Here is a 72,089-nt window from a genome sequence, read left to right as displayed (position 1 = left end):
AACGAAATCCCGAGGTCCCGAATTTAAATAAAGCAAATCCCGACATCCCGAAATCCAAAAAAAAGGATTCCCGGATCCCGAAAGGGTCAATCCCGAAATCCTGAGCTTAAAAACACCCGATCCCGGAGTCCCGATAAAGGTCCTATCCCCCCTCACAATAAGAAAAGTCCTTTAAAATGCATAGTCCACTATGTCATGTATGTTGATTTTTTACTTCTTTTTTTCAGTTTTGGCTGTTATCTGAAAGTTATACATGTTATAGGAGCTTAAAGCTAAACCTGTAAATTGCAAAAAAATATATAAAAGTCTGAATTAGCAAACTGGTGATTTTATTCTTCAGGTGAGCAATATAGGCACAGATATAACTCTTGTTTGTCTTTTTAAAAATTGTTGTGTCTATTTTTGATTGCCATATTTGCATCTTCTCCCCCTTTTTTACATCCTTCAATGAATATCATGATTCTTAATAGTTAATTTCTTTCCTTCCATATTAAAATAAGGAGATGTGGTTGATGATTGCTAGTGAGACAACTATCCACATGAGTTCAAATGAAGGGGATGTTAAACCATATACCATGTATACATGTTGCCTTCAGCATTGAGAAAAACTTGTTATACATGTACATGTACCATTTGGTTGGCTATAACAGCATTGTACCAAAATGAAAAATGTAAACTAATGTGAAATTTAGAGAAAACTTGTGGTCTAATCTATAATAGTTTGACAACCATTTAAAAAATCTGGTTTTTATGTTATTATATAAAACATCACTAACATGTTAAATGACAGGGACTTGTAAAACATTGAATGAGTGATATGAGTACGTTACAGTAATCATGTTCATTGAACAATATATAGTTCTGTTACCATTCATACATTTGACTGATGAAAAACTTGACAGTAACATTCAGTGAATGGTATAAAAGTTAACAACTATAGGTCACTAGATATATAAGAAGATGTTATATGAATGCCAATTAAACAAATCTCCATCCAAGTCACTATTTTTAAAAGTAAATCATTATAGGTCAAAGTACTATAACTTCAACATTGAGCCTTGGCTTACACCAAACAGCAAGCTATAAAGGGCCCCAAAAATGACAAGTGTGAAACCATTCAAATAGAAAAACCATCAGTCTAATCTACCGGGGTATATAAAAATCGAGAAAGACTTATGAACCTCATCAACAAATGGCAACCACTAAACATCATGTTCCTGACTAGTAAAGGTGCAAACAAATGCAGCTGGATTGAATGTTTTGATAGGTACCAACCTTCACCCTTATCTGAAACAACATCACAACATAGACAGACACTGAACATATGTATAATGCCTTCAACAATGAACAAAACCCATGCCATGCATAGTCAACTTAAAAAGGTCCTGAAATAACAAATGTAAAACAATTCTAAGGAGAAAAACTGAATTACCTGATTTATGTATAAAACAAAATAAATGAAAGAATAGATGTAAAAGACATTTATTTAACCAGGTTTGTTTATTTGTCCAATATATATTAAATATGATAAAACAAAGATTTTTATGCCCCACCTACGATAGTAGAGGGGCATTATGTTTTCTGGTCTGTGGCTCCGTTCGTTCGTTCGTTCGTTCGTTCGTCCGTCCGTCCGTTCGTTCGTCCTACTTCAGGTTAAAGTTTTTGGTCAAGGTAGTTTTTGATGAAGCTGAAGTCCAATCAACTTATAACTTGGTACACTTGTTGCTTATGATATGATCTTTCTAATTTTAAAGCCAAATTATACTTTTGACCTCAATTTTACGGTCCATTGGACATAGAAAATGAAAGAGGGAGTTTCAGGTTAAAGTTTTTGGTCAAGGTAGTTTTTGATGAAACTGAAGTCCAATCGACTTATAACTTGGTACACTTGTTGCTTATGATATGGTCTTTCTAATTTTAAAGCCAAATTATACTTTTGACTCCAATTTCACGGTCGATTGAACATAGAAAATGAAAGTGGGAGTTTCAGGTTAAAGTTTTTGGTCAAGGTAGTTTTTGATGAAATTGAAGTCAAATCAACTTGAAACTTAGTACACATGTTCCCTATAGTAATGAGTATAATCCTTCTAATTTCAATGCCAAATTAGATTTTTACCCTATTTCACTGTCCATGGAACATGGAAACTGATTGAGTGGGGCATCCGTGTACTTTGGACACATTCTTGTTTTACACTACAAACATGTATTCATGGTATAAAATTTAGATTTGATGTCATTTATATCCTACATTTGTACATGTGATTTACAAAAGTTGATCTTTTCTAGTATTGAGAGTTAATTTCCACCAAACTCAAATACAAAAAGGCTGTTTACTTGAAACACATGAAATTCAGGAAAGGCACTTTAAAATCTGCTTTATGATAGAGCGTCAAGTACGATAAAAGATGTACATCAGTGAACATGGTGAAAATATAAATGAAAATATATATTTTTCACTATATATTGGTGGATACCCCCATTTTATAATGGCCTCCCATGAACACCAAGTATGTTTAAATTGATCATCCCTAATAGACATCCCTAATGGAAAAAAGCATACCTAACCTCTACTTGTTTCAAGCTTTACCTCAAAGGAAAATTTACTCATTCAAATTTTATGAAAACATTGTGTTCATACATTAGTTCCACTACATCTTTTAGGAGAGATCTGGAAACTAATTTGTATAAATTGAAATCTTTATCATACATTTCAGGTCAACCTTCTCATTTATAGTGGCAGAATATATAATTCCTATTAACTGACGAAAAATAAAGGAACTGTTGAAAATGCATGGAGAAATTTGTTGGGCAAGGACAGACATAAAGCTTAACATCAGAAAACCTCTGGATTCTCGTAACTGTTTATCACATTGACATTATCAACATGATCAAATCAGATAGGTTTTAAAAAAGTATATATTGTAAAAGACTTTACACCTTTCACAAAATATCTTACTACTAAAAATGCTAGCAAGTATTGAACTGTTCCTGACACGCAATTATTATTATACCCCTTATCTTGAAAAGATGGGGCATTTATTGATGCACATGATTGTCAGTATGCTGTCTGTCCACCATTAAAAATTTTAGTTTTATGATGATGATTACAGTATCACTTGACCAAATCTGATGAAATTTAAACCACTTGGATAATACTTTATACTGGTCAAGTTTGATTATGATAGCTTTGATGTTTATTGTTCAAGAGTTATGACTAAATATGCCCCTTATATAATTATCCACGACCACCTTGAAAGTTTTTTAAAAATCTCTTTCCAAATTTTTTTAAAGTTCTTTAAGAACTGTGACAATGCAAGTTGGTTCATGAATGACAGATCAAGTTAATTTTGACATTTACTGTTTTAAGAGTTATTACCCTTATTTACCTAAAAATTCAGATTTATTTTGTGTTTCTTGTTAATAATGCATCATTTGAAAAACTCTTTTTTCAATTTTATTATAATTTAACACAAGCATGACAAGTGAGGAAACTTAAAATACTGGTCACATTCAATTGTGATTTTGGTTTGCGGCAACTTAAAAATCCTAGTATGAATTATATATATAGAGTATATAAAATGTTATTCTGCAACATACACCTGTATTCCCAACTCTATTCTAGGCTTGAAGAATTTTCAGTTTCACTTGACATGAGTGCATGCAGGATGATTTCAGCTTTAATCAACACACAGTACTGGGAAGAAGTTAAGACACACCATGTGGTTTATGCTTACATTTTGTCTGTCAGAGATGAAATAGTGAAGAAAAAAACAAGCCTGACTAGGAAATGTGACATTGATCCACTTATGACAAAGATTTCAGTTTATTGTCCATTGACCGGCATGTGATTAGGTATAGTCTTACCGGTACTTTGGATACCATGCTTTTGTGTCTTCCACTACTATTGGGAGCTGTTGGGTGTGTGTATGATTAATGGAAGAAACCACCAATCACAACAAAACTAAAATGAAACTTATTTCTCTTATTTTTTTGTGTTTATTTATAAATAAATAACTGCATATCTTAAATTTTTAAAGAAAATCGTAATATTTAATAGTTTTCTGAAAGTTGTATGTTTATTTATGGTAACAACTTAACATTATATATGTAAACCAACTTATTTTTCAGGGATAGTAGATTTTGTGGAAAGCCCTTTCCAGCTGACTTAGCAGCAATTTATTCTTGTGATTTTCAACCAAAATGCTATTGATTTCTGTTAGGAAAGACCCAAATTTTAGTTAATCCTGACAATTTTCATTCCAATTAAATGCCTTGGGTTGAACAATATCAAATTACCTAGTAAGACTGGCTTTTTATTATGCCCCACCTACGATAGTAGAGGGGCATTATGTTTTCTGGTCCGTCCGTCCGTTCGTCCGTTCGTCCGTCTGTCCCGCTTCAGGTTAAAGTTTTTGGTCGAGGTAGTTTTTGATGAAGTTGAAGTCCAATCGACTTCAAACTTGGTACACGTGTTACCTATGATATGATCTTTCTAATTTTAATGCCAAATTAGAGATTTTACCCCAATTTCACGGTCCACTGAACATAGAAAATGATAGTGCGAGTGGGGCATTCGTGTACTGAGGAAACATTCTTGTTCTTCCCTGCTTTACCTCTGACAGACAACATATGTGCCTTTTCTTTCTTTCTTAAACTCACAAAAGTTTCAAAAGTAATACTAATAGTCTACAAAAATAAGTTGTGTACAGTTTTGTAGATTTAGGATCTTCTTTCAATTATACATTTATTACACACTTTTTAATTACAGTGATATATTATATAATGGAAAGTTAAAGCTGGAAGTAAGGTGCATACCATGAAAGTACCTGACAAGTGGACTTGCAAGATCTGGTGTAAGTGAACATTTGTGAATTGTTGAAGAAGCACAATAAAAGAAGTCCATGAAGTTTTTGAAGATCTTGTTGTCAGGTTAATTTCAATTCATCCCTTTCATGCTTTACACATTTGTTTGCCTTAATTGATATATCCCCATTGATTGACATATAACTTGATACCAGCTAAAACACAAGTCACCTAAAATCGGATTGCCATCAAATCTTAACTTGTTGAAATAGTGTACATAGCTTTGTGCTTTGAACAATTAGTCCAATTAAAACTTTCAACAGGTTGTCAACTATATTAAGCAAACATATTCAACAAGTGACAAATAATATCAAAAATATTTTAACACCCTCAGCACTTTTATAATATGTACAATATCAGAATTATTAAAATTTATGTTATTTGTCCAATGATTTAACAAAAAAATTTATGAGGTTCAGTAGTTTGATTGATTTGAAATAAGATATCAAATATCAGAATGTCAACTGAAGAAAATGTAGAGAGTGCACAGAAAATTTATAAGAAAATGTAGAGAATGCACAGACAAAATAAGAAAATATATGGATTCACAGAAACAATAGTTGTATAATCATGTATATAGGAATAATAGGTATAATATTAAGACTTCTAATTCTGGATACTATTTTTTGTTTGCAGAAATCAGAGATGTATTGAATAGATTTTAAATGGCACTGTTAAATCTGACACAAAATAATCTAATAGATGTTATTTTATTTTTTTCAGTATCTGACTTTATTGGTAGATGTAATTGAACAGTTTAATAAACCAGCTCCAGAAAATCTAGATCATTGTTCCAATACTCCAGCAAAAAGATTTATCATTAGAATTCCAGGAAGTCACAACAAATTTATTTTATGGTTTGATCCTAAACACTATCATCATTGCAATGGGTTTAATATTATACCAGGCTCTTGAGTCTGAGGAAAGGAAAGTTATTTTCCTTAGTTTACTGTTAAAATAGAGAACCTGAATAATGAAAAGAAGCTTTTTTTTGGCATGTGATAGTAATTATTTTATTGAAGTTGTATACTGGGTTTACCCTGCGTTCATTTTCTTCTTGCCACGCCTTTGGCTAATGCTTTAAGTGGTTTTCATGAAACTTTGATGAATTATTTATTTCTATTGAAATGAGCTACCTTTCGTTTGATTGAAATTTTAGATTTTACTTTTCCTAGCTATGGGGATTTTTTTGTTAAAAAAAAGGGGGATTTTCCTGTTTTCGGACAAGAATTCATAAGTGCTTTGAGCAGTTTCATGGAACTTTGATGACTGCTTTATTTCTATTGATGTGAGCTTCCTTAAGCTTTTTTTTTTTTTTATAAATTTCTGATATGAAATATAGGCATTATGGAATGTTATAAATGAGAGGCATATAATGTGCTCATTGCACTGTTGTATATTTAACTAGTTCATTGTAAATTCTATTTCTCAAATTAGGTTTGTGTGTAACGTCTTTTTTATTGGTTTTTTTTTTCTTAAAAGTTCCTCTTGCTCATTTTTCTCTTACTTATTTAATTGTATTTTATCATGTTTATTGTAAACTTTAAGTTTTTAATCAATTGAAACCTGTTGACTATTTTTTTTAAACATCATTTATGGCATTTAACTATTTATTGTATATATTCTAACTATTTTGTTGTGATGTTTTTTTGTTGTTGTAAACTTTGATATGTGAGAAACTGTGAGTGAATAAATGTCCCTTGTTTCATTGTCAATGTCGCATGTTTTGTATCTTTAAGTAGAAATCAGGTATTCTTAAAACAAAACATTTATTTAATCTGAACTTCCAACCTCATTTAGTTTCCACATTTATGAAATTTATATCAAAGGTTTATACATGTATCAGCAATGTCTCATCCAAATATATCTGTTTTCAGTGATTGTGATGAATTTTATATTATATATCTGTTTTCTTTAAAATATGTAAAACTAGTTATCGCTATTTTGTGCATTTTTCTTTTGATCTTTTTTTGTGATAATTTTCATATCATGCTTCTCGCTTGAGATGGAAAAATTATCGCTAGAAACTAAGGAGGCCACGTGGCGTTGCTAACGAAATTTACATGAAATTGACAACGTCGTCATAGGTAAAATAGCGATAAACAGATTATCATTGGTCATCTCAACTCGATTGCTTTTCTCACTTTCGCTGTACCAGCTCAAGCGAGAAAATCAATCTCGTTGAGATGATCAACGATAATCTATAAGTATCTAGTTTTCTTGTATGAAGTAATGTGTTATGTTACGTTAATTTCAAGGTTAATTATTTTAACTTTGATATTTATTTTTTTCACTATGAAATCAAAAATACTTGACATATTGAATATGTTTTTATTATGGAAAATTTTAGTACAATATTTTTTATGCCCCACCTACGATAGTAAAGGGGCATTATGTTTTCTGGTCTGTGCGTCCGTTCGTCTGTCTGTCCGTTCGTCTGTCTGTCCCGCTTCAGGTTAAAGTTTTTGGTCAAGGTAGTTTTTGATGAAGCTGAAGTCCAATCAACTTGAAACTTAATACACTGGTTGCTTATGATATGATCTTTCTAATTTTAAGACCAAATTTGACTTTTGACCCCAAATTTCAAGGTCCACTGAAAATAGAAAATGAAAGTGCAAGTTTCAGGTTAAAGTTTTTGGTCAAGGTAGTTTTGGATGAAGCTGAAGTCCAATCAACTTGAAATTTAGTACACATGTTGCTTATGACATTATCTTTCGAATTTTAAAGCCAAATTAGATTATTTACCCAATTTCATGGTCCATTGAACATGGAAAATGATAGTGTGAGTGGGGCACTTTTGTGTACTTTGGACACATTCTTGTTTTAGTTCATGTTAATTAAGTTTATAACAGTTTATTATTATTACTAGTTTACTTAAAGGCACACATTGTATGCAACAAGAGCAACACAATATAGTATACAAAATGATAAATTGGTCAATAAATATGACAAGAGAAGAAAAAACACAACCCTTTTATCACTAGGGGTGGGAAAGAGGTTTTAAGTATTTGTGAAATATGGTCAGGATAGTACTAGCATAGGACAAAAAATTTCCAGATAGATATAGTATTAGTATAGTGTTTATGTACTTTGCATTGAAGCTAATATTGACCTGGTTTTACGAATCAGGTTTGTCAGTTCTGTTCCGCTTACACTTTTCCGTTGTTTTGATGTCCGACTATTTCATGGGCAAAAACTCAATCAATACTTATAAGTGTCATATTTTATGCTTCAGTCAAAAATGAGAATTATATTTATTGTTGCTTTAAGGGTATAATATGTGTTAGGATTATGTTTTCTATTGAAGATTTGGGAGTGATGTTTAATGAGTATTTCTGATGGTATATATGCTACGTAGAAATTAAATTTTTAGTTGCCTTTTCAATAAAGCAATCATTTACTATTATGAAGTTTTTGTGTTTGTTGCCAATCTCAAATGGTTTTAACAGCGAAAGCAGAACAGTAGTAAAAAAAACAAATTGACCACAGCAAGTTTTCTAGTAATTAAAGTAATAAGTAAAAAGCTGCTTTGGTCATGATGTTCATAATGGCACCATCTTCCCTATTTTGATGATTAAAAAATCTTGTATTTCCTTGATGTCATAAACAATTTGTGTACAAGTCAAATACAACTTCCAGTTGCTTGTTAACAGTAAAGAATACTACCACAGCAGAGTAGATCAAACAGGACTTTTCTAAATATTAATTTCAAAAATTAAAATCTATTTTAGTTTAAAATGATAAAATCCCAATAATAAATATGCGCAATAATTTCTGAATTTACAGTATATGAAATTAGGGTTTTCAAACCTTTCCTTTTTTAAGTGAATGGTTCAAGAATGAATAGTGTAATATATATTATCTGCACATCAATGAAACAAAGCCATGATCAGCTAGCAAAGAAATTAATTTCTCATACACTACAGATAAAATATCGAATAAGTGATTAATATAGGTAAATTTTTAGGACAACTTACTCTTTTAACATGTTTATGACTGCAAACATTTGCAATCATAAAATGGTATGGCTATTTAAATGGTGTTTAAAAGAAAAATCAAAGTCTTTGATTCTTGGGATTATGAAAAATGCTGGATATAACTGCACATTTAGATTTTTGACCCCACTTTAAATTGGTCCATATCAAAGTCCAAAGGATCCAAATTGTTTGATTTCAACAAATATTTAATATGTGGTGTCCCTTTTAAGATGCTGAATCTTAAGTGAATTTAGACATTGATTTTTTATCCCAATTTTCAAATTAACTGGTCCATATTGAGATCTGAAGGGTCCAAAATTGAAGATAAATGGACTTCATCAAAAATTGAATTCTTCGGATTGTTAGATATATTGAATTAAAACTTGTGTTTAGATTTGTGATTTTGGGCCAAATTTTCAAAAAAAAATTCAAATATTGGGTCCATTTGATATGTTGAATCTTATTGTGAAATAAGACTTTAATTTTTGGGCTTACTGAGCAGAATTATGGCAAGCTGTTTTGCTATTTATTATAACTTCATTAAATCTCATAAACTTTATTAGATATCTTATATAGTTTATAATGTATATTATATAGTTTATAAGATATCTTCTTTAGTTTATAAGATATATTATAAAGTTTATGAGATACCTTAAATAGTTTGAGATATCTTATATAGTTTATGAGATATCTTATATAGTTTATAAGATATCTCATATAATTTTCTTTATAAGAAATCTCATATAATTTTCTTTATACGATATCTCATAATTTTCTTTATAAGATATCTCATATACTTTGAAAGATATCTTTTAAAGTATTATTAGATATCTTGTAAACTATATTTTTTTTTATATCATATATGAGATGTTTTATCAGATATCTCCTTAAATATACAACATATCTTATATATTACATGAGATTTCTTGAAATTTTTATAAATAGTAAAACAGTTTGCCATACATATTGGTCCGTTTTGAGGTCCAACAGGTCTTAAAATTAAATTTTGTATGATGAACACAAGGTGTTTTGTTATATTGTGAATCCATGGACCTGTATGTTTCTGCTGAATCTAACCATATATTTATAGGTAAATGAGATAAGAAGATGTGGTATGATTGCCAGCAAGACAACTCTGTTCAAGAGGCAAAAATGTTGCAGTCATTAACAACTATAGGTCAACTTGCAGATTTTTTACAAGGTTAAAAACCCATAAAAACTGAATAATCAGCTATAAAAGGACATCAAATTACAAATGTAAAACAATTCAAAGGAGAAAACTTACAGCCAATATATGTTAAAAATAATGAACGAAAAACAAATATGTTAAAACAGCAACAAACGGCAGCTATTGAATTAAAGGCTCCTGACTGGGACAGCCACATACGAAATGTGGCGGAGATGAAATAGTTGGATGGCGCAAAACCCTCTCCTACCATGGGACATTGGTACAACAGCACAAAACAATGAACTATAAAATATAACAAGCAACAACCATTCAATTTAACTCCTTCCTTACTTGGAACAGGCACATACAAAATGTGGTGGGTTTAAACTAGTTTGAATGCTCCAACATTTCCCCTAACAAACTATATAAAAATCAGTTGGAGAATGGCTTAACTCATCAGATGGGTCAAAATAAAAATATAGAATCTTAACAAAAACACAATGTTTCCAATTTCAAAATTCTTGGACCACACTCATTTGCGGTCAGAAACCTATGCTGTCAAATATTTAATCCCAATTCAAATTAAAAACTGTATCAAGATTAAATGATGTGTATAGTTTCCCCAACTGTTCAGTGTTCGATAAGGAACAAATGTTCCATGGTTCAACGAAGCTAAGTTTTATGCAAAATATATGACATAACCAGTTTACTGTGTATCTATTTACCAGCATTACCATCATTCTAGTATACGCTAGATTGAGTGATCGTTGATTGCTTTAGTCCAGTGGCAAAAATTTCATGCATGCGAGACATAGTTTTTTGTTTACTTTAGTCCAGTGGCAACTATTTCATGCATGTGAGACAGAGTTTGTTGTTTGCCTTAGACCAGTGACAGATATTTCATGCATGTGAGACATAGTTTGTTGTTTGCTTTAGTCCAGTGGCAAATATTTCTGCACGTGAGACATTGTTGTTTGCTTTAGTCCAGTGTCAAATATTTCATGCATGTTTGAGACAAGAAAACTATGCGTACAATAGGTAGGTCGTGTAACTGCTATATTCCGTCTATCTAAAAGAATGGACAGAAAACATATTTTTTTACATTCTATCAGACGGAATGATCTTGTCCTTTGTTGAAACTTCGTAATAACTCTGTCTCATAGACGTATATGAAGGTTATATAGGGTCTATACCCATCGAATAACTTTGTCACATTGGAGTCTTTTTTAGAGCCTATTTTTATCGAATAAATCAGATGATTCATTGTATAAAAGCTATATCCATCAAATATCTCTGTCTCAGGGTTTATACTTCTCAAATAACTCTGTCTCGTATACCCATCGGATAACTTTGTCTCGTTGGTGAGCGAATGTTGTATAGGGTCTAAAACCCGGCCTCGAAAAACTCTGCTTGATTGATGTATGAACGTAATATAGGGGCTATATTCGTCGAATAACCCTGTCTAAATGGTATATGGACGTTATAGAGCTTATAACCATCGAATAACGTTATCTCATTAGTGTATAAATGTTGTATAGAGCCTATACTTATTGAATAACTTGAGTTTCATTGGTGTATGAACACTATACAGGGTTAATACTTCTCAAATAACTCTGTCTCATATACCCATCGGATAACTTTGTCTCGTTGATGTATGCATGTTGTATAGAGCCTTTTCTTAATGAATATCTCAGTCTCATTGATGTATGAACACTATACAGGGTCCATACTTCTCAAAAAGTGTCTCATTGGTGTATGAACGACGGTTATATAGCCATCGAATAACAACCCTGTCTCATTGGTATATGAACGTTATATAGAGCTTATAACCATCGAATAAAGCTATCTCATTAGTGTATGAACGTTGTATAGAGCCTATACTTATCGAATAACTCAGTCTCATTGGTGTATGAACACTAAACATGGTTAATACTTCTCAAATACCTTTGTCTCACAGGTGTATGCACGTTACATAGGATCTATACCCATCGAATAACTTTGTCTCATTGGTGTATACACATTGTATAGGGTTTATACCCATCGAATAACTTTGTCTCATTGGTGTATACATGTTGTATAGGGTTTATACCCATCGAATAACTTTGTCTCATTGGTGTATACACATTGTATAGGGTTTATACCCATCGAATAACTTTGTCTCATTGGTGTATGAATGTTGTATAGGGTCTATACCCATCGAATAACTTTGTCTCATTGGTGTATACACATTGTATAGGGTTTATACCCATCGAATAACTTTGTCTCATTGGTGTATGAATGTTGTATAGGGTCTATACCCATCGAATAACTTTGTCTCGTTGGTGTATGGACATTATATAGAGCCTATACTTATCAAATAACTCTGATTCGTTGGTTTATGAACGTGGTATAGAGTATATGTAATTATATACCTCTCGAATAACTCTGTCTCATATGTGTATGAACGTTAAATACATTGTAGGGTCTATACACATCTTATAACTCTGTTTCATAGGTATATATATGAACGTTATAAGGTCTATAATATCGAATAGCTCGGTTTAATAGGTGTATGATCGTTATATAGGGTCTATACTAACCGAATAACTGTCTCATTGGAATATGAACTCTATATATCGAATTGATCGGTCTAATAGGTGTATGAACCTTATATACCCATAGCGCCGTCTCATTGGTGTATGAACGTTGTATAGGGTTTTTATATATCGAATAACTATGTCTCATTGGTGTATTCATGAACGTTATACAGAGAATTATACTTATCGAAAAATAAAAGTAATGAAATTATGCATTTCAAATAAAGTTGTCTTTCAGTGCGTCGTTTTACCTACGTTACCACAGTCTAGTAACCGCTAGATTGATTGATTGCTGTTTGCTTTGCGTCCAGTAACAAATATTTCATTCATGTTCAGAACGAGATCATATTAGCGATCACTTCTATAGTAAGGGTAACCGCTAGACTCTGTCCGTCCAACAAACTATTTACGTCCAGTGGCAAGTTTTGCATTCATGTTCAAATTTACAGCGAATACAATAGTAAGGTCATATAACCGTAGGACTCCGTCTGTCAAATTGACTAGAAATAAAATCAATTTTCGGCTTCTACTAGACGAAATCATTTTTTGATTTGGTCTGCAGCTTAGTATTAATATTGCAGCCAGTAAATAAGTACATCCGACGTGCAGCCACTTAAATGTCCGTCTGAATACCTTTATATGTGTAAGAAATGTATCCATACCATCATGTTACAAATATATTTTATGAACGATGGTGTCCGCCTGTTTCAATGATTTGTTATATACGAAATGAATCCAAAACAATGACATTACTGACTGTATGCAAAAACCACAGACAATAATCACGCAAGTACCATAGCAAAACTTACAGACTGTACGTAAGTACCACAGACTATACACTACTTAGACTGTATCTAAGAACCACCGACAAAACTTACAGACTGTACGTAATAAACACAGACAATACTTACAGACTGATCTAAGAACCACAAACAATACTTACACTGTATCTTAGAACCACAGACAAAACTTTCAAACTACATAAGAGCCACAGACAATACTTAGACAGTATCTAAGAACCACAGACTATATTTTCAGACTGTATCTAAGAACCACATACAATACGTACAGACGGCATCTAAGAACCACAGACACTACTATAATGTTGTATCTAAGAACCACGAACAATACTCTAAGATTTTGTCTAGGAACAAAAGAAAAAAACTTACAGACTTTCACAGGATCTAAGAACCACAGACAATACTTACAGACTGTATCTAAGAACCACAGACAATACTTTGACTGTATCTACGAACCACAGACAATACTTTGCTTGTATCTAAGAACCACAGACAATACTTACAGACTGTATATAAGAACCACAGAAAAAACTTACAGACTGTGTATAAGAACCACAGACAATACTTACAGACTATATATAAGAACCACAGACAAAACTTACAGACTGTATCTAAGAACCAGAGAATACTTAAAGACTGTATCTAAGAAGCACAAACAAAACTTACAGACTGTATATAAGAACCACATACAATGCTTAAAGACTGTATCTAAGAACCACAGACAATACTTTGACTGTATCTACGAACCATAGACAATACTTTAACTGTATCTAAGAACCACAGACAATTCTTAAAGACTGTATCTAAGAACCACAGACAAAACTTACAGACTGTATCTAGGAACAACAGACAATATTTATAGACTGTATCTAGGAACAACAGACACTACTTAAAGACTGTATCTAGGAACAACAGACAATACTTACAGACTGTATCTAAGAACCACAGACAATACTTTGACTGTATCTACGAACCACAGACAATACTTTGACTGTATATAAGAACCACAGACAATACTTACAGACTGTATATAAGAACCACAGACAAAACTTACAGACTGTATCTAAGAACCAGACAATACTTAAAGACTGTATCTAAGAACCACAGTCAAAACTTACAGACTGTATCTTAGAACCACTGACAAAACTTACAGACTGTATATAAGAACCACTGACAAAACTTACAGACTGTATATAAGAACCACAGACAATACTTACAGACTGTAAATAAGAAGCACAGACAAAACTTACAGACTGTATATAAGAACCACAGACAATGCTTAAAGACTGTATATAAGAACCACATACGATACTTTGACTGTGTCTACGAACCACAGACAATACTTTAACTGTATCTAAGAACCACAGACAATTCTTAAAGACTGTATCTAAGAACCGCAGACAAAACGTACAGATTGTATCTAAGAACCACAGACAATACTTAAAGACTGTATCTAGGAACAACAGACACTACTTATTGACTGTATATAAGAACCACATACAAAACTTACAGACTGTATCTAGGAACAACAGACAATATTTATAGACGGTATCTAAGAACCACAGACAAAACTTACAGACTGTATCTAGGAACAACAGACAATATTTATAGACTGTATCTAAGAACCACAGACAAAACCTACAAACTGTATCTAAGAACCACAGACAAAACTTACAGACTGTATCTAAGAACTACAGACTGTACATCGGAACCAGACAATATTTTCAGACTGTATCTAGGAACCAGACAATACGTACAGACTGTATTTAAGAACCACAGACAATACTTTTATGCGGTATCTCAGAACCACGGTCAATACTTACAGACTGTATCTAGGAACAACAGTTTAAACTTGCAGACTGTATCTTAGAACCACTAAGAACCACAGACCAAGCTTACAGACTGTATCTTAGAACCACAGACAATAAATACACAGTATCTAAGAACCACAGACAATAAATACACAGTATCTAAGAACCACAGACAATTCTTACAGACTGTATCTAGGAACAACAGACAATATTTACAGACTGTATCTAAGAACAACAGACAATACTTACAGACAGTATCTAGGAACAACAGACAATACTTACAGACTGTATCTAGGAACAACAGACAATACTTACAGACAGTATATAGAAACAACAGACAAAACTTAGACTGTATCTAGGAACAACAGACAATACTTTAATACATACAAAACTTACAGACTGTATCTAGGAACAACAGACAATACTTAAGACTGTATCTAGGAACAACAGATAACACTTACAGACAGTATCTAGGAACAACAGACAATACTTACAGACAGTATCTAGGAACAACAGACAATGCATATCAGGGTTTGCCATTTGTAAATTATTTGAATTTGCAGTGCAGTTGTCTTGTGTACATTTGCCTTGCATTTTTTATCATCCATATTTAACTCCTTGTTTCGTGTACATGCCTTATATCTTTTATTATTTATATTTTACCAATTGTCTCTTTTTCATTTACAAGTCTTACATCTGTCATTATCTATATTTAAATGAATTAGACTAATGTCTTTATTTATCTGCTTGTAAAGACAGTCTGCGCCAAAAACATTTTCATTTACTAGTCCGTAAACTAAAAATCAAAACTTGTCCCTATATGACTCTATAAAATTTTATAGGCAAAAAAAATCATTTTTGATTTCTAAAAACAAACAAGAGTGCACACGCTGAAATGTCTCATATGCTTTACTGACCATTGATTTTATGGTCTTTTAGATTAAGGTTTCACTACAAGTATTACTGACAATTCATATTTTACATAAATCCTGTTAGACACACATGCACATCTAACAATAATTCAATATACCAAATATATTTGACCTATTGCTTAATATAGTACTTGAAAAAAGACCAAAACACAACAAACTTAACATTGACCAAAGAATCATAAAAATTAGATCAAGGTCAGATGAAACCTGCCAAACTGACATGTTCCCCTTTACATACATAACATATAGTTGACCTGCTGCGTCCAATATTTTAGAAATAATAAATAATGATAATAAATAAGCAAGTCGGCAAGATATACAAACAGAGACAACATTATCTCTAATGAGATTTCAACCGACATAAGAATGGATCTAATCACAGAACTTTAAGGTCAAAGTCAAAAGAATCCGGTCTGACTGAAATGTAGATCTTTGAAAAAGACACACTGATAATATCTTAGAATCACAGACAATTCATACATGTATACATGAAGACTCTTTTTAAGAAAACCATGTAATTCACAGATTGTATCCTGTTCTAGTTTTACTTATAAACAAGAATGTGTCCTTAGTACACGAATGCCCCACTCGCACTATCATTTTCCATGTTCAGTGGACCGTGAAATTGGGGTAAAAACTCTAATTTGGCATTAAAATTAGAAAGATCATATCATAGGGAACATGTGTACTAAGTTTGAAGTCGATTGGACTTCAACTTCATCAAAAACTACCTTGACCAAAAACTTTAACCTGGAGCGGGACAGACGGACGAACGGACAGACAGACGAACGGACGCACAGACCAGAAAACATAATGCCCCTCTACTATCGTAGGTGGGGCATAAAAAATAGGTGAAAATAGTAAAGTCATCATTTAATAAAAAATAATTTCACACAAAAAGTCATGCTTAGCTACAATACTAAATTCAATTCAGGCTTTGTGTTGCACTCAATTCCTTCTGTAAAGAGGAAATGAACTTTAAATATGATAGTTGAAGCAATTTTCTCTCTGTTTTCTATCTTCTGCTGTTTTATTTTCTATATGATGCAAGTTGTATTTAAACTCAATATCTATTACTGGAACAGCCTTCCTTTTAATAAACATATTGGATACAATCAAATCAATCAAAACATGTTTTATTAATTTTATTCTTTATTATAAAACTTTAAATTTTCTAAATTTGTATATATATAAATATATGTAAATGTAAATAAAAACATTATCATAAATACCTGACAAGAAAATTATCTATACATTAGTGACATGCATAAAGCACAATTTATATTTATCATGCATAATATCATGGTACAAAACAAAATAGACAAAAAAGTAACCTATTAAAAAATATGGAGCAAGAGGGCACAAAGTGTTTTTGAGAGATTTTTTTTTATTAGGAAGACAAATTCAATAGATATCTTTATATTATATTAATCTTTTATAGACCAAGTAAATTTATCAACAAATTTACAAGTTTCAAAAATTAATAATGAACAAACCAATTTATCTTACAAAAAGACACTGTTTAATACATTTTCTTTTATACATTTAAATAATTATGAATTAATTAATTGTGACTTTTTGACTGAGGCTTGTTACTCTAAGTCCTATGGCTTTTTTTTTGTTTTTCAACACATATTGTCAACAATCAACAAACATAAATATGATTAGTCAATTCCAGTTTATATATTCATCTTAATTTAAAGTACAATTATTTGCAACAATGAAGTATTAGCATATCATAATCATTATGTATGTTTTTCTGTACATGTATTTATGACATTTAAAAATCACGTTTTGAGGTATATTAAATTATATGATAAACACCTCCTCTATGCAATGAAGACAATCCCAATAAAAATAATAGGATTTAGAACTAACCTTTATTATACAAAAAAAAAATCACTGTTTTTTTTTGTATGGAGTCTTAATAATTTGTTTATATTTTAGAAATTTATATTTATTTATGCCAAGACTCTCTAATCTTTTCAGAGAGGCATTCATAGTGGACAGTCCTTATGGCATATATTTTTTTCATAACTAAATATAATTGGGGTGGATTAATACTACACATATCAAGAAATAATAAAAACACAGGTCATACTTACAAGGTATTCAAGAATGACATCTTAATCCTAAGAAATAAAAAAACAAAACAAAGTAACCTTACTAAAAACCTCCAATAGTTGTCAATAGTACTCACATAGGAAAAGGCATAAAAAAAACCAATTACAACATATCTAAAAAGGAGCAATTACAAAACAGATCGGTATATTAGAACAATACATTACATAAATTTACATAACTCTATCGTAAAATATCAAACATAAGCTCAAAACTAAGTGCAATAAAACAAGTCTTCTCTGTTCTTTAAAGACATTCTTGCCATTCACTCTTTGACACTTGTATGGCAAGCACTAAGAAGTCTTGATAAATCTAAAATAGAATTGTTTTCATGTAAAATTCACAAAAACTGGTTCAATTATTGAAATAAACATACATTATAAAATGAAAAAAAAAAGTTGAACTCCAAAGATATATTAAGTCAAGTTGGAATGATGTCTTAGTTCTGGTTTTAGGCATGTTGCAAAAGATCCTTTTTGGTTTAAAATATTTTACAAAGTATAATGCAATATTATATGACTTGAACATCTTAAGCTTGGAAGTTGGATCAAGCTATCAAAAAATTAAGTTTGATAAAGTGTATTTAAATTTAAAAAAATATATCCTTTTAAAATCAAGGGCAGATAATTACATTGATTTGATAGGACACTTTGTGTTTTGTATTTATTTTTAAAGAACAGAAGGCTGTGGCCCCCTATTTTTATTTGATGTTTCAAATGTTCTTATAAAAAGTAATTCTCTGATTAAATTTAAATGTAATGCAACTGGGTGAGTATTGCAACAATAAAAACTTGTATTCTAGTTACTAAAACATAGATATGTTAAGACTCCTGATTCACCTGTACTTTTGTGGAGATCTAACTTCGTAATATATGTAAAGAATATAACAAGGACTTTTGTGATCCTAGTTTGAAACAAGAGTGAACACAGAACAGCATGGATAGTATTTGCCATTCTGAGTGTATTGCATAAAACTGGGAGTCAACCCACTAAAGGCTACCCCACCCCCATTCCAATTCATCTTCTGAAATATTTCAGACCAATATGATTTTCCTTCATGCACATTCTTGTACTGTACTTGATATAAAATTTCAACAATATCGATAAAGCAGATAAGGAGAACATCCACTTATCTTACTAAACACTGTTGCAACATATTGCAACATTAAACAATTAAGATCCATTTCCCCCTTAAAATATTTCAGACCAGGATTATTTCCTTCATATACATTCTCTGGTGGTGTCAGTCTACTGTGTAAATTTACATCAATATCCATCAAGGTAATTAAACATAGTTGCACTTACAGGTCCTGTTGCCACTTATTGCAATATTAAACTAATTAGGTTCAATTATCTCCCTTGAAAAGTATTGGATCTGGACTATTTCCTACATACTCAAGTCTTAGGTTGTGTACTGCAACAGTGTTAAGTTTCAAAATCAATCAATGCAAATAATGGAACTAGGTGAGTATTTGAGTTGCACTTACGAGACCTGTTGCCACTTATTGCAATGTTAAACTAAGTAAATTCAATTATCTCCCTTGAAATAATTTAGACTCTGTAAAGTTTCATCTTATTGGTACATACATTACAGAGGAGTTAAGTTTACAAGACATATGAAACAGACAGACAGACAGACAGAGTGATTCACTCCAAAAACTTTGTGGGGTTTATAATAAGTACAAGATTATATCATGTCAGGAGTCAATTTAAACAATTATCTTCAATAGAATTAGCATACAGTACAGAGAAACAATTATTTCAGAATTTTTTCAGTATTTTTAAAAATTTTGGATTCAGAAGAATAAAATGCTACAAGTAGCGAAAGTTCACCAAAGTTTCATGAGAATTCAGTGGCGGATCCAGAACTTTTCCTAAAAAGGGGGGGGGGGGGGGGGGGGGGGGGGGGGGGGGGGGGGGGGCGCTGACTGACCTAAGGGGGGGGCCCACTCCAGTCATGCATCAGTGATTCCCTATATAATCAACCAAATTTTTCCCACAAAAGGGGGTCCCAGGGTCCCGCAGGGCCCCCCTGGATCCGCCTGTGGAATTGCTGAAAGTATTTTTGAGTTATTGTCCAATAACTGGAAAATTCCCTCTTTTGTAATGAATAAAACCCCATAACTCTGAACTATAAAATCTAAAATTTATATAATTCTAAAGGGACCTTACATCAATAGATATAAACAATTCACCAAAGTTCAATAAGAGCTGCTGAAAGTATTTTTGAGCTATTGTTTGAAAACTGGAAAATTCCCTTTTTTTAATGATTAAAACCCTGTAAATGGGAAACACAAAAAATTTCAAATTTATAAAAATTGAAAGGGAGTTTATGTCAAAAGATATAAACAATTCACCAAAATTTCTTGCAAGTTGGTGAAAAGTCTTTTTAAATGATTGTCAGAAAACTGGAAAATTTCCCTTTTTTTAATTAATAAAACCCTATAACTCAGAAACTTAAAATCTAAAATTTATAAAAATAAAGGATCTCACCTCAATAAATATAAACAATTCACCAAAGTTTTAGGCAAATTGGTTTAAGCCTTTTTGAGTAAATGTCTGACATGTTGACGATGGATGGACAGACAACAGTATACCATAATATGTCATGTAACCAGGCCTATAACAATAACTGTGAGAAGACAGTTTTGTGTCATTTCTGAGTTGATTAAATGTTTCATAAGTTATCCCATGGAAACTGTTCATGGCAGCATGTCCAGTCTGCCTTACTTGAACAGAGTACTAACCAGTTTTCTATTGGTTAATAAAACATAAAATTTCAATGAAAATTATGTTAAAGATGAATTGAAACATTATCCAATATGCCTTAATTAAATGGATTTTGATGAAGTTGTTAAATTAAAGTGCTTGTTTTTTCAGAGCAACTAATCCTAGATATACTTCAGTCTCAAACATAGCATTTTTTGGGGGTGATCGATACCATTGTAGGTACTGGATTTCTTTCAACATCACCAGACAGCTGTAGGATTAACATTTTGAAGTTCTTTCAGTACCTGCTTGCTAAAACCTTCACTATTGTTACTTCATTACATCCTGAAACAATAAACATATAGTTATATATTTGTATCATATATGTAATATTAAAAACAGTAGTTTTATATATTTGATAAATAGCCTGCTGTTTAATCTGTATTGCTCAACTTTCTGGCACACGAAATGCAACTATAAAAAAGATCTCAATGAAATACCATACAAAACACACAAAAAATAAAAATAAACAAAATAATTCTATGAACAACAATGACTCAAACTGTAAGGTAACACAGGTGCTTCCAATAAATAATTAAGCATTTCTCTTGAACGCTTTCAAAACAGAAGTAAATCTCAGGTGCTAGGGGTCAGAAAGCAGTTGATATTTACTCTCCTGTTTAAATATATGATAAAGCGTACAAAACATGACGAAATCTGTATCACATGCCATACAAGATATCTTGTATAGTTAAAAAGATATCTTATACAGTTTATAAGATATCTCATATAGTTTAGGAGATAATGATGAGAAAATTGAGAATGTGTCAAAGAGACAACAACCCGAATATAGAACAGACAACAGACAACGGCAGAAGGTCATTTACACATCAGACTGTGCTGGCTACCCAAACTTTAGATACACCAAACCAGACCCTTTTCAGAAACATGCAATATGTGGTTTCAATTTTAGAATTCATTTATACATTTCAATGTGTTCTACAAGGATCGCCAGTACTATATACACCTTTCAAATAAAACTCAATTACCAAACTATATTCTATATATTTTGATATTTACACCTTAGTTATGCCTATTCTGTTTTAAATACTTTCTACTTTCAAGTATGGTTTTTTTTCTGGCCCAATTTGGTGGTGGTACATGTTTATATAAAGTCTATTTGAATTTTTTGGCTAAAAATTCTGCTCAAACCAATGCTTAGGGCTATCTTATACTTGCAGTGATTTTTTTTTGGCTCTGTGTTGAAGGCTTTAATACTGTAAATAGTTAAGAAAAAGTGCAATAAAGCCCTGATCCTTTGATTTTTGTGTGTGCTTATAGAGCCTTGAAAACAAATAAAATCCTGTGGACATCCATACTCTTATTATGTGAAGAAACATCCTACTATATCCTACTAAGCTGTATCTCAAAAACTGTAGGAGGAGAAAGCCGGAAAAAACAATGTACTCTTATAGAGAAAAACAGACAAGTGGGATAGACAGGGTTAATTAATTGAGCTTTTACATTTTGTAAGATTTAGTTTACCAAAAAAATAATGAGACAAATGTCAAAAAAATATAATAGGCACAGCAACTGTGCAAAATGTCATTGGCCTAAGTGTTTTGGGGCTTATACAAGACAAATCTCATAATATGAGATTTTTACAACAACAAAATATACGCTAAATTTCACATTAATATAATATACACATTGCACTCCTTCCTAAACATTTTGAACATATATATCAATAAAAACAAATACTGATTTTAAAGAATCACATTAAATTCCTTACAATACCAAATCCTTAAAAATAAGTTTTTCTCAGAGGATTTGCATTTATATGAGGTCAATATTGCAATACTTTTAGAAATTGTTGACTACGGTACATTTGGTTGTGGATTGAGAGTTGTCTCATTGATAACCAAACCACATCTTTTTTTTTATATAGAATCATTCCTCCCTTTAAGATTATTATATAAAATAAATGGTGATATGATGTTGTCAACTACATAATATGGTAAACAGACTTTTTCTACTATTCTATAAAACTGGAAAAGTCTCACCCATAATTATAAAGACTATGTTATCCTTTAAAGTTTTGCTACAGATCATATCATTAATTGTTCTCTTAAGTAAGAAATTTATGCACTTCACAATAAGCATGATTGAAAGTTTGTCAAAGTAGCAATAAACATTACGTTAGTCATACAAGAGAAAAGTATACCTTTCTTCTCAACATCAGAAATAGGACTAAAAAAAAAGCTTGATCACAATTGTTGTCTTTTCTTTGAGCACATAGACCAACTGTTTTTGGTACATATATCCCTATAAAAAGAAAGTTAAAATGGAGATTTTAGTTATCCCGTAAGTTAACTAGGGTATGTAGAAAACCCTACATTAAACTTGCTCTACAAAACACTGTCAAGAATATTATTTTGTCTAGACCATTATTAGTTATTCCATGTGAAGGACAATTTTTTTTTTCAAAATAATATTGTAATACTTAACTCTAGTTACTAACTAAATAGTAACACATTATTCATTTTTTTTAAATTAATTTCATTGAATAAACTGTTCTGCTTGTCCTTCTCCAAATAATAACTCTTGACATGAAGATGCATGTAAAACTAATAGAATAGGCTTGACAAAATGCTGGAGGTCATGCACATTAAGTTAAAAGGTAAATTGGGAATCTGTATACTGTCATAATATTATTGAACTATTAACCCTTTTAATCAGTACAATATAAAAATGTCTTCCATAATAAGTTAATATCCTTAATCATCTAAACATCTTCCTCTTATGTCAGCAGAAAATAATACAATTATTGATATAGCTATTCACATTCAAATCATGCAAAAAACTGTAAATATGGTACATATGGACCAGTAATTCTATAGATTGAAATTGCCTTAGTACATCAGCACCTGTATACAAGTATCTGAGTATGTTTTGAAAATGTAAAAGATTAGTTTCCCATGTTAACTTACTGGTGATTCAGTAAAAACAAAAAATATTGAAGCAACAATATACCTGTGACCTGTCTCAAACCTACTTATATTCAATTTTTGCTTAAAAGTATCATTAACATCTCATATCACCTTGTAAGGGAAAAGTAAGAGTGTGCATTGAAACTGAATCAATGCCACTTTCCTCTTTTTGCTGGATGTTGAATCTTCCAGTCTAGTGTGTGGTCTGTTTCGGGCAAAAACTATCTAATCTTTGGTGGATTTTTAGTAAAGCAGATTCTTTTCATTCTACAATAAATAAACAAATTTCAATATATGTTCTATTTGTTTTACATGCAATGTATCAAGTTTCATTAAAACCATTCACATTGGGAGTTTTGCTTAAAAGATACTACAATAAGTCTTCAATTATCTCCCCTTTATAAATTATGACTCAAATAAATGGGGAATGTGTCAATGGGACATAGATGATGCACCCTATGCATATCATATAAAGTTATAAAGGGACATAACTGAAGAAGAGTAAAATTGACCCTACCCAAATGTGCATGTTGATTTGCGGTGTCAGATCAGTATTGTGTATAAGTTTTATTACATTTGTTTGAGACTAACTTATGTTTGAGAAAGGAAGCAAAAATTCAGCATTTATTTCCATTTTTTCAGCTTATTACCACAAAATACTTTTGTTACACAGCATAGTTATGATCCATTTGTAAACTTTGGGAAGTAAGGATGTGCAAAAGAATGTAGACATACAGCCGGACACGGGTAGAACTTTGTGTCCTCTCATCATTTCAAGGTATAAGAGGAAAAACCTTGCAAGACGATCTCAAAACAGACAGACCAACATGTATCATGATTCCTATGTTATCGTAGTTTGTTGTGGTATTAGTTAAGAAATAGTTCATGGAAGCCAAAGATTGTTGGAAATTTACACATGGCCTGGGCTGAGATATTCAAATTTTATCCTGAGCGTTAGCGAGGAATTAAATTTATGAATTTCAGGCCATTTGTAAATTTCCAACAATCTATGGCTGCCATAAATTATTTCGATTCTAATAGGATAAATACGGTCATTAAAAAATTGAAGTGAGGGTTGGTATTTTGTGTGTTTGGCTGTTCTTTTTTATTCCTTGTTAGATCAAGCTCAAACATTCTAATAAATCTGTAGCTTGCATGGATTATTTCGTGAATAACTGCTCGAATAAAACCTGTTTAATTCTTTTACTTCTCAATCCCAACATTTGCCATATTTAATTTACATGTGTTTCTTGTAAGCGACTGTCAAATTCAAAATTGACATTTCGTAACCAAAGAGCCGCCATGTTGACTTGCTGAAATCTGTAAATATTAGTATAATGCATTAAAATAGAAAATAAAACATATAAATACATCAGAAATCCATTTATCATACAAATTTCTATTGTTCACGTAACGGAACACCTTTAACTCTAGCGTTTTCATTTGTATGACGTCATGTTTTGAAATGACTTGAATTCGCCAAAAATTTTAATAGACTTTCGTGAATTTAATTTAATTTTGATATTGTTGATTTCTCTGAACTCTTGGGCATTAATTTTTTTATTATGCATCTGAAAAAGAATAAAAGTTCTTTTGTCTTTTTTAATTGCCATTTTTAAAACAATAAAATCGGCAAAGAGTTTGCAAAGTAGGTTACAATACATGTGGATTTACGTGGGAGGTATGTTGTAACAGCCATTATTATGTACATCTCTGAGTCTGTGCTAAGTATAGATATATTGAGAATTTTATCACGGTGTTGTTTACAAAGCAAAAGCAGCCCATTATATTATGTACTTTCATTCCACTGAGCATTCATTCCGGGTATAACTGTTTATTATCACATATTTTGTACTGATATGTACGTTTTTGCATGGCCAATAATAGCCGAAAGTCAAGGTTGGTTATCAGCCCTCGGGGACGATATCGATATCAGCCCTCGAAATCCATATCAAGCCCCCGAGTTTAACTTCCGGTAATCTGTCAATCAAAGGCTATTTGTAAACAAGTTGAACACAATGAAAAGAAATTTAAAAAGTTACAAATGTGCTGTAGAAGAAAAAAGTAGAAATCACAAAAGTTCCCGTAAAATTTTGACGTCATGAAGAATTTAGAAAATATATGACGCCACACTGGAATGAGTATCGATATAGGATTCTTTCTAAGCATTTTTTAACATTTGTAATTTAACACTTTAAAGTCGTTTAATATTTGCAATTCTTAGAATTAATATGTTTATTGTTAATTATTTCTGAAACTTTTTACAAAACGTTGTTAACCTACTGTGATACTTTTTTTTTAACTCACATTGATACATTTATTTATTTTTTTCGTTGAATATCTTTTGATTTTTGATGAAATATCAAATATAATTTGTTGTAAGCTATTTGTTTTCTCCTGCTTGAAAATATGTGATAAATAGATTATAACATGTCATTTTCCATATGGTCCATGGTATCAGCCCACGACCCATATCAAGCCCTCGGGCTAAAGCCCTCTGGCTTGATATGGGAGTCTAGGGCTGATACCAGGGCCATATGGAAAATGCCATGTAATAATCTATAAATATTGGATGTAAATAGTGTGAAAGCATCAATTTTTATAGCATTGTTCAGTTGATATAAGACCAGTTTATTGTTTACATATATTAATGGGTTAAAATTAGAATGATTTTCAAGGAACCAGTTTACAATCTAGCAAATAATATTGATGATGGTGAGGAAGATATTTTATAACTCAAAATACTTGTATCTATGATCAGGACATTAAACTTAATATAAACCTAATGTTTAGAGCAGATTGTGCAGAAGCTAACAAAACCTTTAAACAGACTTATTAAGAAGGGATATAGTTACGATACTGTTGTCAGGTCATTAAAAATTGCATATTTTGGCTTTAATATTGATTCACTCATAGGGTCTTTGCATCAGAATTAAACACATTCATTTAAAAATCAGTTTTGACATGACACAGGTTATGTTCTCATATATTTCATGATGGTACATGTATAATACTAAACCCCTAATGGGAGGGATTGTGCCTGATATTCATATGATGAAGACATAATCTTTCATTCAGTTTAATTGAGGTCTGGAGCTGGCATGTCAGTAACTGCTAGTAGTCTGTTATTATTTATGCAGTACATGTATTGTCATTTTGTTTATTTTCTAATGTTACCTCTTTTGACATTGGACTCGGACTTCTCTTGAACTGATTTTTACTGTGGTTTTGTTATGCATTTACTTTTCTACTTGGCTATAGGTACCTGTCACAAGTCAGGAGCCTCTGGCTTTTGTTAGTCTTGTATGATTTTTAATTTTAGTTTCTTGTGCATAATTTGGAGTTTAGTATGACATCCATTATCACTGAACTAGTATATATATTTGTTTAGGGGCCAGCTGAAGGACGCCTCCAGGTGAGGGAGTTTTTCGATGCATTGAAGACCTATTGGTGACCTTCTGCTGTTGTCTGTTTTATGGTTGAGTTGTTGTCTCTTTGACACATTCCCCATTTCCATTCTCAATTTTATTGTTCTTACAGAAAGTTTCAATTACAGAGGCATCCTTAACTAGAGCAATCATTACAGTATAAAATCACTAGTGTAATCATCCCTGGTTTCAAAACACTAGCGTGAACATTCCTTGGACGAAAACTTTATTGTTTACATCAATCAACTGTGCAGGATTCAAATACACCATAAATCCTCCAAATAAAGTACACTGGCAGAATCAAACCACTGTTACATAACCACAGCCTTGCATTATAGGACTAGTTGCATGGTCTACAGTTAGTTATTCTATACCAGCTGAACCCTTATTATATTAAAATTAAGTTTTAGTGGCAGTGATTCATGCAACATAATTCTGCAAGTTTTGTGCAATAAACAGATAAACGTTCTGCAATATAATGTGGGCTTCTGGATCTCTGAGTGTGGTGTTATCAATAAATAAACTAATATGTCTTGGTAAGCTTGCATTTAATGTAGCACCATTCTCATATTATCCCTGATAAACAAATGTATTTTTTCATGTTGTTTTGCCTTCAACTTTTAAGGGGGAAGTTTTTGCACTTGCAGTAAGACATATGTATTTCATTCTAATATTTTGGAGTAGATAGATATAACATTTCTCTATTAATCAACCTGATGAAAGAAAGTTTCTGTCTCCTATTATAAATTGTCCCACTTTCTAGGCCAGAATTTACCAGTCAAAGTGAAAGTGAAAGTGAAATTGACTAAACGGAAAATAAATTTCACAACTTCCGGTCCAAACGTATGAAACAATTCCGGACAGTACCACTGCCACTGTACATTTTGCTACATGTATCGGCCTCAGCTATGGGCTGACCGAGAGGTTGCGCGTTTTGCAGTTAAAAACGACGTCGTTAATCAATATAAACGTTTGACAAATATTTATGTTTAGCAAATATAACTCAATTTTTCATGACACGTTCAATTAGATTCATCGATCTGCGGGTGGGTTTTGGTTAACAGTCAAGTTAATCATGGTCAGTGTTAGCTGGTTAGTGCAATAAAATGTGTTCCAGTTTAAACTAAAGACAGGCTCGTTTAATATTCTACAATAAAACGTGCTTTAAGTCAAATCAAAAAGGGACGGGTCGAGGAATAGGAATTATTGGAAAAAAAACTTCGTAGTAGGTAATATGTATAATTGTTTACAAATTAAAGTATGCATTTAATTCTCAACTTACTTGAATCTTTATTTTACATGATGCAGCGTTAGTCGTATCATGACAAGATGCAAAAGTTTGGTCAATTAATGCGGTAACAATGACCTCTACACTCTCTGTTTGCATGTGGCTTGAAAGTTTTGGGGTATTGTTTTTTTTGTATGATTATACAAGAACTACAATGATTGGCCAATGTTCAGCCTCTATGTCATACCAAAATATCTGTGTTTTTTACTTGAATAAGATAACCCCATACTCAGTTTATCCTATGTGCTAACATTGTATAATTTCTGTGTTACCCTTATTGAATAGTATAACTCCATACTATATGTTAAATTTGTATCATTACTGTGTAATCTTACTTGAATAGGATGACTCCATACCGTATACTGAGGGGGAGGACAGGGGTAAGGGAGACAGGGAGAAAGGGGGTAGGAGAAAGGAGAAAGGGGGTGGGAGAAAGGAGAAAGGGGGTAGGAGAAAGGAGAGGAAGGCTGGGAGAAAGGAGAAAAAGTTGGAGAAAGGAGAAAAAATAAAATATCTCTCCTTTTAAAAAAAATTCTAATATTTCAAGAAAAAATATCTCAAAAGGAGATGTTTTATTCTAATGGGAGAAAGGAGAACGGGGGTAGGAGAAAGGAGAAGAGGGGTGGGAGAAGGGAGAAGGGTACCCCCCTGTCCTCCCCCTCTATACTAGCATGGTTATAATACGGTGTTACTCTATTTCCATAGAATAACCCCATAACATGTGTTAACATGGTATACCATATGGTCTATTGAACAACGTAACTCCACTAACATAAGATCTATTGAAGAGGATGACACGGGTTGCATCGGGTGCTCAACGAGATTGATTTTCTCGCTTGAGCTGGTACAGCGAAAGTGAGAAAAGCAATCGAGTTGAGATGACCAATGATAATCTGTTTATCGCTATTTTACCTATGAGGACGTTGTCAATTTCATGTCAATTTCGTTAGCAACGCCACGTGGCCTTCTTAGTTTCTAGCGATAATTTTTCCATCTCAAGCGAGAAGCATGATATGAAAATTATCACAAAAAAAGATCAAAAGAAAAATGCACAAAATAGCGATAACAAATATTATCTAAAAAAATAAAAAATAAAAGGTTGAAATACAACTTTTTTTAAATGGTCATCGAACATTGACAATCTGGCGACAATGCACCAATGAAACAAATATAAGGTAACTGTCCTATTATTCTTATGATATAGGTTGATTAAAGATACCAGGCTTATAATTTGGTATTTCGGACGGGCAGTTCATCTGCACAGGACTTATCAGCAGAACTCGAATCAAAGTATTCAGAAGGGCAAACGTTATATAATTAGTTATAAAGTTAAATAGAACTGAAATCCAAAATTTTCTGCGCGACACGGCGTAAGATTATTGAAACACTGACATGAGGTGTGCGGCAATCACTTAAATGTTTTTGCATCATAGATAAATTTAAATGTTGAGTACTTTTAAACGTTTTTGAGAAAAACTACTTAGTTAAGTCGCAGTAATGGTAACATTCTTTAGTTTTGAATGTCATTCGTTTCAACGATAGATTAAATAGTACGAAAAACGATTAAAATCAAGAATGTGTCCAAAGTACACGGATGCCCCACTCGCACTATCATTTTTCGTGTTCAATGGACCATGAAATTGGGTAAAAAATCTAATTTGGCATTAAAATTATAAAGAACATGTGTACTAAGTTTCAAGTTGATTGGACTTCAACTTCATCAAAAACTACCTTGACCAAAAACTTTAACCTGAAACTCCCACTTTCATTTATTATGTTCAGTGGACCGTGAAATTGAAGTCAAAAGACTAATTTGGCTTTAAAATTAAAAAGATCATATCATAAGCAACAAGATAGTGTACTAAGTTTCAAGTTGATTGGACTTCAGCTTCATCAAAAACTACCTTGACCAAAAACTTTAACCTGAAACTCCCACTTTCTATGTTCAGTGGTCCGTGAATTGGGGTCAAAAGTCTAATTTGGCTTTAAAATTAGAAAGATCATACCTTGACCAAAAAACTTTAACCTGAACGGACGGACGCACAGACGAACGGAGCCACAGACCAGAAAACATATTAATGCCCCTCTACTATCGTAGGTGGGGCATAAAAATACAAATATTACTAAGCAAACAAAACAATTCATGGAACACAAGAGATTGAGCAACATGATTCTCATGCAAACACGGTAAGAGTAAACAATACCTACTCCATTAATGCCAACTGTCGTCTTTTTCATAAAGCAAAAAGCGGTGATATGTTGGATTCAGTAATGTCAAAAATGACATAAATATAAAAAAAAATGTGGTGGAAAATTAAGGCGACAATAGTTTACAGATTTTAGAATTGTGTAAATCGATTAAGTTTAGACAAATCAAATTATCAAACAAAACAACAACAAAAAAGGAAGGAATCGCAAGAACTTCAAAAGAATGGAGCGAGACCAGGTGTAGCGTCTCGTGTTGTGCATGTCATTCGAATGTTTCAATCGGAAACAGAACACAATCGGTAAAATAACAGATCATACAACTTTGATTGTATCTAATATATAAGACCGCAAAACATGTCGCTAGTGAAAAAATACTCTGAAACCTCGTATCCGTCATCTAATGTCGATTTCAGTCGTTCTTCCTCATAACTTTTCATGTATCATAATGAATCACACCACTGAAATATATCTAGTATGATCATCTGTTTCACAGATATTCTGTATTATAGTGCTATAAACTTGCTGTTTCTGTATTGCCCCTGTTATAAATTCGAGGATAGCTGTATTGCAGCCGGGACACGAGTAGTTGAAAATTGAACCCCTTTTAAGGAGGCTCGAGGGTACAAAAATTTCAGAAAAATTAGAAAAAAAAAAAATTATTATAATTTTGTTTTACCCTTAAGGATCTAACCAAAATGTATAACTTTTCTTTTGATAAGTTTCAAACATGCTCCCTTTCTAGGTTTATACAATCTGGAAAAAAATCGAACGGTAATGCAGCATGCAGATCGATTAAAAGATTGAATTATCGGCCTCAAATATACTGTTTTCATTGTGCAATTGTTGGCTGATAATTTGGATACGTAATGCGTACATGTAAATCACATTACATAAACTGCTTAAGCCCCGGTCACAACAGATCGTACGATTTTATGTCGTGGAAGATCTATAAAATAGTTGTCGTGGCACTGTCGAGGGAGACCGATTTATATAAGTTTTTCTTGTTTCCGAATCCCTGTATTTATATTGTATAATTATATTTCATGCACTTTTTGAATAAAATATTGTTTAAACTAAAATGTCAAAAAATATTTTGAGTGTCACATCAGCTACGACATGTCCACGATGGTTCCGCGATGGGTACAGTACAGACAAAAAGAATTGTAATTGTATTGTCGTGGGTTTGTCGCAAGTGAGTCGTGCGAAAGTCGTACTGTACGACAACTGTGAGTTGTTTGGTGCTATTTTTCAGGTTTTCAAGTCATGAAATGCGCGTGTAACTGTCGTGTTACTGTCGAACGACTGTTGCACGACTTTTGCACACAACAGTCGTGGGTCATTCGCGCGTTTGACTCCGAACTACTAGTCTATGAAGAATGCCCGATTTATTGCGTGCAATTTACCATTTGCTTTTAATATTTTTCAGTTTCATCATAAGTTCGGTCCAAATAAACGACGTTTTTCGTATTAGTTTATATTATGATTGTTCTGTGAATTTAAACCAGTATGTACCCGAAAAGAAAAATTAACAAAAAGAATGTGGTATCAGTAAATGTGGGTGATGTTGACCAGACGAAGGGCCCCCTACAACAAGCTTTAACGATTCGGAAAATACTGGAGACGACCCAGCTGATAAAGTCGTCACTGTGACATCCGATGTCTCGTGTAAAGAGAACACCATGCTCTTTGTACGTTAAGAACCCTTGCAACAACTCTTTGAGGTGTTCGTAGGTGGCCTGTTGCAAGGCAAAATTTCTGTCCCTATCCAATATACACTCATTTTGCAGTGACAGTCCACATTTTCCCCGACCATCATCCCGGATGGCCTGTATCATTAGAAGACCTAACTATTGTATTTATTGTTAACTTGTTCTCGTCCTGAACATGCCTGAAATATTTACCACTGACCGTTAAGCAACCATCAATCAATCAATCGTCACTGTGGCGGGGGATGGGGAGGAGTCTTCGGACATTCCCGCCGAATTGTATTTTTCTAAATAAAACGAAAATATGTTGCACGACGACCGTAACACTGTCGTACGGCATACAATCAATGTTGTGCGAGCATCGTACAAAATTTGTTAATCTTGAGACAATCGTGCGGCTGTATCACGAGTGTCTTGCAATAGTCGTGAAATTGTCGCATGACAGTCGTGCGACAATCGTACGAGTGTTTTTATTAAAATAGTATATTTTGGTACTCACGACAATGTGTTTATCGCACGACAGTCGCACGACAGTCGCACGACTGTGGTAAGACACTCTCACGACAGCCACAAGACAGTGACACGACAAAAAGTCGTAGAGCAAAAAATGTGCATGTTCAATTTTCGTCCCACGACACACGACAGCGCCACGATGCTGAAAATATCGTGTGACTGTCGTGCAACTGTCGCACGTCGATCACAGATGACCCGCGATTTGACCAAAGTTCATGCGTGGCGCTGCATAGATGTGTCGTGGGTTAGTTGTAACCAGGGCTTTATATATCAAGTTATAATGGACAATTTACTTGGAAACTCAACATATAATCCCATAACATTTTCCAAGGAGGAAATCCTGTATAACCTTTAACTGTTCTATATTCCTTTAGAATTTCAACCAAAGATGGAAAATTGGATCTTCCTTCACTGTATTTGATACCTAAACTACATAAGTGTCCTTACCTATCAAACAACGTAATATTGCTGTGTCTTCCAATAATCCACGTAACCTTTTTCTAAATTATTAACATCAATGTTATTAAAAATCAAAGCCTCACTTCAAAGTTATAGTGAACATTGATATTCTGGAGGTGGTGTGAATCAGATGTTGATGTTAAAAAAAATCATATAATACAAGACTATTTCGTCGTGCAATATCATTAAAACATTTGACTTTTCTACACTTTAAATTATTCCAAATTCTAAACTTAAAGAAAAATTGAACGAGCTGGTACTGTTCTGTTTCGTGAAAAAGAATGACCAATTAGATGCAAGTATCTTCTCTTAGGAAGGAATACATCGTACATTTAAAAAACACATTCTGATTCAAATAAAAATATTCTGAAACTGACTTTATCAACATGCTTGATTTCTTGAGTGACAACATATTTATTAATTTTGGAGGACGTGTTGTTCATCAATCAATCGGCATTTTGATGGGAACCAAATTGTTGCCGAATTGTTCCTTTATTCATATGAGACTAACTTAATATGGAAACTGATTATGAAGGAAGAAAGAAAGTTCATAGTATTCTTAAGTTTCTACTATATAGTATATGTTCTCTAACTCAGTCATTCCAATTGGAATGACAATGTTGAACACATCTATCCCATCGGACAATACAGTTTTTTTATATAGATAAACCAATCTGACGTCAATCTGTACTAATATATGAGAGACGATAACAATAACTAAAGCAACATGCATGTGGCTTTGATACGAAGAACAGCTTTATGAGTGTGTTTTTCACGGCTGTACATGTACTGATTTTTTTGTCATAGATGGAAACCCCATATCGATTGTTTTTCTTGAATATTATCTTAAATCAAAACCATAAAATGAATGATAAAATATACAGCATAGCTGTGCTATTGTTTACCATATAAAACCTATCGATGTCTTTTCAATATAGACTACAGGTTAAATTGACACCCCTTTTCAAAATAAGTCAATAAAGGTTTTTATTCTACCTTTACTAATGTGTAATAGAAGTAAGTATATAGGCAATTAGTTTGTACCGGTTTAATTTTGTCTGTAAATCATATATACATTTTTGTGAAAATTAACATATCTATAATTAACTCTTTGTCATGAAATAAGATAATCACTAGATTTAAATATTTTTGTACATTATCTTGAGTGGAGCGTTAATTATTATGGTCAAACCCACTAATTTTTCACAATGATTATTTCAAACAATTAAATTCATTTGAACTGTTTGTCCCTGAGGATCGCTATTGAAAAATAATATTTTAGAGAACATCATGGCTGCCGTAAGTTATCATGAATTATTAGACTTTTTTTTGTGTAAAAAAAAATGTTCAATACAGTATAATTTGTATTTGAAATGTTTTTAATGCATCCTTTTCATTTAAAAAAGACCATAATCGAGTTGTTTCTATGAATTACAATTTTCATAGTTCTATATAGATTCCTTGTGTTAATTAAGTTTTACATTTTTTTACCCAGTCGTCTTTCATGGCCATGCTGTTGGCCTTTACATAAAAAATCGTATTACATATTAGATTTCATCAATTCTTAAAGTTGATTTAAAAGAGGAAGATGTACGAAGTATGATTGCAAATGAGACAACTCCCTATCGGAGACCAAATGACGTACAAGTCAACAATTTTATGTCACCATACGGCCTTCAACATGGAGCAAAACCCATACCGTATAGTCAGCTATAATTGTTTATTTTTTAAGACAATAATTGAGATTGAAGAATTGTTTAGTGATGTTTCAATGTGCTTGAATTTAATGACATGTTCATGTTCTTGTCTCAAATACATTTATTAAATAAGCATATAAAAAATTCCTTCTGGAGGCGGATTTTTGTTTGTTTGAAAGTGTTTAACATCTTTAATTTAATTCAGATTTACTACACAACAAATTTATGTGGGAATCAAAAATTCTATAGCGGAAGTTTGCGACCGAATGACAATTCTTAAATATGGGAGATATATACCTTTTGTTATATAAATGTATATAATAATAAGTAAAAGAATTTTCAGACACAAGTGCCTGTGGTATATATAGCACCGCTGACACGCACTTCTTCGGAATGTTAAAATTTATAATCATCTAGCTTTACTCTCGAGAATTGAGTTTCAGCTTCATCTTTTTAATTTAAAATTTTTTTCCTTTAATAAATTAGTATACATGTATCTGTCTAAAGACGAAAGTTCATAAAGACTTTCTTTACTTGTTAAACAATCGAAACATCGAAAACAAAAAAAGTGCTGAATTAACAGAAATACGGAAAGTATGCTACGGATAATGGAATGAAAATCCGTTTGCAAAGCAGCTCATAACGATATCATGCTTTTTGAATAAATTATACTATTTAGCGGGTCGTGTCGATGTTAGAACATATTGAACTTAATCTTTTTCAATTCATTTAATTTCAAATATAGAACTTTTAATCCCATGTAAATTCCTTCAATATTATACTGCCTTCTATAATTACAAAATGTATCTGAATATGTAATATGCAAATTAATAAAAAAAAAAATACTTCAGCCATGTCAATTGATAAGATGCAATAATTTCCGAGTTTTCCGTTTTGATTTTTCAAAAGTCATTGATTTCAATATTTATTTCGGTCGATCGCTCTGCAGAGTACGACTTTCTATGCATTCAAAACTTTTGGCAAATATTCAAAAGATTATACGTTTTAAATCAACAATTAAGAATATAGTTATAAGTGCTTTCGACCAATAACATTGTAGGATTTCAAATTTCTTTATTGTGAATAATAAATGTAAAACATGGTGTTAGTTAGTGATCACATTATTAAGAATTGGTATAAATTAAGTACGACAACAGTCATGAAGCTTTGGAAGCGTGGCATGATTTTTGATCAAAATCTTCTGAAAGAAGAAATTTGAAACTAATAAAACAATTCAAAATCAGTCGCCAGTATTTTTGGTTATAAATTCTTGCAACACTATTATTATGTTTAAGGTTTTCAATTGGTTTGGCTTTGATTATCACTAAAGAGACATTGGCAGTCGAAATGCGCTTGTAGTGCAGTAAAATTAGTACCGTGCTAAATTAAAAAAATGACTAAATATAAAACAATATGTAAGAGAAAAATGATAGCTCATATTACATAAATTTTGAGCTAAATATACTGGACAACCAGTTTCAAATATAAACAATACATGTAAAATCTTTAAAAAACAAAATTCAATCATGGGAGAATATTTCTTGTTACTTTCTGTTGAAATTTCTCATTTTCCAAGATTGAATAATATAATCGCATTAAATAGGTTTTAATTAAAAGAGGGGAATCAGTTTATAGTATCAATTTGAAATACGAATCAAAGAAACCAAAAATGCAATAAATGATCATCAAATATCATCGTAAAAAATATTAAAAAGACAACTAAAGAAATACCGTAGTACAACAAAAATTATATACGGTTTACATCATAATCTTTGTTAGTATATGTATATAAGAGTTCCACCTGACGCTAAAGCGGAATGGTGAAAATCACAAGTGTTTTTCATATAGTAAAACTATGAAATTGCTAAGGATGCGTAGATTCCAACAGACTCGGGCAAAGTTAGCCTTAGATGAATTTGGGTCTTTTTGTTAAATCCACTTTTATCACATAACTCCAAACATTTCTCCACATGTATACATTCATATCATTCAAATGGTCTGGTTTTAGCATTCTTGTTGAAGGTATATCCAAAAAAAGCGCTTCGGATGACTGTTTATAAAGTGTTCTTTACATTTCAGCCATACGGACAAGGACCACCGCCACAGCAGCCATACGGACAAGGACCACCACCACAGCAGCCATACAATCAAGGACCACCTCCCCAATATGGACCACCCCCACCACATTACGGTAAACTTGTTTGCATCTGCGATCACGACTGACCAAATAGTCTTAGTCACTCGACATTGTATATAGAACATTGACACAAAGGGTCTCAATTGTTAGAGACAATGCTCTTCGTGACTTTTTAATTGTCATGATTGATCTTCGTAGATGAAAAAAAACAACCTACTATTATATATTTTAAAAATACGAGAACTCATGTTCCTTGCAATTTTAAAGAAAGTTTTCTTGAAAGTTCGTAAACGATCTTGTTTGTTTTGCCCGTGATAACGAATTATAAGTCATTATGAACGTTCGTGTCAACGAAAAAAGGCGAATGGATTATGCAAAACCGTCAACACATATTTAGGAACGATAAACTAACTCCAATAGCGACTGTCGAACTTCAATGTTATGTAACGCTTTTAACTTTACATCAAGGGAAATTTGGTTTCGTAGCTGCCTGGTATGAATAAGAACAAGAGGCCGTCACAACGACAGCAAACCGGATTTATTAATATTTATTTGTGTCCTGGCAATATCACAAGAACCATTACTGATGAATGTTGAAAGTGAAAATCGTCAATATCAAATTTGACCTCCATTTTGTCATCAGTATCAACATCTTAAAATTTGAAAAGCTTAGATTGAATGGTTCATGAGTAAATGCAACAACGTGAATGGAAACGCCATTTCACAATCTTTCAAGAACCATAACTCCTGAACAGTAAAAGTCAAAATGGTCATTATTGAACTTGACCTCTAATTTGCCATCAGTAACAAGATATAAAAATTTCAAAAGCTTTGGTTGAATGGTTCATGAGAAAATGCACGGACACGACTGGAAACACCGTTTTTCAATCTTTCAAGAACCATAACTCCTGAACGGTAAAAGTCAAAATTGTCATTATTGAACTTGACCTCTATTTTGTCATCAGTAACAACATATTAAAATTTGGGAAGCTTTGGTAAAATAGTTCATGCGTAAATGCACGGACACGACTGGAAACTCCATTTTTAAATCTTTCAAGAACCATAACTCCTGAACGGTAGAAGTCAAAATCGCCATTAATGAACTTGACCTCCATTTTGTCCTCAGTAACAGCATATTAAAATTTGGGAAGCTTAGGTAGAACAGTTCATGCGTAAATGCACGGACACGACTGGAAACTCCATTTTTCAATCTTTCAAGAACCATAACTCCTGAACGGTAAAAGTCAAAATCGCCATTTTTAAACTTGACCTTCATTTAGTTGTCAGTAACAACATATTAAAATTTTAAAAGCTTTGGTTGAACGGTTCATGAGTTAATGCACGGACAACATTTGATTGCCGCCCGCCCGCCCACCCGCCCGCCCGCCCGCCCGACCGACCGCCCGCCCGCCGTACATCCCCAAATCAATAACCGACATTTTTGTCACAAAAATCCGGTTTAAAATAACAATAGCAACGAAATTCAGAAAAGGTATATATGCTTGTATTGTTTTGAAGGTCGAACTGTTGCCTATAATTGCTTACATCAACTTCATATAAAGTTTAGATAGTTGTCTCATATGAATGAGAAAATATGGTTGACATCCGTTAATAAATAAAATTTTGTAGGTGGGTATATGCCTCCTCAGCAGCAGCAACAACAGCAGACGACAGTTGTTGTACAAGGGGGACAACCAAATACTACTATCATCCAACAAAGAAAGGAAAGGTAATAACATATGACTGTCAGCCATTTTGGATACTACTGTTATTTTATATATATAAAAAGTCAAAAAGGGTACAACATCACCATAAAATAACTATAAAATGAACAAATATTAGACATTTCGGATAACATATATCCTTCTTCGGTAATAGCACGATGTAAAATGAATCACGTCAATATATTCAAATTACAACACTATCAAAATCTTGAAATTTATACAATTTATATATATGTGGGACTCTGAACAGGGATGGTACTCCGAGCTGCAATGGTCACACTTAAGTGCAATGGTCACACTTAAGTGCAATGGTCACACTTAAGTGCGATGGTTTCACGCTTAAGTGGGATTTTTATCACGCTGAAGTGCGATGTTGGCATTCTGGCACGTTCAGTCACATTGTTTCATACTTGTGGCATTGTGGTACGTTCGAATTACATTGATTTCCCAGTTAAATAAAAAAAAAACGATAATTTCACATGTGAAATAAACGTGGTTATTTCACTCTCAGATGTCATACAACAATATGCGTTGTCAAGACGTCGATAACGGCGGATCAAAACAAATTGTGAATGCGTAGAAAAAAAATATAGTTCCTTACATGTTTTACATTAGGCTTTTTTTTAAAAGAAATTATTTTAAAAGAAAGGGTTGACAATTTTGGATATTCATCGATTTTAAGGGGCCACAATTGTTTTATTATACCGAACTAACAGTGGAAGGGCATATCAAACACTTACTATAGTGCCTATATTTCTAACATATAACACACAGACTGACGTTTGAAAATACATTTGTGTTCGAATTTCTCGAATTTACAACAAGAGTAGAATCTTTTTGCAAAATATTGATGGTCCTGACAAGGACCGTTTATAAGAGATATTATCGGCTGCTGGCACTCTCAGCTCTATTCATGCCCAATGCCTTATTTCCTCGTCTCTCGATGGGCTTCCAGTTTAAAGTGAACGCTGCCATTTTGTTTATTTACGTCTGTGACGTCATTTTCATGGGAGGTAACTCAAGTACAAATCAACAAACTCAAAAGGTTATTCACCGGTGAATAATAGGGTTATTCACCGCTGGTGTAAATTTTTAGGGTTATTCGTCCTTCCTTGCAATTGAATGAAAATTAACTGAATTATTCCATGTCACGTGATAAGGTTTCACCCAATAGAATTGTTTGAAATATATGTAAGGTATAATAATATGCGTTGTCAAGACGTCGATAACGGAATTGTGAATGCGTAGAAAAAAAATATAGTTCCTAACATGTTTTACATTAATTTCTTTTAAAAAAAGCCATTTTCCAATGTAATAAAAAGAATAACTACTTAAAGAATTTAAATATCGAAAAATATTCAACTCGTGACAGAACAACACTGATATTTAACTCATGCGATACGCGCATTTGTGAATTAATGTGTTGTTCGGTCACTCGTTGCATATTTTTCTCTATTTGAATTCTTCGATTAGTTATTCTTTAATTAACTATATTTTCTATCTTTTTCGATGTATTATACTAGCTATCACGCGTCCTATAAACCATAGCACATTAGCGAAAAGTCAATCACACTTCGGCAGACAAAATCGTAATTCAGCGTGATCACCGCACTTCAGCGTCCCCATCGCACCTCCGAATTTTACATATTTATTTATATTAAATATGAGTATGATGAGATAACCAATATATAGTGTATTCCGCGTGAAAGTAAATGAGAAACAACTGTTTTTGGAAGATCCAATCAATAAAACAAATTGAGAATAGTAAGACAAAACTTAAAGTTTTAAACCAGTGGACATCCTCTTATATGGTAACTTTAACAGAAGAGTTGAAGGAAAATTGTCAGAAATATCAGTTGATTTAAAATATTTTATTTTCAGGTTTGCAGACAAAATATGTTTGAACCTAATTTTGACTCTCTTTATTCCTTTTTGGCCAATTATATGGATAATTATGGTAAGATATATATACTGTATACAACTTATTACGAAGCAACATGTCTTTATTTCTGCATCTGACCTGCAATGATAATTTTACGAAGAAATCACCAATATGAAGGGTGCAAGTTAGAAATTAATAGAGAAATTATCAACTTTAACCTGTCAATAGAAGTTGAACGTATACACACAAGACGAACTAATTTTCAATCTTCGTTGATTCAATGCTTGATCAAACCAGAGTCTTTAAAATTGGTTTCTGCTGCTACTCCGTGACATTCAAAAGTAAGAAAACTTTATTACTGATAGTTTTGGAATCAGAATAATGTGTCCGTGTAGGCCACTTTGGTATGGCCTTGTGGCATAGCATGATTAAATTCACTTGGACGTTAGGAAGAGAGGTGAAATAAAACTTTTGGTAGTCATAGGTCTCCGTATTTTTATAAATTTTAAATTATTTTAAATGTTCATAATATGACCCATTAATTTTAGCAAAGATTAGAATAAAAATTAATTTCAATCAGATCATACATTATTTGTCTGAGATGAGCAAGTGTTTCTTTTTTGTCGTTAATTCTATAGATCGGCAATGTAATATCACTAAGCTGGTGCTTTAACAGAGAGAAAAAAATGTCAAACATATACTTTCGCTAATAAATCATTTGATATACTTTACTTGTAAAGTGTTGCTTAATCATTAAAGAAAATGTATTTTTTCCAGTGTATTGTGGAGTAACATGATTAAAAGAGAAGATTATATCAGCTCTGAAGAGTGTAGACAAACTCAGTTATTTATTGAACATACTATGTGTTTATTTATTATATAAAAAATATTAACTTAACTTGTTTTTGTGTTTCTTTAAGACAGTAGTTTATCATATGTAATTAAACGTCCATTTTATGAAGAAAAATATTGAAATGCACCTGGCTGGAAACCCATTTTCAGCAAAGAGAGAGAGAGCATGTGGGCGTTCATTTTGCATGTCAGATTAAATCACTACGTACTCTAGATCTATACCCAGATATCATCAACTATATCCTCTTTTCTAACTGGCAGTCCAAATACTCCCTTTCTTTGACCGTCTTCATTTTGATCGACCCATTACTTACTTACTTGGTTTATTCTTGGTTTGCTCTCATTCGCAATGGACCCCATGTGTTGCCTCGGACACAGTCATATATGTACATGTTCATGGACTTTCCCTATCACAGTAAACACCATTATTGAGAGCGTCAACATGTTTGTCGTGCCTGATGTATAGGTACGAAGCCACTTTTGAATCACTCTAATAGAGGTCAATATCAGGCCTTTTGAAAGGTAAAGTTTCAGGCCTTGACTAGTATGCTCTCCTTTTATTGTTCTTTTTCCTTTAAGGAGGCTCGCGGGTATAAGATTTTCAGAAAAAAAATTAAACATTTATTTTTCATTACAGATTTTATTTATTACCTTTAGTAGTTGTTACTTTATCATATGGTACAAAAATCATTCCAAATCAATTCGTGTTGGCCCCAGGTGACTTTAAAATGTAGATATCATTGAAAAATTATCTCCCTTTAGTGCAAACATGCCATTTTTGGGGGCATTAAAAGTAAAATATATTTTTTAACTCATCGGTGACCTATATTGTTATTTTTTTCGAATAAGCTGTACATAAACTAAATACTGGTAAAATTTAAGCGATTTCTGTAATTAAGTTCTTTTTTTATTTCGATATTACCACTATTTCTCCTATTAGTCCAACAGAAAAAAAGAACATTCAACAAAAATGTATGCTTCTTTCGAAGGTAGATTGTGAGCGTAACTGAACGGTGACCCCATTTTTTTATTTCATTTTTCTTTTAAGTATAAAGTTCATTTATAGCAAAATATAGCAAAATCCTATATTAAATAAAAAAAATTGATTTAGACCCGCGAGCCCCCTTAAGATTATAACACAATATTGGCTGCTATGCCCCTGTTTTTGATATGTTTGACCTATTCTGTCTGTCTGTTTGTTCTGTGTATGGTGATGTCCATTTGGCGTGGCTCTATACTTATACATCCCGTCATTGTGTTATTGTTCTATGCTAGTTTTTGTATTCTTGTATTTAATGTTTTGTTAATGTGCATTGTCTGTAAGCCTTTTTGTGTTTCTTTTGAACTTATGACGTGGCTCTGTACTTTAACATCCTGTTATTGTGCTATTGTAAATTTTGTATTCTTGTCTTTTATAGTGATTAGGATTATAACACAATATTGACTGCTGTACCCCTATTTGTGACATTCTTACCTATTGGGTCAATATAATGTAATTTGATGCGATTGTCATACAAGTGAGAAGTTTAGCTAGTTATAAAACCAGTTTCAATCCACCATTTTTACATCGGAGCACAGTATGTTTGTGATTTTACTTTTGCAGACATAATTCCGAATCGTGCTATCATTCTTAGAGTGGTGAACTCGCTTTGTAAAACAAAAATTATAGTAACTTTGTTCTTGTCCAGAATATATACATGCAAGAAATACTTTTACTACTGGTATTATATAAACAACAATAAATCTAACATGTATAATTATGCAAATGATGAAACCTCGGTTTGCCATGAATGCAATCCCAATCTTTACAGTGGTATTTGATTTGCGCTTACCCTGCTTCGACTCTCAATAGTTAAATCGTTTTCTCCTAAAGAATAAGAGTCATGCTCTTCCACTGAACCATACTTTGTGACGCACGACAAATTGGAAACAGTTATTAGCTCTTTATAAGAGAGGAATGCCAATGAAAAACAAATACAATTTTTTAAGTACTTGCTGAAACATGAAATTCGGTCAAGGACGAAGGACATATGACAGATGGAAACTTCGTAACATAAGGTATCTGCATATAACGTATGCTGCATCCAGGTCTTTTACCCTCTGAAATATAAAGGTTTATGTTGTCGTAACTAGATTGAAATATTTATTTCTCAAATTCAGAGACTTCCATTGCAGGCGAGACAAACAAACTATAGTTGTTCAAAGCAGTCACTGAATCATGAAAATGAGATCAAGGACAATGGACATGTTACAAACAGAGACTTCAGAACAAAAGGCATCGGACAATAAATGGCTTTCTGTCTTCTGAAAATTTAAGTTTGGTACAATGGAGCAACCATTTGACTTCAAGGGTGGTGGGTATAGTTTTTTGTCCGAGTCAGATATATATGCTCGAACATAGCACTTACACTTTTTACGTTTTTCGATCCTAGTCATTCAACTTTTAATCAAATTGGAGATAAGAATATTTTTCATGAAAAAAAATCGTAACCTCCATCTCACTCTCATTTCCCTAATAGTTTTACACTGTTGCCTCCAATGGGATAACATCCAAATTTTCTTGCATTCTTTCAAGGAATGATCTATGACTTTTGTTCCAGGTGAGATATTAAATAGTTTTTATATTTATTTGTTATATTTAAAGTCCATCGATAGTTTTAAGTCTAGAATATGAACAATATAAAATTTATAACATGGCGCATGTCAGAATGTAAAATAAAGGCATCAGTAGTGTACTGCTGTTTGAAAGTCATAAATCGATTGAGAGAAACCAAATCCGGGTTACAAACTAAAACTGAGGTGAACACATCAACTATAAGAGGAAAACGAAGAAACAATAGAAATACTTAAGGGCAAAAAAAAAAAGAAAGAAAAAAGACAATGTAACATACACAGAAACAAACTATAAGATAAAAACTGCCATTTTCCTGAATTGACAACATTGCATGACAGGACTACAGTTCAAATCAATGCAAAATCTTTTAGACACAGAAATACACAAATAAACATTACAATAGGACATTTCGACATGCTCATAGTTATCAAATGTTATATAAAAAGATATAACTTATTTTTATTGTGTAGATAGTTCTTGTTGATAAGATGAGAAGAGGTTAAGATGAGTCTAACTCAATCCCCCTACTGGCTATTTTAAGCATAAATCATAATGTTAAAAACTTGGAAGATGAATACAAAATTTTCAAGTATGATATCTGGCAAGAATCTGATTCAATATGTTTTACTCATTAATGCAGCAGCATAATAATTATGTATAGTTGTGTAGTGCATCTGTTACAAGAATTAAGTCTTACAGTGAATCACATTTATAAAATAAGACAAATATCACTAAATAACTAGTTTCTTTGCAAGTCTTTCACCGGTTTCTAAAGGGTATTCCTTATTATATAAATACTGTATCATAATAACGAAAACAAATGAGGTTTCTGTCTATTGACACTAGGATATTTGTGTGTGTCAATCTCTAAGTCAAATAAGGCATTCAAAAGATAAGTTCATCATAATTGACTGTTTAACGAATATACATTTTTCCCAGTAACACAGAATAGAAGAACATTATAATTCTATTCCAGAAGTCTTCCTGAGCCTTTGCATGAGCCTCTGTCTCACCGCCCCACACCAATGTCACTTCTGGAATAATAAAAAAAACAAGTTATATATAATGTGAAGCTGGTTAGTCTAGGTTGTTATAGAGTTTTATATAAACAAAAATTGTAAATAAATTCTGAAAAAACAAAAAACGCTACAATACATTACATAATGATATTGTATGTATCATTCTCAAAAATAGAACTTAAGCATAAGAAACAGGAATGTGTACATAGCACATGGATGCCCCACTCTCGCTTTCAGGATGTTGTATTTAAGACATTTATTGCACAGTCTCCCTTTTACTACTCTCTGTTTCAGTAATATTTTCATTAGTTTCTTTATTATTTCAGGCTATTTCCTTTGTTTAACATGGTTTTAATCAAAACAACACAAATTCACAATTGAAATTAGTTTATAAGTGCCTGATTTGATGAGGGAAAGTAGAAGAAAAATCTTAAATCAAAACAAGAGATACAGGAATGATTTGGTTTGATTTGTTTTCCGCTGTTCTTGAAAATAAATCACTATCAAATGTTTTGAGGTATCTTTTCCTATTGTTTTTATACCCCCTGGTTAATATGTATACCATTCAAAAAAAAGAAAGACAAGCTGTATCATTCTGTAACTTTTTAATAATCATTTTCCTTAAACATCTATTTCATATGTCTTTTTTTTTATAAGAAAAATATTGGTATGGTAAGTATGATGGCTGAGGCTATAGTAAGTCCATTGATTAATAACATGGTATCATTTTAAAGGGAAAGACAGATTTTATAATTCTTTACCTTTTTATATTCTTTTTCCTAACACATCAACTGCATAATGGTTTTTTTTTATTCTAAAAACATAGTGGTAAGTATGATGGCTCTATAATAAGTCCATTGGTTATTACCATGTACTATTTTAAATTGAAAGACAAATTATATAATCAAGTACGTTTTTGTATTCTTTTTACTTACATATCAACTTTATATGTTTTTTATATGAAAAATATATTGGTAAGTGTGGTGACTCTTTCAAACTTCCCTTGATTAACATATGTACCATTTAAAAAATAAAGAAAAACTGTATAATCTTATACCTTTTTGCATTTTTTTACCAAACACATCATCTTCATATGTCTTTTTATTTGAAGAAGTCACTGGTAAGTATGGTGGCTCTATTAAATGTCCTGTGTTAGGGTACCTCACTACTGTCAGATTATGTCGTTTACTCTGCGGATAGGTTTCTTGGAACATTTGAGCACATCTAGGGTGCAAACTTTGATCATCTTCTCCAACCAAATACAATATCTGTACATCTGTTTTCCATGTCTATATGTACATTATAAAGCAAACTGTAAATTGCTGTTCAGCTTGTATTCTTAATTTGCAACAATAAATTTTCTTACGTAACGTCACTATATAAAGCTCAGACCTGATAAAAATCATCTCCAATAAGGCATAAAAAGAGGGACGAAAGATACCAAAGGGACAGTCAAACTCATAAATCTAAAACAAACTGACAACGCCATGGCTAAAAATGAAAAAGACAAACAGAAAAACAATAGTTCACACGACACAACATAGAAAACTAAAGAATAAACAACACGAACCCCACCAAAAACTAGGGGTGATTTCAGGTGCTCCGGAAGGGTAAGCAGATCCTGCCCCACATGTGGCACCCGTCGTGTTGGTTATGTGATTACAAATCCGGTAAATAGTCTACTTCGGTAGGTCATATTCATGAAAGGGAAGGGGATTGTAGTTACGACGTAAGGAACATATCCGATATCATTTGTGAAACGGTTATTCCATAACGGTCAACCAACTCGTGATGGCGTCCGTAAAATTTACGAAGGGATGATTTCAACTTCACCATTTGGAACTCTTGGTTTAATAGCTTCCTTGTGAACAGCAAACCTCTATCAAGAAAATCATGATAGGAAATGCAAGCACGGGAATATCGTATCAATTGGGAGATATATACCCCGTATGCAGGTGCTGCTGGAATGTTGCTACTTAGAAATGGAAAGTTCACAATTGGAAAGCTAAAATCATCTCTTTTGTCGTAAAGTTTTGTTTTCAACCGACCCTCATTGTCAATTTCTAGATGTAAGTCAAGATATGAAGCCGACTTAACTGTATCTGTAGTATCCTTTATCTCCAATTCGATTGGATAGATGCGTTCCACATAGTCACCAAATTTTGAATTGTTTAGTGAAAGAACATCATCTATATAGCGAAAAGTAGAGTTAAAGGATATTGCTAACTTCTTATCTTTCTTCCTAAAAAGTTCCTGCATAAAGTCAGCCTCATAATAATAAAGAAACAAGTCGGCGAGTAGAGGGGCACAGTTTGTTCCCATTGGAATGCCGACAGTCTGTTAAAAACACGTCCTCCGAACGTAACAAATATGTTGTCAATTAAGAAACCAATCATCTTGATAATATCAGTTTCAGAGAACTTTTTGTTTGAATCAGAGTGATTCTTTACAAAGTAGGATTTATCCCTCCCTAAGACAAGATACTTGTATCTACGTTGGCCATTCTTTTTTATGAAGCAAAGTAATACCAACTCTCTCAATTTGTCTATTAGTTTGGAATGTGGAATACTTGTGTACAGAGTAGAAAAGTCAAATGTTTTAATACTGTTACAAGATGAAAGAGAGTTAGATTGTATGTACTCTAAAAGATCTTTTGAATTTTTAAGTATCCACATCTGATTCACGCCACCTCTAGAATAGGCAGTTTCACATAACTTTGAAGCCCGTCTTTGATTGCTGATAAAATAGATGTTAATAATTTAGAAAGAGGTTTCGTGGAGCACTTGGAAGACCCAGCAATATACCGTTGTTTGTAAGGACACTTATGTAGTTTAGGTATCCAATACAGTGATGGAAGATCCAGTTCTTCATCTTTGGTTGAAATTCCAAAGGAACATAGAACAGACCTATGATTATCCAGGATTTCCTCTTTGGTAAGTGTCGTGAGGGTATATGTTGAGTTTCCAAGTGAATTGTCAATACCTAATTCGTTTATCAAGCAGTTGATGTAGTGACTTTTACACACAAAAACGATGTTATTTGGGGCTTTATCTGCGGGGACAACAACATATTTGTCATGGAGGTCGGATAGGTGTTTTGCAACAATTGGGTCTTTAAAGATTGACGTAGCATGGGCATTGATGGACCCATTCAGTTTCTTAATTCTGATTTGTATCAACGACCTCACTGCCTTAATCCATTCGGAAAGAGTGTCTACGTCTTCCTCCTCGCGCTTAGCCCATTGCTAATTTCGATACCTCAAGAGAGCAATACAATTCAAAACAGTTATTCTTATATAAAACTTGACCTCATAGGGCAAATTATATCTTTAGCATAACAACTATTGCAATGTTTGACACTAAAATAATTGCAGAGTATTAAAATTAAATAACCTTAGTGAGCGTACTCACATACCCCACGTCCCTACATTGTCACTGGAGAAAAAAAATAACTGTAAGAAAAAAAGAAAAAAAAAATGTATAAGAATAAAAAATTGAATCATAATTTCTGTCTACATAGTATGTCCTTATTATCTACAAAGTTTCATCAAATTCTGTTGTGTGGTTTCAGAGGAGTTGTGATGACAAACTGTTGCAGAGGTATATTAAAGCAAATAAATTCAAAGGGGACATATCATCGGGAAACAAAATTAAATCATAATTTCCTGTCGATATGAACATCTAAGTAGTATGTCCTTATTATTTAAAAAGGTTTCATGAAATTTGTTATGTGCTGTCAGAGGTGTTATGATGACAAACTGTTTCAGTAGTATATTGAAACAAATAAGTTCAAAGGGGCGTAACGCCTGGAAAAAAAATCAATCGTAATTTCCTGTCCATATACACATCTGCATAGTATGTCCTTATTATCTAAAGAGGTTTCATGAAACTCTGTTGTGTGGTTTCAGAGGAGTTGTGATGACAAACTTTTGCAGTAGTATATTCAAGCAAATAAGTCCAATGGTGAGTAACTCCTAGAAAAAAAAATTGAATCGTAATTTCCTGTCGATATGCAAATCTACATAGTATGTCCTTATTATATAAAATGGTTTTTATGACATTCTTTTGTGTGGTTTAGAGGAGTTGCGATGACAAACATTTGCAGTAGTATATTGAGGCAAACAAGTCCATAGGGGCGTAACTCCTAGAAAAAAATTGAGAAGTTGCGATGACAAGAAACAGGACTGACGGACGGACAGATGGACGGACGGACAGACGGACGGACGGGTCAAAAACATTATACCCTCCGCAACTTCGTATGGGGTATAATAAATTAAAAAAGAGATAGCCAGTTGCTGTCAACAGAAAAGCTTATTTTTAAAATAAATCTTGTGAGCCATAAATCATAAAATTGAGAATGGAAATAGAGAATGTGTCAAGAAGACAACAACCCTACCAAAGAGACCTCCAATGGGTCTTCAATAAAGCAAAATCTCACATCCAGAGGCGAGCTTCATCTGGCACTTATACAAGTACCTGCTACTTCATGTTTATGTACTATTTGCTATGTGCATTACCAAACAATTAAAATAATAAAAGAAGATTTGTGAGCAGGCTCACATACCCCATGCACCCAAATTGTCACTGGGCAAACAAAAGATCACCAGATTCATAAGTTCAAAGACTCATAGCTGTTACAAAAGTCAACAAATAAAAAGCATATCTTTATGGTATGTTCTTATAATCTACAAAGTTACAAAAGTACATAAAGATCAGCATTCTAATTTGAAAGGGGCAAAATACCTTGAAACTGCTCTATGGTCGGGTTGTTGTCGCTTTGACACATTCCCCATTTCCTTTCTCAATTTTAAATTTTACATCATGATTTCCTGTCCATATGCACATCTACATACATGTTGTATGTCCTTGCTTTCTTCAAAGTGTTGTTAAATTATATGATGTGGTTTTCGAGGAGAACAGGACTGATGGACCGACTGACGGACAGACTGATGGGTTAAAAACATTATATCCTACAAAATGAAGTTCACGCATTTCATCTCTTTCTCTGACGTCAGACTTTTGTATTAATATTGCAGGTTTTTCAAGAACCCTAAAAAAATCTGTACTTTTACTAATTCAAAGACTTACTTGTGTAAGTTTTTCCCTAGTTAAATTGTCACATATGGCATCCCTTGTTCTAAGTTCAATACTGGAATCTGGCTGTACAGTTATAACAGCAGAATAATCCATACTATATTGAATTATATTAAGAATTAGAATCAATAAGTATGTTCACAATGTGGCTAGAGTCTCAGTCACACCAAATCATACTTTGTTTAGAAGAAAAAAGGTTGACTGCATGGGTGTTGGTGAATTACCAAAAAAAAAATGAATATACAATAATCAAGATGTAATTCTTGAACTGTAACTGTGAAGTTGACATTTTCTGTACAAAAGTTAGGTAACTAAGAAACATCTAAAAACATGAAAAATCGATAACAAAACTGAACAAGAATGCACATACTGATTTCTTCCTGTTTTCCTTCGTGTTAAAAGTCTGTAAAATGAAAATTTTACTACAAGAATCACATAAACTTATCATTATCAATGAACCATGGAAATGAAGGCATGGTCATATAAACTCTGCCAGACAGACATGAACACCTAACAATCATTCCAGAAACCAACTATAGCTGACAAATAAACCTTGCCAGACCATCTTTGCTAGCCAAAGGTTTTGATCCAGTCCCCTTTCTCCAACCTTGGCAGATTCTGATTAACAATGTAATGATTTCCATTGGTGGCAATTGTAACTGGCTGCATCCAATCAAAACGACCAATTCAGATTATCAGGAGTAAATAAAAAAAAATGATAATTAACTATTCCCACATGCAGATCCTGAAACAGGTCTTTACCCCAAAATCATATGACGATATTTAGTGACAATCTTAATTAGTTCTTAATCAACTTATTTAAATTTCTGTGTAAGTTTTTCACTAAATTTTTTGATGCCTGCTTCATGAAATTTGAAAATGCTAGTATATTTACACTTTCATACTGAAGACAGTTTTAGTGCTACCATTGATCAGGAATGAGCTTAATTTTATCTACCAGTAGATGGCAAAGCATTGCAACCACAAATATTGGCTTAATCAGTCAAGGGTTGAGAGGAGGGGACATGATTGTAAGCCTTGGCTAGCGAAGAAGTGCCAGACAGACATCAACACCTTACAATCAATCCATACAACAAATATAATTGACCTTTTCTTACAATATCTGAAATAGACCGAACTTAAAATATACAATGAGATTTTGATGTTGCCAGCCCTTCAGAATTGCAGAGACTTCTTTAATCTTCTTTGACAAATTAATTTCTGTGATAGATTAAATCTAAAGAAAATTCAATGCCCAAAAGTTTAAAATTTGAATGAGACCAATGAAGTTTTAAGTCATTTAGGACATAGAGTAAATATTTATTCTATTACTCATAATATTTAACTTGACAAAACAAATAATTTCCTTTTAAGTCGTCCTTGAACCATGAAAATGAGGTCAAGGATCATGGACATATATCAGACGAAAACTTTGTAACATGCAAGGAATGAAGCAGCAAAGTTTTTTAACTTCTGATATATAAAGCTTTACAAAAAAAATTAAACCTATTACTCCTCCCGTCCTCCACCACCCTATGTCCCACACTGTGCCTGCTGTGAGGTTTTTATTATTGCGAAAAATGCGACAGAGTTGTAAACGCAATAATTTAAACTCGCATTTTGAAATATTTTATATGAATTTAAAATTAAAATCGTATATAAATCTAAAATGACAAAATCGCAATAATAAATGCATGCAATAATTTCTGAGTTTCAGTATACAAGATTTATTTCAGAGAAAAAACACATCATAATGATGAAGCAAAATGAACTACGTGCATATTTGTAATCGATTACACCGAAAATGAGCATACCTTTTGCTGAAAATGTCTATATCTGATTACTGATCATCATTATGACAAGAAAAATGAACGTGCAAAATTTAATGGCAATGACAAGTGAACAACATTAAACCACTTAGTGGCAAACTTCTTTCTAGATTTGATTTCTTTTTCATAAAGGAGCATAGTATTTCCCACAAACATGTAACTAGTAATACCAAATAGGAGCAAAGAATTTTCTGCAAATTTGGATATCTGATTGTTGAAAAGTATGATGGCATATGCATAAAGCCAATACAGATTAAATTCTTTTCATTCCATAGATAAACTTGTGAGAACTCACCAAGCAAACCTCATATCATATACAAATAAACCAATCTTATTGAAATATTTCTCCTAGCCTGTGTCAACTCTTCAGTTGCAATGATCTAACTAGACTCCAGTCTACTTTTGTCAACCTATGAAATTTCTGCTTTTACATTTGATGATCCATTAAAAAAGTCTTCACTTTAGAAATTAAAACATAACATTGTAAGATTCTTTGACGTAAAGCATGCACACATGATCTGTGTTTTCATCATATTGCAAGTAAACTTACTGTACACAGTTATCAAATGGAGCCAATGGAGCTATAGAATTAAATGGACAATTAATGTTCACTACAGCTTTGACCTGAAAAATAAGCAAAGATTATCAATATAAACCAAGTACCTCAATAAATATTATCTGTAATCTGATATAAATGTGAAATTTTACTTTTGTGTAAATTTGACTATAATGAATAAATAAAGGCAACAGTAGTATACCGCTGTTCAAAACTCATAAATCCAGAAAATTGTTTGTGACCATTGGACAGCGGAATACTACTGTTTCCTTTATTTATGACCATTGAACAGCGGTATAATTTTTATAAATTTCCTGTTTACAAAACTTTGCATTTTCGAAAAAATAAGGATTTTCTTATCCCAGGCATAGATTACCTTAGCCGTATTTGGCACAACGTTTTGGAATTTTGGATCCTCAATGCTCTTCAACTTTGTTCTTGTTTGGCTTTATAAATATTTTGATTTTAGCGTCACTGATAAGTCTTATGTAGACGAAACGCGCGTCTGGCGTACTAAATAATAATCCTGGTACCTTTGATAACTATTTACTGTTGCCTTTATTTATGACCTTTGAACAGCAGTATACTATTTGTGCCTTTATTTATGACCATTGAACAGCGGTGTACTACTGTTGCCTTTATTGGTCAGTCTATTTGATTTCAGAGCAAATTAGACATTTGATTTGATACAAGTGTGTAAGTGTTTAGCTATATAATGAGTGATGCAACTTACATGTTGCATATAGTCTATATTTCCAGTAAAATTAATTGGAAATAACAATATAATTATAAGTAGGGTTCTAAAACTTTGAAAACAAAAATGAATCCACTTTTTTTTCCAGGATTTCAGTTAATTTTTGTCTTCTAAATAATTATATATCTATGTATATAACTATTCCCATTCTATCAGTGTGCTGAGGGAACAACCAAACCACAGAGAATTAACAAAGACATACTTCATTCGTTTAATCATACAAACCAAATTCAAACAGACTTTTTTTTAAAAATAATGGACATTATTTATATAACACATAGTTGAGAGGGGGATAGAAGAGATTGTTACCCCAAGAATACATCGTCACTTGAGGTTAAGCCCAGGGTGACAATGTCTTTACTATGGGTAACAATCTGGTTTACCTTTATGAATTTCAAAGCATGTTATCAATTGTCATTGAAAATTAAACCTCTGTCCCCAATGACATTTTCTGCCCAGTAGCATACAATGCATGTTTCTGGTTTTTATATAGATTAGACCGTTGGTTTTCCCGTTTAAATGGATTTACACTAGTAATTTTGGGGCCCTTTATATCTTGTTGTTCGGTGTGAGCCAGGGCTCCGTGTTGAAGGCCGTACATTGATCTATAATAGTTTACTTTTATAAATTGTTATTTGGATGGAGAGTTGTCTTATTGGCACTCACTCAACATCTTCCTATATTTATAAATATGCCTCTCTCTTTTTGCTGTGCTTTTTTTAACAAATTTTAAGGGCATACAATAAAGTAGCAAGAACAGATGATAATGTATTCCAATTTTGTGTTGTTTTTGCAAGGTATGAAATTATAAATGTGAATTTTTAAAAGTATTTTTAAAGGTAAAAGAGCAAATTGCAGGTCTTTAAAATTTGAGAAAAATAAAGACTGTGTATTTGTCTATCATCAATGGATGCATACATTACACGGGTTATGTTCTTCTCATATATGTTATGATGGTATGATACTAAACCCCTAACGGGAAGGATTGTGCCTGATGTTCATATGATGAAATCATAATCTTTCAGTCAGTTTAGTTGAAGTCTGGAGCTGGCATGTCAGTTAACTGCTAGTAGTCTGTTGTTATTTATGTATTATTGTCATTTTGTTTATTTTCTTTGGTTACATCTTCTGACATCAGACTCGGATTTCTCTTGAACTGAATTTTAATGTGCGTATTGTTATGCGTTTACTTTACTACATTGGTTAGAGGTATAGGGGGAGGGTTGAGATCTCACAAACATGTTTAACCCCGCCGCATTTTTGCGCCTGTCCCAAGTCAGGAGCCTCTGGCCTTTGTTAGTCTTGTATTATTTTAATTTTAGTTTCTTGTGTACAATTTGGATTTTAGTATGGCGTTCATTATCACTGGACTAGTATATATTTGTTTAGGGGCCAGCTGAAGGACGCCTCCGGGTGCGGGAATTTCTCGCTACATTGAAGACCTGTTGGTGACCCTCTGCTGTTGTTTTTTTTATTTGGGCGGGTTGTTGTCTCTTTGACACATTCCCCATTTCCATTCTCAATTTTATTACAGTTATTTTCATAGCGTTTTGAAATGTATTTATGTATAGTGTATATCTGGAATAGCTGAACAATTATGTTGTATTAATTAATCACTGTAATGTTATCTAGCACCAACAAAAGAAAAATTGGATCTCTAGCATTTATAGAATTAGGTCGCATGAATCCTTATTTTTTGTCTTTTTTGTCCAATCGACTATGTTTTGTTTGAAAAATGTTTAATTTAAAAAAAAATCAACAGTTGATTTTTTTTAATTATTTGTTTTGGCAAGACAGAAAACTGAAATGGCAACAGACAAAATCATTTCAGTATTTCCCAACAATCCATAAGTGAAGATATGCAATGCCTATATGCTGGTAGTCAAATAAGATGCTACGTATAGAGAGTGGTCAAGCCATGCAAATTTCAGTTTCTACTAAAGAATTAAAAGTGTTAAATCTTAAGTTTCACTAAATACAAACTGGATTTTTGTGTTCACTAAGTGTATAAATAAGTTCTATCTGTTGACCCTATAGTAATAAAATTCTTACAGCAGTGATGTTTTACCTGTGTTCCCCCTTTAGATACTCCCAATATTCCTATACCTGTTTTCATAATGTCAGAATGACTACAGAACCATGTTATTGCTTCCTGTAAATATAAATATGCTCATACTTTATACGAGTTTGTGATGCATGTACTGATAAATAAAAATATTTTCCTTCAAAAAGTCTCTTAATAAAGTTATTAAGAAAAACTTACATGTTCATGTATGGAGTTGTTTTCAAAAAGCAATGTAATATTTCTGTTTATCATCTGAAATCTTCAACCATAATTGAAAATATATATTGTCAGTGCAATTAAATATGTTAATTGATATAAAAATTCAGATAAAAGTAATTCTTAATATCAATTGATATACGCTATTTTGTTTTCAGTCATGAAGCGAGTCGTGTGACCTAATGTTTTCTGATGGTTCTGATCGATGGAAAACATTTCACTAGTTGTTCAACTTGCAATAAGTTTGAAATATTCTACAGACAATAGATTCTAGTTTTGTCACTCTAAAATAGAATGTAACATTCATGGGGCCTGTAATAATGAATTTGACACCATAAAAATAAACCTTTTTATACACATAGAAATTAGTGTCATGTAGTATCTTAATTGATATTAACAATCTATAATACAATGTATATTTCATCTTGTTAAATACCTGCAAATATGATGTCTCAATTTCGTCAACTTCATTGGAACTCATATAACATAAAGCAAATGTAATAAATCCTTTGTTAGCAAGCATGGCAGCCCTGAACTCCATTATACCTCCAACAGTACCAAACATATCTAACACTCCAGGAAATGGACCATGCCCTGGAATACACAAAGACAACACACAATATATATATATAAATATATATATAAATATATAACTATTCCAAATGTCAGCACAACAATGTTAAATCTGCAAATTGCAGAAGCAAATATTTGTTCTTCCCTGGCAGGGATTTGAAATCATGATATTGGGTCATAGGTTTTTAAAATTGCTTACAAGCAACAAGACGTCAAGTAGCAAAATGAAGAGCTAAAACAAAGATCAAATAATTTCCTTTCGTAAAAGCCAACAAAAAAATTGGTTGAAAATTCTTTATTCTCAAAAGTAACTGCCGACTATTTTAGTTTTATCCTGAACAGATGTTTGAAACAGAGGAGTGAACATTCTTATGTTAAACTTAAAGTTGTGTATTATGTAATTCTCGTGACTTTTTATGAAATTCTTTAATAAAAAAACACTTTCTTTAAGTAATTTTACTTATCAAACAATTGATAATAAAATTTGACTAATAACCCTAAAATAATCTTAAAATAATACCGACAAAGGAATGCATATCTTCCTTCTATTAACTCGATTGTGTGCTCATATCTCCTTGCAATTACAACGTACAGAACCAACACCCATTACATAATCACAATGAAAGAGCCTTTAATCAGTTAAGGTAGATTCATGGTATACCGCCATCTTGGATTGTACAATCTCAGTACAAAATTGGTCTAGTTATTTGCCCAAATCTGCAAATTTGGAGACAGATTTGCAATTTAATGGTTTAACTTAGACTGTTTATTTATATAAAGAAAACTTGTTGATTTATTGTATTATTCAAAATATTTTAACAAATATCAATGTTTTTGGTTTTTAAAATTATTTTTTCAAATGAGCCATTTAGGGGGAGATAACTCTTTTAGTACGAAATTTATACTGGACTAATAGGAACAAATTTTATTTTTACTTGTAGTAAGAAAACAAGTTCGGTGACACCATTTTTTCTTTTTATATTCTTAAAACATATTATGAAACCTATCTTCTCACAATTTATTTCAAAATTCTATTTCACGGAAAAAAATTTATGTACAATAATGTGTTTTTTCATGAACAAACTAACCAAATTTAGGCAATTTTCAACGATTCATAGCTTGAAAAATAAGACGGTGACCCATACTTTTTATTGTATTTTTGAAAAAAGCATAGTAAAATCTTCATTTTCGCAAATTATAAGAAAATTCTGTCTCAATTAATATATACTTATGATCTACCTTAAGTCATATAAAACACTTAATATTCACTGATTGATACAAAAACTTCAAGCACAAATATCAATATCAAACTCTTGGAGAATTATTTAAATATATATTTTAAATAATAGACTCCGATTAAACTGAATTATCTTTTTATTGTATATTATTCATTTCATCTGTGATACAAATTGATTTTTTTCTTCTTTAATATTTAAATTGCTTCACCTGACCATCAATAAATTTTAATTGCATTAAAGATCCTTAAATAGGTCAAAATAATTCAGTCTGGGTCCGGTATCCAGTCCGTGATCCAGTCCGTGTCTGGCGTCCAGTCCAGGTTTCATATGTAATGAAGCACTCCACAGTTAGAAAATAAAATTAAAAATGAGCCACAAAATGTTTTATCATCTATTCCACCTGGATTTCTAATACATTAACCTAACTGTTTGTATTGTACATGTGCATATGTATGTAATCAGTATCTTCCATAGATTTGATTTTCAAAAGTTAAAAGGGTGAAAAATAATTCCTTTTATATGTATCCATGGCAACATTCTTCATTTATTTAACAAAAAATATTGCAAAAGGGGGGGGGGGTAAACATGTCACATATCCCCCCAAAATTTGGATCAAACTAGAATTTCAATGCCTTTGAGTGATACCTTTTTAGAAACTGTTGACATTTATCTTCCTAATGATCAAATGAAAAATGGTGTCTTTCGCCTCATTTTTTCGTAAAATTTCGTTCGTGCGAAAAAAAAGTTGGAAAAAACATTACAATAATTGCCGGACCAATGTATGGTATGGACATGCAAATACGGACTGTCACACAGAAAACAGCCTATATTACATACATTACATAATCTTTATGTTCATATAAACCCAATACGAAGGCCATTTTAGTACTCAGCTATCCAAAAATTATTTTTATTGCACACTAGCTCTCATATTTGAAAAATCCACAGGGGCCAAAATGCGAAACTACACATCTAACTGTGGAGTGCTACCTAAGTCTGGGTCCGGAGTCCGGTCCGGTCCCGGTTTCAGTGCATGCATACCCTCAACAAGTGACAACTCTACGACAGATCCATCCATTGAATCACTCCTGAAGGTGATACACAGCTGAAAACATATATTCATAATTACTCTAAATGTCGGCCAAGAGAAGCATTTTGTCAACACCACCTACACTGTGTCCAGCGCTCTAGACAACTTGGACACCTAGACTGAACTAAAAATTCAGCTTTCAGTGGCCTAGTGATACCCTTTACGTGTTAGTAGAATCTAAGCAAAATCCGTGATTAACGATTTCTTAAATTTTTAGGCCAGGAATTCAGGGTGTTTACTCAATATATATACATTTTGTTAACCTCAAAGCACTATGTATTTTTGTAGCGATTTTGTAAATGGTCTGCAACCAATAGTTTTTTTACAGAGGGAAATAACACATACCTACATGTATATTATGAACATGAATAAAATTACTAATAGGACTTTATTAACTGACCTGGAGGAATAAAGAGTGTGCCTTTCAGTCTGTCATGCTTTATTTCTACTCTAGTTACATCATTTCTTTTAAATAAACTCTCTATTGTCTTCATTGCTAAGGGTTTGAATTTATCTGAATGAACATTCTCCAAGGTTAGATGACCTTCATAAAGAGGTATTGTCACTTCCTGTGGTGTCTTTACTGTCCTTTTCATATATCGTCTTCCTGCAGGTTCTTGTCCAGGATCTTGTATCATACTCCAAAATAATCCCATTGGTTTGATACCTAAAATGCAAAAGGTTTTAAATATCTCTCTATAATCTTCATAGCAATTCTTCAATTCTAAATACTTGAATACAAAAGTAATGTGGGTTTTAAATATGTTTCTATGATCTTCACAGCAATGCTTTAATTCTAAATACTTGGATACAAAAGTAATGTGTTTTTTATAAGATAAATATGAATCAAATCCTAAAACACAATTGTATATATAACTTATATAACCTTATTTTATTTAAACATCACTGATGAGTCAGGCGTACAAAAACATAATTCTGGTATACAAGATGGATTAATTCATGTTGTAAGTTCTTTAATTTCTTCTGTATTGTATTTATTCTGATAATTTTTTTCTTCTTCCACCAAATTTGTATCTTGTTTGTAATTTTGTTTCACAAGATAACGATTCTATAATTTGTATATTAAACAATTATTGCGCTTTTAAAATTGACCCTGTTTAGTCAAAGACTTTTTATTGTAAGAGTTATTGTCCCAAACACTGTTTTTGTTGTTCTTGTATCTCCTCCGGATCAGTAACCCTCAAAGAAATCAACAAATTTATTTCACCAAATTTCTTGTTTTATCCTCAGGATGTTTTGTCCAGTTTTGACCAAAACAACATGAAGACTCAATCAGAGACTTATTTCCCCTTCTGTTTTTGTCATAAGTGGTCTATTAATGTATTGAATAAATGGTAAGTGATAGAGACCTAAAGTATTTTGATATGAGGTCCTTGGTTCCCTTAAATAAGATTGAGGTCAAGGTCAACTGTCAAGGTCATATTCTAAATTTTGACTCTTCCTTGTTTTATAATTTTCTCTTTCACTTTTAAAGATATACATAAAAGAAGTAGTGCAAAATGTTTGCCTCATTGTGATGAAGATATGATATGTTTGGTCTGAAACAATCCAATGAGATCTTTAGGAGTTATTGTCCCTGAAAATGTTAAATTTTAGGTTAATTGACTATTACTCCAACTTGGTATATCTAATACCCATAGGCTCTTTTGCAAAATGTTGGGTGGCATATGACCTTGAAAAATATCAACCAGAAGTGACCTTGAGTAAACAGGGAGTACTTATTTTATCTATAAGTACCTGCTACTACATATTTTTAAATAGACAAACATAAACATCATTTCATTTCAGAGAAGTGAGACATAATTCAATTTGAACTTAAGATCTTTAGTGTAGAAGCTAAAAATGTTTATTTGAAAAAAGTAGTTGAACTTTACTTATATGTTTAATGAACTATCTTTTCATTTGAAGTGAGTCATTGGTATAAAAAAGGAGATGTGATATGTTTGGCAATGAGACATCTATTCTCCAAAACCAAACAACAAAGATGTAAACAACACCAGCTTTAGTCTAGGAAAACATAGTTCATTTATGAAATTGGCTTTAGACTAGCTGTCAGAAGCTGTGAGTACTCTTTTATATATAGTACTTTGGGTTTTTGTATTTCAATAAGGATTTTGTTCATCTTTGTGACAATCTGACAAGTTTATTTTTTCCAACTTATTTTCATCACATTCTGTGTATGCCTGTCCCTAGTCTAGAGCATTTAATGTAACTCAGTGTTCTCCCCAGGGCCGTTTAGCATCATCTTCAATGTGATGCTATCTGAAGTGGTTTTCTTTAAGGTTATGTTATGGATGTGATGCTATAATTTTTAAAAACAAGATGGTATTTCAATTTCCCCTATTTACCCGGATGCTGAATGGAATATCTGGGTAGAACACTGATGTATATCTGTCATTGGTTGCTGTCTGCCATGCATGTATTTAGTTTTTTTATCAGAATTATAATTCAGAATAAATCAGGCCATTGGTTTTCTACTTTAAATTGTTTCTTATTTTGTCATGCTGAAGCCTTTTACACCTTACCATAGGGTATAGGGTTTGCTCATATACACATGGAAAAAAGTATTGCAACACCTTGATGTTTTAAAACTTGAAAAATCAGTCTATTATTTTGGATAGAATATGATAAAATATTTGTAAAATAATATTGAAACGTAGTTAATGATGACATTGGCTTTAAAACGAACAAAAAGTTAATGAAAAAAAAAGTTTTATCTAACCAAAAATTTTATAACAAAATGAAGTGTTTTTGGTACAAAAAAAATGCATTTTACAACTTTTGCTGTAGTCGAACTTTACAATGTCAGACATTTCAAAATTAATCTTTAGATGATTGTTCACATCATGGTTGATCGTTATACGCCAAAGAATTAGTACTTTGTGCGCAGCCTCCATTCAAACGGATAACCGCATCTTAACGTCTTCTGATTCCTGCCATAAGTCGACTAATTTGTTTCTAAGGTAGCAGCAACCATTCTTGACGAAGGGTATTGTTTATTTCATGACGTGTTTGAACTGGGATGTCCTTTTGTGCACTTTACGCCCAATAGTGTACCATATATGCTCGATATGGTTCAAATTCGGACTACAATTGGGCCAAGGAAGATAAACCGAATTCCATTGGAACAATGGATCTTCCTCCACGACGCCAATTTCCAACTTTGGCGAACTCTGCACTATATTGGATACGCGAATCTGTGTGTCTGTTCGTAGGCAAAGGTCCCCGAAATGGTATTATCGCACGATAACCAGTAGCGATGAGCCAATCTCGAACAGTTCTAGTTTAAAGGCTCCTGTATGGTCATCACTCTCTTTTTAGGATTGTATTTTTTGCAATGGGTTTCCTTCTGACCAACCTTCATTATGCTTGATTTTCACTAGCAGATGTTATAGGGGGTCTTCCTGCCCTCGGAAGGTCTTTAACATCGTTTCTTGACTGATTTTTATTCTCAAAACGACTTATAGTGGAATGGTGATGACCAACAATACGTACAATTGTCACAGCGACATACCTGCTTCCCTCATGCTGATTATCAGTTATGAGTTGTGGATGACCAATTACAAGGTCTCAATCACATAAATTTATAAACTTGGTTATTTTAAGTGTTAAAAACAATGGGGTAAAAACAGCTGTTTTAGTGTTTACGAGTACAGTACCTGCATGTGCATATAAGAACTGATAGAGTCGATATTTATTGATTAAACTCAGGTGATATTTGAATAATGTGTAATTAGTTATATTTCAACAAATTATTCAACAAAAAAATTAAAAGTGTTTTTTTAATTTGAATTTCAATTTGGTGTTGCAATACTTTTTTCCATGTGTATAGTTGGAAGCAATACAGTACCTTTTGTTTATTTATACATCCTCCTTATTTGTTGGATATTTGTATCATTGACATTCATTGTTTCATATTTTTGTACAAGGTTTTATATTATGATACCTGTATATGTTCCTGACAGTGATGAGTGATGTGCCTAAGATATTGAACCATTTTTATCTGCTGTGTAACAAGCAAATGATGAAAAATTAGAATTTCCTTCAAATGTCAAGGCTTTTACAGTTGTTTTCTGGTATGCTTCTAGTCCACAAATCAAAACCTGTAATTTATCATCAACTAGTGGATTGTCTGGTGATATCAAACTGTCTGGCATCTAAAAAAAAGTGTTTAAATTTCTGATCTGGTCAAAATTATATCATAGTTTAAATAATTATAGGTAAAATTTAGTCATCATCTTAGTATGTGCAGATGTTGATATCATTTCAAACCCATAAACATGAAATTGAAAGATAGTATAATAAAATCTAGAAGAGCAAAATTAAGTAATAAGACATGAGTGGCGCCAAGCTGTTCTTCAATAATACAACAGTAATGATTGTGTTCACTCACTCATTATCTTTGGGAATACATTGTGTGTTGTCTCCCTTTTCCTATATAGTTTCAGTTTCAATAAAAAAAAATCTTCACCTATTTGATATATATATTTATCACATATTTTGTACTGATATGTACGTTTTTGCATGGCCAATAATAGCCGGAAGTCAAGGTTGGTTATCAGCCCTCAGGGCCGATATCGATATCAGCCCTCGAAATCCATATCAAGCCCCCGAGTTTAACTTCCGGTAACCTGTCAATCAAAGGCTATTTGTAAACAAGTTGAACACAATGAAAAGAAATTTAAAAAGTTACAAATGTGCTGTAGAAGAAAAAAGTAGAAATCAACAGTGAAAATCACAAAAGTTCCCGTAAAATTTTGACGTCATGAGGAATTTAGAAAATATATGACGCCACATTGGAATGAGTAGCGATATAGGATTCTTCGAAGCATTTTTTAACATTTGTAATGTAACACTTTAAAGTCGTTTAATATTTGCAATTCTTAGAATTAGTATATTTATTGTTAATTATTTCTGAAACTTTTCACAAAACGTTGTTAACCTACTGTGATACGAACTTTTTTTTAACTCACAGTGATACATTTATCTTTTTTTTTTGTTAAATATCTTTTTGATTTTTGATGAAATATCAAACATAATTAGGTGTAAGCTATTTGTTTTCTCCTGCTTGAAAATATGTGATAAATAGATTATGACATGTCATTTTCCATATGGTCCATGGTATCATCCCACGACCCATATCAAGCCCTCGGGCTAAAGCCCTCTGGCTTGATATGGGAGTCTAGGGCTGATACCAGGGCCATATGGAAAATGCCATGTAATAATCTATAAATATATTTACTTTGGGTTACAAAACACAACGATAACGGACAGCCCTCGTATTAATTCCGAGTTTCGACAATGTGACAGTCTTTCAAAACAAAGCTGTGAGGGGGCATCGACCCCACATTTATTCACCAAAAAATGCATCATAAAAAGCCCTTAAACAAAGGGTGGGTGCCATGTCCAAATCTCTTGTGTTTTCATATAATTTAGACCGTTGGTTTCTCCGTTTGAATGGTTTAACACTAGTAATTTTTTAGGGCCTTTTATAGCTTGCTGTTCGGTATAAGCCAGGGCTCGAAGGCCGTACATTGACCTATAATGCTTTACTTTTTTTTTAAATTATTACTTGGATTGAGTGTTCATTGTATCATTGGCACGCATACCACATCTTCCTATATCTATATGTATAATAAAATGTAGTCTGGACACTGAGACTTCTATCGCACATCATGAGTACAGTTATATTCAGAAAAAAAGTAAAATAATAAAACAACCGAACTCGAAGTAAAATTCAAATTGGAAAGGCCAATATCAAATGCCAAAATCAAAAGCTCAAACCAAGGAGGTTATTCTAAACCTCCTTTCTCAAACACTTCAACCGGATGGGAAAACAAACTCAGTAACGATTATAATAATCTAAGGTATAGTAGAGGTGGTAAAGGGTTATTTTCGTGTAAGGTTTTCAGCCTTTTATTTCACTTAATTCGTGTTCTCCTTATTTATTTTCTGTGCTTAGTGCCGGTACTCTTATAATATCTCGAGCTTGAGCCGCATTCAGTGATTAAATGATAAACCAGGAGTAATTCAAAGTTAGCCCGGATATTGTTTTATATTATGCAATTATGTAAGGTATGTAATAAATTCCATTATATGTATGGTATGTAATAAATTCCATCAAATGTATGGTATGTAATAAATTCCATCATATGTATGGTTTTCGTATGTAATAAATTCCATCATATGTATGGTATGTACTAAATTCCATTATAAGTATGGTATGTAATAAATTCCATCAAATGTATGGTATGTAATAATTTCCATCAAATGAATGGTATGTAATAAATTCCATCATATGTATGGTTTCCGTATGTAATAAATTACATCATATGTATGGTTTCCGTATGTAATCAATTCCATCATAATTATGTATGGTATGTTATAAATTCCATCAAATGAATGGTATGTAATAAATTCCATCATATGTATGGTTTCCGTATGTAATAAATTACATCATATGTATGGTTTCCGTATGTAATCAATTCCATCATAATTATGTATGGTATGTTATGAATTCCATCATATGTATGGTATGTAATAGATTCCATCAAATTATCATAAATATTTTTTTCTTTCCAATCATATGCAACTAGCGAACGCTAAAAGGCGGTGACAGCAGTGTCTTGACTATATGTCCATTAATAATGACTACGTGATCTCCAAGAGTGGTTGAGTTATAACTTCTATATAAAAAATAAGTGGCATGATTGACAATAAGAAAACTCTACACAAGAAACAAATGACACAGAAATTTACAACTCACTGTATAGGTCACCGTACGGCCTTCAATAATAAGCACAGCCCATGCCGCATAGTCAGCTATAAAATGCCCCGAAATAACAAATGTATTCATAACAATTCCATCAAGAAAACTAAAAGGCCTAAGTTATGTACAAAAATGAATAAAAACAAATATGTAACACACCAACAAAAGACAACTACTGAATTGCAGGCTCCTGACAACCTCCTCCTAACCTGGTGTAACAGTACAACATAAGAACGAACTATAAAAATTAGTTAAAAAAGGCTGAACTCATCATATGGATACAAATAGAAATACATTTAACAAAAATATAGAGTAGCTGGGTATTTGTATATCCCAACAACAAAAAGACACTAACTACAGATCTGAGAGTACTCTCGGTTACTGACAGCTAGTTCAAAGCCACTAACAACTAATTATAAAAATATGCATCTAAGACTAAATCAACAATTAGTTCACATCCAACATCCAATGGATTTAGCGTAAAGACGTCATAAACAGTCAGAGAAGAACATGGTCCCTTGTGGAGAACTGTTTCATTGGCAATCATACCACATCTTTCTTTTTTATAATGACTTTGTGTCAATGCAATGTACTTTTTCCTTAGCATTACGATGCCACTTATTTCTCGTGCTTCGTTTTTCTCGATTTTTATTTTTTCGTGCAACGTTTTTGCGATTTTCATTTCACGTGTTTCCGTTTTCATTGTATATTTTTTTAATGTTAACCTTCCTCAATTCATGCGATTTCGGGTGTGTCAATTAAGAGAAAAGAAATAATCAAACATCAGTACATCTTAGAGACTATAATTTGTTTTGCAATACACTCGTATCTATATTTTAACTTATCCGACCTTATCTGAATATTCACTGCATGTATTTCTTTAATCATTCTAATAACGATGCGAAACAGATTATATTCACGAAGGACGTATTTCCCATTGTCATTTTTCATTTTCTTAATTTGTTATTTCAAAGCTATTATTATTTTATAATCATTTTAATTGACTAAAATTATTTGCGATACTAATCAGCAATTCACGTGTCATGTCTCGTGTACATGTTGCAGAACAATAGGAATTCTGTAGGATTCAGAAGTTTTTAGTTCAAATTAGAATTCCTTTATTTAGTAGTAGAAATACAGATTTCTATGTGATTAGGCGAATCCTGGATTGTACTATCATTACTTTAGAAGACAAAATAACAATAGTATTTTGGTTTACTTCATAACGAAATAAAATTTCTATAGTTTTATCAAAACTAGTCTTGTCTTGTCTGAGAACATAACATAAAATTTAAAATTTAATTTATTTCACCATAATAGACCATTTCTAAAAGTCCTTTAATCTTAACTATTAAGAATTTACAACTGCAATGTTTTACAACCCTTTAGTGTATTTGCCAACATGTGATGGCACGATAAATACCCATCATAGATCATTTAGATAGATTTGGCATATTATTAAAGGAATTATTTAAAAATATTCAGTTAAAATATTAAATAAAACGGTAAATCTCATTTACAAGATAAGCCATTTTGATGAAAGAGATCTGATTAAGGCATCATTCGGACCCGTATCTTGTTTCCCACTAATCAACGTCACGCGACACTTCCACCTTACACATGTTACATTGGACTAGCCACTCTTGTTTCAAAAACCCATCCACCTCCCCCTAATAAAAATTTCTCTTGCCTGCTGCAGTTTATTATTTTTTCAGGATGACCAGAAAAAGCCGGATTCATAATGTAATTGGACTAAATAGGTTAATTTTTGTGAGTAGTTTTTATCTTTATGCGTCATTAGTTTGTCCGCCAGGAATGCATTTAACTTTTACTTTTCCTTTGTTAAAGATCAGCATTTATCTTGATTTCCTGATTTTAATTTTTTCATTATATTGTGATAAAATGATTCGTTACAGTCAAAAAAAAATTGGCGAGGGGTCTGGGGGCCGCTTAAGGCCCCAGAAGCTCTGAGAAAAATAACGCAAAATCGTGCTTCTGAGCGTTTCCCGGACTCTTTCTAAAATAGAAACGCAAATCATTTTAGCTATTTTTTCGACAATATTCTGGTCTAAAAGCAAAAACATATAGATTCATTGTTATTTAAGACTTTAAAGTTTTAGGGAAATTCAAAACATTAAAAGACCGATATGTAGGATAAAGCAAAAATCGTAATTCTCATAATCATTAATACCGGATCTGTCTGTCTGTTCTTGTCTTGTATTGTGCTGACTTGAGATTTTTTATGACTAGATTTAAATATAGTGACAGTCATTATTGCAGTTATATACGTTAAATACAACGGTACTGCTCAAGTCGACACTAGGGACCATATTGACCTTGTTTTACGGTATTTATGATTCTTTTATTATTGAAGACCCAACAGCAACTATCAAGATGAAGAACAGGAATAAAAACTTTGACCATTGATCATTTGTATTTTTTTCTATACATTGACATTGTGTGCGATTAGCTCCCGTGCACGTGTACTTCATATTCCTTCATTTTCTGTTAAAGGGTCTGAACACGGCTTAATGCAAATTCAACCCTTGAATGTAAAAGGTCATATGGCAGTACATTGGTGTTTTTTTCAACAAATGATTTGATACCGGGAAATTGGTGGTCTTACTTTAATTTAAACCATGTCAGCTATCTAGTTTTATCCACAGGCGCTTGGGTATATGATACAGTTATTTTTTTTAATTTTTTTGTTGATTAAGATATTCAATTTTCTATATTTATAATACATATCTATCACTTCTGTGCATATCTCACCTACAGAAAAGACCTAATTTTGCAATCCATACTAAGAAAAATTGGGTATGGTTTTATATACAAGAAAGGCAGTTTCGTATTCTATGATATCAAGTTCAATTCTCCATGCAGAAACGACCACTTTTTTCTGTCCAGTAGCATCGTACAGTATATTCTTAAAATATTTTCTCGCATAATGCCTGGACATCGGTGGACATGCAACATTACACAATGTGACACGTTTACAAATGAAATCAACACTCAGGCTATACTAAGTCATTAAGTAGGACAATAATGAACAAAAGACAAACCCGGGACACAGAAGTACAAACAATAGACCATCAACTCTGAAAACCAAAAGTAAAATAGAAACATGGATTACGAAAAATATACAGAGTGAAGAGAACTTGCTTCTTGCATGACAATTTCAGAGAAACCAATTTGATATGAAGATAATCATATGAAGACAATCTTTTGTTTTATTTTTTTTTTTTTTTTTTTAATTTAAAACATGAGGCCTCAATGTAGTTACGGCCTGCCTTACCCTGTTTGTACATATAAGAAATAAATGTCTACTTTACATTATCCCTAGATAACGAGTTCCTTGTAACTCATTAACATTGTATTTGGAAATAGTATCTTTAATGTCCCAGATTGTATATTGTAATTGTGTATCAAAAGTTCATTTGGAAATTAGAATGGCCGGTAATTTGACGTCTAATTGGATACCGTATTCACTGACAAGTTTGCTTCATTTTCAGAACAATAGCCTTGACTATTTTCTAATTGCGTCATTTGTGCTGCAGTTTATATAATTATTTAAGGAAAACGCAATTTTGTCAATGCATAGTAAGACTGTTGAAGTGATCTATCCATATCAATAAAAGTAAAGTCGTACTTCCAAAGCACCTTTTTCTAAGGTAACGCATGGTTTTAGCATTACTAGTATTTAAACTTTAGTTGTTTATGCAGTGTTTACAAATAGTTTTTTTATGTATCTTCATGTTCTCTTTTACTATGAGATGTCTATTTTTTTATTCGGCTCATGGTTTTGGAATGGCCTTGTGATCTTAAAGGGGCACTAGCTACGATATATATAAAAAAATAAAGTATGATTTTTTTTTAGATCAATCATTAATCAAATTGGAATAATGAAATAATAATTTGCTTTTAGCAATCAATTTCCTTTAATTTTGTTGAAATAAGCGATTAAACATAATTTTTGACTGATTCACTTGCAAGTGAAAACGTCATCATCATTCTAACCGGTATTCATGTGAACTTCAAGTTAACCCCTAGCTAGAGATTGACAACGCATGCATTGTACGTGTACTGGTTATTTAAAGAAAAAGAATGTCAACAATGAAAGTGAAACTACGGCAAATCATTTGATTACTAATTCGATGCACATAAAATCATTCTTATATGGTTAAAAACAATGAGAAACATCTATTTTTAATCTATAAAATAAAATCAAACAGACCTATAAAAATGCAATTGCACGTGTTGGTTTAATCTATTCGTATCCATTTTTGTTTACATCGCTTATATGGTCATCTGAGTTCAAATCGATAGTTAATTAGATGGCGTCTGGACAAAAATACACACGAAACGAACCTATATATTATCTACCCCATGCTCTGTAAACTGTTTATTTTAGACTTTTGATAGTTTGGATAAATGTTTTACATTGTTATAAACCAAATATGAGAATTTGAGTCAAATAGGTTACAATGAATTTGACAGCTAGTGCCCCTTTAACTCTTATGAATTTAGTATTTTGATTTTTTGTTTGTTGATAAATACATGTTTAACAAGAGTTATTGCTCGTTCTGCGTATATATCCAATAGGCAGACATCTTTTAACTATATATTAGACATATCGGACATACCAGAAAATCAGCCACAAAGTACTTAGTTAGATTTCCTGTTTTTGTACTCGATTATTACAAAAAACAAATTTACAAGCATCAAGTTTAAGTTAAAAAAAAAATCTTGAAATCAATGTGTGATAAGTAAAAATAAAAAAACCACTGGAAAATATATTAACAGCAATAACGGTTTAACACTTTTTCATTCATGTATCGTAGTGATATTGTGAAATAAATGAAAATAGCATACTTCCCGAGCCAATGTTCTCACGTGACATTAATTATTAATTTTTGAAGATTAATTGATTGGTGTTTAAATCTACTTTCATATACCTTTTTTCGTGGCGATCAATTTGTATTAATGAACGAAGACGGAATGAAAACTGAAAATCCTAGTCAATTAAGCTATGGGTTGAACGCACTTGTCCCGTGCAGGATTCAAACACCAAACCTCAGTGAGAGACTAGTTATACTCTAGCTGAACTTTTTAGATCAATCATTCATAGTCAGCTTCATTTGTAAAATAGTTTTTGCCAAAAAAGGAATAGGACAAAACATTACTACCTCAACAGTGTCTGAGCAGAAAGTTGATGGAGGGTTAAGTCAAAGAACGTCTCATCCTTTTTCTTTACTTTTATAACCCGGTATTGCGTTATTGTGCTATCGTACATTTTTGTATAGTGTTGTTTTTGCTAATGTGCTTTTTGTTTTTCTGTGTTGACCTACATATTTGTTTGTTCACACATTGTTTGTTGTCGATATAATTGAATTGTATGCGACTGCATGTCATACACATGTTTAAGTTAGCTATTAAACCAGGTTTAATTAATTTTTTACATAAGAAAATCATGCCTAAACGAAGTCAGGAATATGACAGGTGTTATAAATTTGTTTGATGTGTTTAAGCTTGTGATTTTTACATTTGCTTATGAACTTTCTGTTTTATGGACTATCTTATACATCCCGGCATTATTGTGCTATCGTTAATTTTTGTATAGTGTTGTACCCTGGAGATTAAACTTTTTACACGTACCGCATATATTGGTGTAAACTACCATTCTGTCCTGTGAAAAGTTCTAAACCATTTATGACAGGGATGTCTGTCAATTTTGACCTGATAAATGCGCGCAAATGTAATCAAAAGCTGCGCGCAAGCGTAAAATATTGTAATCCCCAAATGCGCTCAAACGTAATGCGCCCTTCTATATTATGGTTCGTCAACCTAACCATTTTTTATGTTTGATATTTCTGAAAGTGTAGTATATATGTTTGCATTTCAAGAATTGATTGCTTATATTTGTAATTGTATTTGAATGTAAAAGGGTTGATTGAAACATATTACGTATGAAGGTTTTCGTTTCCGACAAGTAAAAAAAAACTCAACATGCGTAGTATTCTTGAATTTGAGTACAACTGTTTTCATTGTATATATAATTGCATTTGTTTTCATATATCTGTATTCAGCTTTCATTTAGTCAATTGTTTTTTTGGTTTTTTTTTAAACAGGTATTCTCTGAAATGCTATTAACACTAAAAGGCACGGTATCAACACAAAAAGACATGATGTTACCAACACCAAACGGTATTCTAACAACACTCAGAGGCGTGCTATCAACACCCTTACCATGTGGTAAGTATACAGAAATCACCTCTTTTTGTACTAGATATAAGTTTCACACAGCAACAAAACGTAAAGTGCAAAACAATAAGGAAACAGTATCGATGTGGCTTGTGAGTAGCAATCGGTGGTCAAAGACAAAATCAGCGTCGCAAAAGAGTTAATATCTAC

General features: G+C 32.3%; 2 protein-coding genes and 2 long non-coding RNA genes across 8 annotated transcripts in view; 2 read left to right on the top strand and 2 right to left on the bottom strand.

The window, feature by feature from the left end:
* The window catches only part of LOC139517162 (uncharacterized), a 9,374-nt gene extending 1,108 nt beyond the window's left edge, over positions 1 to 8,266 (top strand). Inside the window, exons 2-6 of one of the 3 annotated variants that reach the window (XR_011663096.1) lie at positions 228 to 340; positions 2,715 to 2,912; positions 3,623 to 3,852; positions 4,769 to 4,853; positions 5,587 to 8,266. This is a non-coding gene — a long non-coding RNA (uncharacterized lncRNA). Of the gene's footprint in view, positions 1 to 227; positions 341 to 2,714; positions 2,913 to 3,622; positions 3,919 to 4,768; positions 4,854 to 5,586 lie in introns of all 3 variants that reach the window. The other 2 variants (XR_011663095.1, XR_011663097.1) reach the window with 2 other exon arrangements.
* Positions 8,267 to 17,261: 8,995 nt separating this feature from the next.
* On the bottom strand, positions 17,262 to 28,452 carry LOC139517161 (uncharacterized). Of its 3 annotated transcripts, XR_011663094.1 has the most exons (6): positions 28,089 to 28,448; positions 25,138 to 25,267; positions 24,059 to 24,214; positions 23,182 to 23,282; positions 21,190 to 21,302; positions 17,262 to 18,560 (listed from the first exon to the last, which is right to left on the bottom strand). It is a non-coding gene; the product is annotated as an uncharacterized lncRNA (long non-coding RNA). The 3 variants fall into 3 exon arrangements; XR_011663092.1 differs by having other exon boundaries at positions 24,059 to 25,267; positions 28,089 to 28,452; XR_011663093.1 differs by lacking the exon at positions 25,138 to 25,267 and having other exon boundaries at positions 28,089 to 28,443.
* Positions 28,453 to 34,709: 6,257 nt separating this feature from the next.
* On the top strand, positions 34,710 to 41,887 carry LOC139514924 (uncharacterized). Its single transcript, XM_071304507.1, has 5 exons — positions 34,710 to 34,848; positions 37,326 to 37,437; positions 39,013 to 39,112; positions 40,989 to 41,064; positions 41,767 to 41,887. The coding sequence occupies exons 1-5, from the start codon at positions 34,840 to 34,842 to the stop codon at positions 41,779 to 41,781; spliced, it is 312 nt and encodes a 103-aa protein (XP_071160608.1). The 5' UTR covers positions 34,710 to 34,839; the 3' UTR covers positions 41,782 to 41,887.
* A 3,070-nt stretch (positions 41,888 to 44,957) lies between these two features.
* LOC139515392 (bile acid-CoA:amino acid N-acyltransferase-like) lies at positions 44,958 to 69,224 on the bottom strand. The gene is made up of 8 exons (XM_071304961.1): positions 69,159 to 69,224; positions 62,856 to 62,889; positions 59,289 to 59,555; positions 56,424 to 56,581; positions 52,947 to 53,020; positions 50,562 to 50,664; positions 46,532 to 46,763; positions 44,958 to 45,489 (listed from the first exon to the last, which is right to left on the bottom strand). Exons 1-8 carry the CDS (start codon positions 69,222 to 69,224, stop codon positions 45,371 to 45,373), a joined length of 1,053 nt encoding a protein of 350 aa, XP_071161062.1. The 3' UTR covers positions 44,958 to 45,370.
* Between the last annotated feature and the right edge of the window lie 2,865 nt (positions 69,225 to 72,089).

This window comes from Mytilus edulis, chromosome 3 (assembly GCF_963676685.1).
Source record: "Mytilus edulis chromosome 3, xbMytEdul2.2, whole genome shotgun sequence".
Classification (NCBI taxonomy): domain Eukaryota; kingdom Metazoa; phylum Mollusca; class Bivalvia; order Mytilida; family Mytilidae; genus Mytilus; species Mytilus edulis.
This window is presented reverse-complemented; position numbering and strand designations above follow the sequence as displayed.

Excerpts from the sequence above, each read along its gene's own strand:
- LOC139514924 (XM_071304507.1), top strand. Across the intron at positions 37,438-39,012 it reads ACCACCCCCACCACATTACG|GTGGGTATATGCCTCCTCAG; the intron begins GTAAACTTGTTT and ends AAAATTTTGTAG. Across the intron at positions 39,113-40,988 it reads ATCCAACAAAGAAAGGAAAG|GTTTGCAGACAAAATATGTT; the intron begins GTAATAACATAT and ends TTTTATTTTCAG.
- LOC139515392 (XM_071304961.1), bottom strand. The coding sequence starts at position 69,224 with ATGACGCAATTAGAAAATAGTCAAGGCTATTGTTCTGAAAATGAAGCA. Across the intron at positions 56,582-59,288 it reads CACACTCTTTATTCCTCCAG|GGCATGGTCCATTTCCTGGA; the intron begins GTCAGTTAATAA and ends TGTGTATTCCAG. Across the intron at positions 50,665-52,946 it reads CCATTTGATAACTGTGTACA|TATGGATTATTCTGCTGTTA; the intron begins GTAAGTTTACTT and ends AATTCAATATAG.